The sequence below is a fragment of the Arachis ipaensis genome, chromosome B9, assembly GCF_059453495.1.
Source record: "Arachis ipaensis isolate K30076 ecotype BB chromosome B9, ASM5945349v1, whole genome shotgun sequence".
Lineage (NCBI taxonomy): Eukaryota > Viridiplantae > Streptophyta > Magnoliopsida > Fabales > Fabaceae > Arachis > Arachis ipaensis.
This window is the reverse complement of record NC_142444.1, coordinates 129260421-129332509: the sequence shown is the minus strand read 5'-3', so window position 1 is coordinate 129332509 and position 72089 is coordinate 129260421. Positions and strand designations below refer to the sequence as shown.

At 36.7% G+C, this 72089-nt stretch overlaps 1 protein-coding gene across 1 annotated transcript; it reads right to left on the bottom strand.

The window, feature by feature from the left end:
- Nucleotides 1–25312: 25312 nt before the first annotated feature.
- Nucleotides 25313–27642, bottom strand: LOC107619638 (phosphopantothenate--cysteine ligase 1-like). Its single transcript, XM_088499176.1, has 5 exons — nt 27570–27642; nt 26505–26744; nt 25805–25857; nt 25638–25697; nt 25313–25378 (listed from the first exon to the last, which is right to left on the bottom strand). Exons 1-5 carry the CDS (start codon nt 27640–27642, stop codon nt 25313–25315), a joined length of 492 nt encoding a protein of 163 aa, XP_088355302.1.
- Nucleotides 27643–72089: the final 44447 nt, after the last annotated feature.

Sequence of the window (72089 nt, the reverse complement as noted above, 5' to 3'; positions counted from 1 at the left end):
CTTTACCTACCACACTTCTTCCCTCTTATTTTCACACTTCCCCATACACTCTTCCCTATAAACCATAGCCCAATCACATCCATATCACTCCCCCAAATCCATCATAACTCCCACCAACCCCCACCCACTTCAAAATCAAATTTTCCTCCCATGACCGAACCCTAACCTAGCCCACTCCTATAAATACCCCTCTTACAAACCCTTCATACACACACTTCATACACTCTAAAGCCCCCTTGGCCGAATTTCCTCTCTCCCTCCATCTCCATCTATTTTCTTCTTCTTCTACTCCATTCTTCTCTTTTATTTATTTTTTCTCGAGGACGAGCAAAGCTTTTAAGTTTGTTGTGGGAAAAGCGTTGTTTTTTGCTTTCCATTACCACTTATGGCACCCAAGGTTGGAGAACCCTCTAGAAAGAGGAAAGGAAAGGCCGTAGCCACCACCTCCGAATCTTAGGGGATGGAGAGATTCATCACCAAAGCCCACCAAGACCACTTCTATGAAGTAGTGGCAGAGAAGAAGGTGATCCCTGAGGTCCCTTTTAAGCTTAAGAAGAATGAGTATCCGGAAATCCGAAGAATGATCCGAAGAAGAGGTTGGGAAGTCCTAACCAATCCCATTCAAGAAGTTGGGATCTTAATGGTGCAAGAGTTCTATGCTAATGCATGGGTCACAAAAAATCATGACATTAGTGTGAACCCAAATCCTAAGAATTGGAGCACCATGGTCCGAGGGAGAATCTTGGACTTTAGTCCGGAAAGTGTGAGGTCTGATTTTGTTCTTTTTTTTTGTTTATTCTGATTTTGATTTTAAGATTTATTATGGGTTCATTATTTTAATTTTGAAATTTCTTATTTCTGAATTCTTAATGTTCTTTATGATTTTTGTTATGATTTGTTCTTAATTTTTTTTGTTCTTGATTTTTGTTATGTTTTTTAGTTTGTTCTTGATTCTTGGTTGAGATTTTTGGTTATGTTTTCATTTTGCAAGTTTGAGTTCAGATAACAGTACAAGAAAAAGCACCCAAATAAAAAATTTGTTACAGTTGTGAGTGTTTATTTATGCAGAATATTGTTCAATACTTGTTTTAAAAAATTTTGAATTAGTTTTCAAATTATTTTTAATTTGTTGGAATTTTAACTTTTTTTCTTGTTGCAGCTTTAAAACAATTAGGTTAGCAAGGCTGGTGGTGGTAGGTAAAAAACAATTACTTGTTTTTAACTTGTTTTATGATTGATGATTTATTTTTGCTGTAATTTTTATAATTATTCTCTTATTGATCTATTGAAACTTAAAATTCACTCACACATTAGTTATCTCCACTTTTACTTTCTCTCTAGTTTTGTACTTATTCTTTGTTCCTTTCCTCAGTTAATTATGCCTATAAAGCTAATGTCAGTTGTTCATATCTTATTTTCAAAAAAAAATTGAAGTCACATATAAAACAAAAATTCAGAGAGTACGATGAAACCAAATATCGATAGAGTGAACATTCTCTGTATGTTTTATAGTTTATGTTCAGTTCTTTCGAAATCTTAATGCTTGAGAAAAAATGGACAAATTTATATGTTGATTTGGCTGGTAGTGGGTGAAATTTTAATTTGGATTAAGCTTACTAAGTCAATTGCATAGGCCATTAAGAGTAATAAAATATGATATATGGATTATCTTTTATTGAACATAAAAAGTTCTTAATTGGCTTTAGTTTTTTTATAAGTGTGAAAACAATATTTTGAGACAAGTTTCTAGTCATAATGTGCATATATACTTAATTTTTTTTTCTGTTTGCAGAATATAGGGGTTACTGTCCTATAGTGCAGTTGGTTATTATACTTTTTTATTTTTGTACTTTAATATTATCTTTTTTACTTGTTTGATTGGTTGGTATTAGTTATATACGCTTTTGTTCTCTTGTGCTGTAGGAAGAGGATGATGATGAGTGAATCTATAAAAAAAATTTAAATTTTAAGGTTACCGGCGAATTTACCGTCAGATAAATCTGCCGGTAGTTATTAATTTAATTATTAGTAAATAACATATTACCGTCATATTTACCGAGGGATAAATCTGACGGTAAAAATTATCGGCGAAAAATTTCTGACGGTAATTAGCGGCTGATAAAAAACTGCTGGCAAACAATTACCGGCGAGGTTTATACCGTCAGAATGGTAAACAAATTACCGGCGGATATTTTTGGTAATCCGACGGTATCCAGCAATTTTCTTGTAGTGATGAGTCTTAACCGATCACTCATCTAAAGAAACACAACAAAATAAATAGGGTTCATCATTGCAGAAATAGAAGTTTCTGGAAAATACTAAATAATCATTTAATAAAAAAAGATAAAGTATATTTTTTGTCCCTGAAGTTTATTAAAAACTTTTAAAATACATGTAAGTTTTATTTTGTTTTAATTTTGTCTCTGAAATTTTCGATTTGAATCAAATATACCCCTGACAGCTAAATTTTCAGAAAGTTTAGGACCAATCTAGCAATAATGCTTAATAATTATATCTGGTTTGCTAGTGTTAAAGGTTCTTGTAAAATTGTTGCTAAATTTTTTGAAAAATTAGCCGCCAAAGGTATATTTGATGTAAATTAAAAATTTCTTGCGCAAAATTGAAAGAAAATAAAACTTAAGGGCATTTTTGAAAACTTTTAACACAGTTTAAGAACAAAAAATATATTTTATCCTAAAATAATGCATATTCACAACCATAATAATAAACCATTAACATGCATTTATCTTTGGAAAATAGAATTTCATTATAAAAGTTACTAGAATAATCAAAATAGAAACCCTAAATCCTAGAGCACAATGATAAAAAAAATGAATGATAAAAAGTATGAAAAAAAAAGGACAATACAATCAACAAAACCACAACATACCATAACCAGTACCCAACTACTAGTAACACAGTTCAAACAAGTAATAGATAGAAAAAAATAAACCATTACCTTTCACCTTCACCAATGTTTGAGTGCGATGATGCTAACAGAGACGAAGAGCTTCACTAACCAAATAAGGGAATTCCACCAAGGAGCACCAACGAGCTGCAACGACTGAGATGTGAGGAAGACAAAGCGGCAATTAAGGTGAGGAGATCGTCTTTGGATTTTTTGGCAGGAAACAAATGTTTGTTATTGGAGGACTATTGGGAGTTTTTTTATTTGAAAAAGACAGATTGTAACATGCAAACTGTCAAGTTAATACTAGTTTGTTGGAATTGGAGCCTAATCACTGAACGACATTGTTTAGCAAACTGTCAAGTTAATACTTAATTGCACATATCAGCAACTTTAACATGGTTGGTGATTTTTGGACTAATGGAGACTCACATTTCTAGGAATGAGGGGTATATTTGGTTATTTTAAAAAGTGAAGGACTTAATTAATGTGAGTTAAGAATTTCAGGACTGTTTGGGATATCACCTATTTTCCTATTCTATGGAATAATAGAGATGTTATCTAAAAAATATTCTCCGGGATAAATCCACATGCTTATCATTTTTAGACACTATCCATACCTTTTTTTAGAGAGAAAAGTCTCTGTCAACATGCATCTAACTTAACCATTACATTTTTCTCATTTTTCTTTGTTTCTATAGAGAAACCAGAACAGTTTCTTACTAAGCCAGAAAACAAGAAAAGAGAAGTAGAAAAATGAAAGAGAAAAAGTATAGAGCAGAAGCAGTTCTTGACTAAAATGACAATATTATTCAATTGTGACATTGAAGTCTAACTTTTTATAGAGAAACTTGAGCACCAGCTTTGTTTCCTGTAACACCCTACCACATAGAGCTTTACGCTTAAGCCGTAAAACAGAGGTGGTGTGGTATTGCGATCTCTAAAATAAAAAAAAAATATATAATAATAATAATAATAATAATAATAATAATAATAATAATAATAATAATAATAATAATAATAATAATAATGAAAAGGAGATAGTATACTATGAGCCTTGAAAAACAGTAAAACAAAATTTCAAAATAAAAAGTGCAACACTCAGAAATATGGATTACTTGCGTGAGAAGAAAACTAAAGTTCACTAACACATATATACAAAAGACCAGAGTAGAGTGTCAAGAGTATAAAATATCAAGCTCCTAACTCAGCCTGCGAAGTCAAGGCTAGCCGGAGAATATTTACATACATATATACATATCCCAAAATCCAAAATACATAGATAAAACCCTAGTTTTCCATAATCCTCTAGGAGGAGAAAAATAAACAAATATATAAAAGGAGAATCTATATATACATATATAAAAAGAAACCCCAAAGGAAACCACTTCGCTGTAGAAGCTCCAGACGCCTAGCGAGGTGCCTCTCGACCTACATCTGAAAAATAACAACACAGTATGGAATGAGAACTGGAGGTTCTCAGCATGGTAAAGGTGCCATGCATATAAAATATAAGGTCCTAGAAATTCCAGAGGCAATCGTAGAACGCCGTCACTCGGATATAAAGCTTAAGGAACTAAAACAGAAGCCATAAGTGGGCGGTCATCTAAAGGTTCTCAAACCTAACTAAACTTAACCTATACACTAAACTTTTCCGCCTTTCCTCCGTTCCTCCGTCTCCTATGAGTTGCACAGACAAACAAGCAAAACAAGTCAAACACAAGTAGTTCACAAGTAATACAGATAACAATTATAACAAATAGCATATTATAACCACGTAGGCAATCCTATATAGTTCACAAGAAAGCAAATCATACAATTTGCATATGATGTATGCCTGTTCTATGGCTGATGAGTCTCATATGTCGGTTATCAAGCCAACCCGACAAGTCCGGCTGCTAAACCCTAGACTGTGCCCCGTTGCGTATTCCCATGAGTCTATGCATAGCTTTTTCTCTTTTTATTCATAATTCATACATTCATATATAGAACTTTACTCAATGGAGGTTACCATTCCCGGGAATTTATACATGCCCGGTCACCTTTACGACGTAGGGTCAATAGAGTATCGAGTTTTGACTTGGAAAATGTGGTGGAAAACCACGGTACTTTACCCAAGAAAACTCGTATCTCAGATCATTTGAGTGTATAGCCAAATAATATTCATAATCATTGTAATCTTTGCATAATCATATCATATAAGCCATGGTACCACATACACTCCAAATATACACATATCCATATTTAATTCATCACTTTTCCCACTTTAAATCATCCCCAAGTTACCTCAACTTCCTAACTCCACCTTACTACCAGAGTTATTACTATGATTTAGGGCTAATAGAATAAAAATAGAGGTTTAGAAGTTTAAAATTTGACTTAAAAACACAAAATCCAGTTTTTGCTGAAACAGGGGCCACGCGTACGCATGGGTCACGCGTATGCGTGGGTACGCATTTAGACCAAGACGCGTACACATGACTCGTCTCATGTACACATGCAAACCAGGCAGAATCGTCTGGTCACGTACGAGGAGTTTCGCGTACACAGACAACCCGGGTAATGCATACGCGTGGGCATACATCTTGGCCTATTTCGCATACGCATCCCCCTTTACGCGTATGCATGCGTGTCAAACAGAACCGCGTGGTCGCGTAAGGGTGGTTTGTGTACGCAAAAATCCCAGGTAACGCGTACGCGTGGGCGTACGTTTTGTGAAAATTTTTAACTAAGTTTGAAAAAGCTGCAGAATTTCCATTTTGGATCCTAAACATAACTTTTTCTTCCGTTCTTCAAACTGGATAAACTTCTCGTACAAAATTTTTATATGAAACAAGTTTGAAACCATTTAGGGGTCCGAAAGCCGAGTTATGGCTCGCCGAAGTTCGGCCAAAAACCAAAGTTACACAAAGTCTCAAAACCTCCATTTTCTTTAAAACTCAATTCCAAATCAACTTACCATACCTATAAACACCAACACAACATGCCTTTCTCAACACCACAACAATATCATGCATCAACCCTTTAAATACATCAACAAAATTCTCATTTTACCTATCCAACATATATACATATACATATCATCATCAAATCATCATTCGACATCCATTCAACAAACACCAAATTCATATCACAATTTTTATCAAGATTACTAAGCATTAAACATACTCATACGTTCCAACCTATCCTATGATCATCTAGCCTAAGCTTTCATAGAACATTATATATTAAATATGTAACACCCTAACTATCAAAGCTCACGCTTCTGGCTGCGCGACTCTGATAGCTCGGACATTACGAAGATTCTTATACTATTTAATACTAAAATATGAGCCTGTTTAAAACTTTAAACCGTAATACCGCTCCAAAATATTTTTGTTATGTAACGTACATCCATACATACTATACAACTTACAAAAATTCACAAAGAGTACATATATATATATATATTGGTTAATGCTTGTAATATTGTCTATATATATATATATATATATATAGACAATATTACAAGCATTAACCAATACGATTTCTATCCCTCTTACAGAATGTATAAAGACAAAGGTGAGGGAACAATAAACAATAACTAAAGCAATACAGAGCATCTCAACAACAATTAAATAAACTCTTCGTGACTTCAGCGTCCATATCCTGAAAAGAGAAATTTGTAGGGCGGTGTGAGGACATCATCCTCGAAAGGGTTCTTAGTAGAGGGTTTTTGAGAATTACTATAATAGGATACGCGAGATAAAATCATTTCAGTGATTAATAACCGCCTTATGCATCTTTTCAAAAGCAAAGGTTTACTATCAAGAAAAATCTGAAACCTTTTCTGAAAGAGGAAACTGTTCATATAAAATAAGGTTCAAAAGCCTTTCAAAAGGTTTATCTATGCTGAACCAAATTAACCATTCATACTTTTCCAAACCAGAAATATCAACCATACATGGCCTTCGGCCCACCTCATGATCAACCATGGCTCTAGGCCCAAACAACCCAACCAACAACCAATCACCACAGTCCAACAGATTTTCAGTCGCAAACACAAATAGGAAAGTTCAAGCACAAACAAACAGTTATTGCAAGTAGGACAATTAGCAGTTAATCACAAGTAATCACAAAGGCAAACCAAGTACAATATGCACACCCAAACAATGTCACATAGATGCATATGATGCATGCCTGTCCTAGTGGCTGATGATATTATCTGTCGGTTATAAAGCCAGCCCGACAAGTCTTGATAGCTAACCATTGGACTGTCCCTCTGTCGTGCATCCCCAACTCAAGTTATACTCAACATAATTCGTAATCTCATAGATATCCAATACCCTCACTGGTGTATATTTACGAGGGCGAGCTCATCCGGGACTTTCACAGTGCCTGGCCACACTTACGACATAGGGTCAGCAGAGTATCAAGTCTCAACCTGGAGCACGTGGTGGCTAGCCACTGCTTTCACCCAGGAAAACTCGTATCTCAGATATGTGGAAGTGCAAAAATCACAATATCAATATCTCAGCATATATGCATTTATTCTCAGCCATAACTCATTATTCATTTCATCCTTGCGGCTTAAATTCATGACTCACAGTCAGCCATCTGGCTCATAACATATTCCGCAATCAGCCATAGTTCATTATCATACACAGCCATTTCGGCTCATAACAAAAAGGCACTTCCACCATCCAACATCATCAAATTCATAAAATCATTATTCAAAGCCATAAATCACTTTTTCTCAATTTACTTCACTTTGAATTCAAATTTCAACTCTTTTCAGCCTTGGCTTTAAAGTTCTCATTTCTCAAATCATCTCAGGCTCATAAGCCCCTTTTACTCAAAGTAAGCTCCCCTTTTAAAAACAAAGCCACTCTTGGCATAATCTTTCCAAAACCATGGCAAGTTAAAGACTTCTTTTGAAATATTCAAAATCATCCATCCAACAACGGGATTTTATAACAAAAGTTCCTAGGCAGAGTCTCAAGTCTTTAGGGGAGAATAACATAACTCATTTTCTCAAATTCACTTAAAATCATTAAAACCTTGGCTTCCTAATTTGAGTAATAAAATAGGATCTAAGCCAAACCGAGTCACGTAATCAATTACTCCTTTCAAAGCCGTTTCCTTTAGTTAAACAAAACTAGCTTCAACTCTATGATTAAATCTAAAGCGTTTCAGACTGCTCAAAAATCATTTTTGTTTTGCTAAACCAGAATCCAAAGGAAATTCTGAAGCTTATCTAAAACGTCAAAAAATGAGATTTAACAATCGAAACCCAAATTCTTTTAAAATCACGAAAACTCCTCCAAGTGACAATCTTTATGTTAAATAGAGAAAAACATAAACCCTTTTTACCTTTTAAAACAGCCTTAAAGCAAAATTCTCTTTCGAATGACTTGCACCTCCAAAGACATACTATTTTTCTTAGGAAATAAGGAGAAATCATAATTCTCTTTTCAATAATTCTTTCAAAGCATAGTTTCATCATTTACATAATTGATCTAAGTAAAGATAAAAAAAGAAGCCCTAAATTCACAATCCTCCAAGTAAAATAGGAAGGGCATTAAACTCATAATTTTCCCAAATAAAATTTCAAATAAAGACTCGGATTTTATATAAATTTCGGTAGCATCTCCCCTAAAACTTGGACCTTGCCACCCTTTCCGGGTCCCAACCAAACCATTCTGCAACCCTCTTCAAGGGGCCCAAAACCAAATCAATTCAAAATCAAGTTGTTTCCAAAGATACATCGTGTTCAGGTTTCTAGAACGCCAAATCAAGTTCAAATCAATTCTTGACAGAATAAACCCAATTTCAAGCTTTTAAAAATTAACTTTAAAGAAGCATTTCATGAACAGTCCGTTTCACAAAATCGAACCACAACCCAGTCAATTAAACATTCATATTCGTTCAAGACAATCAACAACCACATAAGACTTATACAATCACTCTCAGATACATTTTCTCATGTCAATATCCATATATAGTAATTCTAATTCATAAAAAAAGGTTTTCTGAAAGAGCCCCTACCTCAAAACGCATAACCATAACCTAAACGCGTCACAGGAACCCTCTCTCTTAACCCGAAATTACCGGCAGCTTGCATCACAGCTTTGTTCACTTTCGCAGCAGCAGAACAACCCTTACGCGCAACATGTGGCTCTGATAACTTAATCCTAGAAAACATTATTATTGCGAAAACCTTAAAACACATAACGGGATATGAACGGGGAAGGTTTCAATACAGAGATACTTACTGTAACTAAAGAATACTGACTGAACCAAAGAACAGAAGCTTCTGCGGTGGTTTCGACAGCCACAAAACCGCCCTTGGCAGCCAAATTCACCGTGACTCAGCCTGTTCCGTTAGTAGTTCCAGCAACAGATGAAACAATCCCAAAACGAACACTAGTTGCAATAGAAATCTCCGAACAGGGCCAGCAACTACCTCCGGTAATGGCAGCGGCAATGTAACTTACTATAACCATTTTATTCAATACAACTAGTGTCAGCAACAATGCTTCTAGGTAGAAACGAATTGATGGAACAAGAGGGAATCGAAAACCGGGTAAAGCTTACCCAAACAGTAGTGGTTCTAACGGCGGTTTCTGACGGCAGTGGCGGTGTGCAGCTCGACGGCAGACCACACCTGCGGTAGCAACGGCAGTCACAGTCGCCCTCTGCCTCACAGTTCTGCCTCCCTTCCTCCACGCCTCTGTCAGCGACGACCAAGGCTCCAAATGGCGACAGCGGCGGACTCCACCCAAGGCGACGATGACTGTTCAGACGGTAGTGACGGCACACAGCAGCGTGTGAGCTGGTCGGCAACGAGGAGAACGGCGAAGGCCCCACGCTTGGCGACGGTGGCAGGCGACGATGGCTTTCCCACGGTGGCTCCCTTTCGCGCATCCTCTCTCTCCCTGTGCGCACGTTCAGCGGCGGTGAGGCAGTGAGGCACGACGCTCTTCCCCCTCCTTGGTCAGACGATGGCGCGATGGCGACGGTGAAATCAGCACGCCGGCGCGAGTCTTCCTCTCCTCCTCCCTTCTTCCGCAGCTCAGTCTCCCTTTCCGTTTTTTACTTCTGTTTCTTTCATTCATGGAAGTAAGGGAAACCGTGGGTGTGCTGCTACTACTGGGTCTTGGGGGGGTGTGTGTGTGTGCTGCGTGTTTGTTGGGAAGGAGAGGCTGCAGATGTTGGGTTGTGGGGGAAACTGGCCGGGTTTTCAGGGTTATGGTTTCATTTTCAAAAATTAGGGTTAGGGGCACTTTGATAAATTCAAATAAAATTGGAAATAATATAGTAATTGAAACCCAAATTAAATCCAACACTAATTGTATATAGAAAAATACTATTTGATCATTAATTTTACGAATTATTTCAATAAAATGTTCAAATCCAAAAATTAGAAATAATATCATTAACTTCCCTATTTTCCAAAATAGTAGTATTAATATATTAAAATATTAATTATTTAGCCCAAAACATATAAAATCCTTATTATTTCACAACTACCAAATTTATAATTTGAATATAGAAAATAATTCAATGATTTCAAAAATTGGATAATAAATCTTAATTTATTTCAAATTTAATTAATCGAAACTAGCTTTAATTCTTCCTTAATAAAGAAATTTCTGAAATTGAAGCTACAAAATACTAAATTTGAAATTAGCTCATGATAGCCTTTTTTCAAAAGTCCTGGGTCTCACATTCTACCCACTTTATAAAAATTTTTGTCCTCGAAAATTGATACAAAACGAAGGAAATTTCATAACAGTTCACTCTTGAACACATTTAAGGAAGAAGCAAAAATATCTCAGCATATAAACATATATATGATTTTCAAATACTTGGATTGTCGTATGCATAAGGATACAAAGGTAGGAGTGTGACTGCAAAGCAAACGTTGCAAGATAGGCTCCATGCAAAAGATGACATGGTTCAAACATATGATAGTAAAGCAAGGCATCGAAGGCTATAACACAGGGTGGGGATTAAAACGACATGCTTAACATCCGTGTGCTAATCTCGTACCAACTTCAAAATTTCAACTTTCTAACTCCATCAATCACTTTACAATTCCATAATCGGTCACAAGTCTAACACCTGCAGACTCTTTCACAAGGAACAAAACACCCACAACTCATAACGTGGTACACCTACCACTTCACCTTCCATATACACATATCATGTCTTAAAGAACTAACACATCGCATTACTACGTCTACAGGTCGCATGTGACATTAAAACAATTCTCGAGTCTACTCAGAAGGATACAAGATTTAGAATGGAGAGACAATTGTCAAGGGTCATACTCGTAGATTTGAGAGAATGTATCCAATTCCAGATAAACAAGGATGCTCAAGCAATGAAGTTTGCTAGAAACAATTCAATTGACAACTTCAATGATAATCCTTAGATCAAAGAAATTCAATAGGATCAATAAGAAGAAAATCAGCGCATTAGTTTGAACAAATTCAAACCGAGTCGAAGAAGTATGAGGTTTACAGAAAAGAATATCTCAAACCCAGACAAAGCTCACAGAACTCAAGAGCATGATTAAAATATTTTCGAATACATTGTTCATAAAAGAATCGAAAACTTGCGAAAAGATCACTTCGCAGTCTGAAAGAGAAGTTAAACAACAAACATCCTTCAAGAGAGTAACAAAAGCATAAACGTGGCTTTGCTCTAATTCAATTTCATGTTGAAGTAGATTATGTAGAGTTTTAAAAACAAAATATACACAGGTTTGGATAAGAGCTAAAATATTTCCTCCATTATTTTAGAAAGATAGTTAGGTGCACAACCTAACCAAAAGTAATCATAAAACTTGGAAGAAAAATCAAATGCTTGTTCAAAAATTCTCAAAGTCCATATTCAAACAAGCGTGTATGAAATTATAGCAGGGATGAAAGAGAAAGTTAAACTTCTATTTAGAAAAGAAGGTCTGAGGTAAAAATTTGCTTATAAATTAGTAAAGGAAATAAGTGGTGCGTTACAAACGGACTAGTTTCCACTAAATAAGGAAGCTTTTCAAAACATCATTTAAAATGGTGCATGCCAACTTCAAAACAACTTTGTCAAAATTTGAAGAATGGTTTCAATTACAATCAAGCAACAAAAAATAAATTCCGTTTAGAATTTCTTCAAAGAAAATTTAAAACTTCAAAAAGTTCGAAACAAGACCCCAAAAGCGTACTTGAAATCACCATCTCAGAAAGATATCCAAGAAAATTAGGATGTACTTAAAAAGGAGTCAAGCCATATAAGAAAGGATCTTAAATCAATGTAGCTCAAACAAGATCCACTAGGCATGAGGCATCAAACAAGCTTTCAATTGATCCGAAAGAATACAAAAGTCATAGGAAAAGACAACTCAATCATTAGTAATTTCTCAAGGATAAATTTTTGATAAAATCCCTGGTAGAGACAATGAGAGGATAAATGATGCACGAAATTAAAACAAATCAAGCTGACTCATATAAGGACGAGATTCACAAGAGAAGGGAAACTGTGATTAACGGTAGTGCTCACAAGAGGTAAAAGAATGACTAAACAGAATTAGGTATGACATTCATGAAGATGAAGAGCTTAAGAGAGAATGAGTTCGTTCATAAGAAGAAAGCTATGAGTCCAATATTTTCAAAAGAACAACAATGGCATAAACAATGTAGTATGCTAGACCAACTCAAATAAAAAATAAATTAAGTGGAGTTTACCAAACGAAACTTAACCGGAGTAAAAGCAAAAAATTCTTTATTTCCAGAATTTTGGAAAATACCCAAATACATAATCAAATGAAGATGTGCATTGGAGCTATAGTAGAATTACTAGGAAGGCAATTTACAATTAAAGTAAGTGCAATTCCGTAAACCAGTAAAAGTACAGGCGAGGTATTAGGAATAAATAGCTGTTAAACTGTATAAGTAATCTTCAAAGTTTCATATATAGATAAGTATATATCTAATCAACAGCAATTTTTATAAAAATCTCAAAATCGGCTGTAATCACTGTCAAATAAAAGAAAAACTGAATCAACAATTTCTCTAAGAATGGACTCGGAACAAGGACTTAAAGAGCACAATGCATCAAGACAGTTCAAAAGTATATCAAAGAATACGTGAATCAAGAAGAACTCAAACAGAGGAAGATAGATGCAACAAGGATTCCAAACAAGCATATGCAATTAAGATCAAACAAGAATGCACATGAATAGAGGAATAGATTTGAAAAATCAAACTACTTTTCAAAAGGATTAGCAAACAAGAACTTCAAGTTAGGATATGAAAGAACAGGTCAACTCGAACAGAATTCAAGACACACCACTGAATAGCCTCGAGAAATAGTTTCTAACGTTCCCAAAACCCGCGATTCTCTTTACTAAAAACTCGTATATCCTCTATGATAACCCATTAGTGCTCTTATATACATAATTCGCTAGTATTAAGCCGGCCAAACTTAACATCAGGAATTATGCAATGCAAGACTAATAGCGTTAATCAATAGACCGTCATGTGTATAAAGCTCTAATTCTCGTCATTCAACAAGACCTAATACATGACAAATGCTCAGAGTATACAATTGAAGCATAGTCAGTCTATTCCTCAGGCTCTACAGGAAGGACGGCTCTGATACAATAATGTTCTTACTTACCGAAATAACGCAAGTGGCAGGCTCTACTTGGAGATTACCACATGTTCTTCCCCCTTCTTAGCATCCCTAGCGTGTTTTGCATGCTGAAAGGGGAGGATGAGCTTCAACTCGTATGTTTTAGTGAATTGGTTGGGCCCACGAGTCCAGTTTGGGACCGGTTCGGCCCGTTCGGCTCAATCTTGGGCCAAATTCTTTGAAATTAGTGTCAAAATACTTGTTTCAATGAGCTCTTTTCTATTTTAATATAAAATTCACATTTCTAATTTTTTTATTAAAATTTAATTTATTGACTAATTATTCACTAATTTAACGGGGTTTACATTGCCTAGCACCAACTGAACCAAACCTGGTGCCTAGCGCCCAAACTGGTGCCTAGTGCCTGTGAACTAAAAATGTTGCCTAGCGCCCTTCCTTTACACCCCCCTGAAAATAAATTCGGGCCTTGAAACCACTCGAAGTTTGATTTTGAACCTCTCAAATGTTGTGGCTGTAAGAGGTTTCGTTAATATATCAGCAACTTGATCTGCCTTGGGATATGAACAACATGTAAATATCTCTTCTAAAGCTTATCCCTGATTAGTTGGACTTCAATATTATGCATAATTGGATTTGCAGTGAGCAACATTGTGCTAAGGTTATCACAAAAAATGGTCGGAGGAGTAGGAATCTGAACACTTAACTCCTAAAGCAGATTTTGCAACCAAACCAGCTCTCATTCACAAGACCAAGAAAGAAGATTAGCACCAAGGTAAATACAATACCCTAAAATAGATTTTCTGTCTGTAAAATCTACTGCCTAATCACTATTAGAGAAGCCATACAACCTAACATCATCACACTTATGGAGCAACAGACCATGATCCTTGATGCCCTTTAAATATCTAAGCATTCTCTTAGCTGCTTTCCAATGTGCAAGCAATGGAGAATGCATAAATTGACCGATTTTGGCTACCGCAAAAGCAAGATCAGGCATAGTAATGGTTAAATATTGTAGAGATCCCACAACTGCTCTAAACAACTTTGGATCTTCAAAATTTTCAAACCCTATACAAAGCAATTGTAACGAGCTAATAGGTGTTGGCATTGAACTAGTCTCTGCCATTCTTAATTTAGAAAGTAAATCATTAATATACTTAGTTTGAGAAATATACAATTAGCCTGATGCTATTTTTGTGAACTTCTATTCCCAAAAAGTAGTCCCAAATCTTTAAGTGAAAACACTTTGTCCAGCTTCTGAATCATAGATTCAACTTCAGATTATTATTTTGATTAATTATAATGTCATCGATATAGCATAGGATATCATGCTGATGTCTAATGAATAAAGATGTGTCAGATTTAGCATTGACAAAACCAAAACCATGCATAGTTGCACTCAATTTTAGAAACTATTCTTTAGGTGCTTGTTTCAAGCCATGGAGTGATTTATTTAATTTACAAATATGAGTTTCTGATTGTTGTTCATGTCATGTGCATTACTTGATGAGGATCTCCCTTTAAGAAAGCATTATTGAAGTCAAATTAACTTATATTCCAGTTTTTAGAGAGAGCTAGATTTAACACTACTCTGATTGTTGTAGGGCGAATAACTGGGCTGAAGACCTACTCAAAATCAAAACCCTCTTCTTGGTAGAATCCTTGAGCAACAAGCCTAGCTTTATGCTTTTGAAAACTACCATCAGGGTGTCTCTTTACAACAAACACCCATCAGGGTATGATTTTTCATTAAAGCATGATATTCATCAATCATTGCCTTATTCCAATGTGGTATTTTTAAAGCTTGTTTAGTAGTTTTATGATGTGAAGGAAATCGTCGGTTAGAATTTTCACAAAAATAATCTCGTCGAAGTATAGATCTAAACCGACAAACAACCCTCAATCAAATTTAATTTGTTTGTCACTTAAGTCAAACCCAATAAAAACTGAGAGTATTTAAACCTCGGGGTCTCTCAAGGAATTGCAGGGAAGTGTGCATATTATTGGTTATGGAAAAATATTTTTGGGGTTCTGGGTTTGATGAATAAGAAATTAAAACTAACAACTAAGGAATGTAAATGCTAAAAGTTACTCAAGGCAAGGATTAAGAGTCAAGGTATCCTATCTTGGATCATTGACCACAACATGGTGATTACAAAGAGTTAATTCCACTTAGTTGTCCTCTAACATCGGAGGGTTAAGTCAAGTGGATATAATTGATCCTAAAACCAATTAACAACCCTAAATCACCAATGAAACTGGACATCAATAATCTCAAGGGACCTAAGTCCTCAATCACAAGCCAAGAGTACCAAAATCTACACTAAAATCCAACCAAGCATTTTATAAAACACTTGGAAGGCATAAAAGTAAAGCATGGAAAATAACAATAAATATAAAATCTACAACTACCCAAAGTAAGGAAATAACAATAACAACTCAATTAAACCACAAGAAAAAATAAAAAATTAAATTGCATTGAAGAAAATCATAATCCAACAAGAGTTCATCAACAACAAAATAGCCAATTAAAAGAAATAACAAGTAAAACTAAGAGGACCAAGATGTAAGAACAAGAAATAGCAAGGAAAACAAAATGAAAACAAGAATTTAACCTAAATCTAAGGGAATTCTAACCAAATTCTACCCTAATTATAGAGAGAAGAGAGAACTTCTCTCTCTAGAATATGACCTAAAGCATGTTTCTACTCTACTCCTAATTGCTCTCCCCTTACTCCCTCTTGAATTCTGCATCAAATAGCTTCAGAAATGAGTTGGATTGGGCTTCTGCAGCCCCAGAAATTGCCCCCAGCGTGTTTCATTAATGATGTCACGTGCTGCTTGTCACGTGTATGCGTGGGTCACACGTACGCCTTGCATGGAAGATTTCAAAAATTTCATTTTTTCATGAATTCTTCATTTTTACATGCTTTTTCTTCATTCCTTCAATCCAATATTTGTCTTCTAAACCTGAAATCACTCAACAAACATATCAAGGCATCGAATGGAACTAGAGTGAATTAAATTTATCAATTTTAAAGCCTAAAAAGCATGTTTTCAATCATTAAGCACAAATTAAGGAGAATTTACAAACCCATGCTATTTTATTGAATAAATGTAGGAAAAGTTGATAAAATCTACCAAATTCAACATAAGATAAACCACAAAATTGGGGTTTATCAACCTCCCCACAGTTAAACAATAGCATGTCCTCATGCTAAACTCAAGAAAGACAAGAAAGGGTATTGCATTCATTCAATGCACACTATCTAAATGCGACCTATCTACATGCAATCTATATAAATGCATTCTATTTAAATACATGTAACTACTTGGTCAAAATAAATCAACTTCCAAGAATACATATATGAACATTAGGGCTAAAGTAATCACAATCAAATCAAATCCACAATTGAGTTGATTTATTGAAAAGAATTTAACAACTTGCAAGAAAAGAGATGATCATAGCTAAAAACATGTAATTGAGCAACCGAACCCTCACCGGATGTGTATTCGCTCTAGTCGCTCAAGTGTATAGGGTTGATTCACTCAATTCTCCTCTAATCATGCTTTCTAAAATTTGTTTTTCATCTAACAATCAACAATTATTTAATGCATGCATACAAATATCATGAGGACTTTTCCATAGGTTGTAATGGGGCTAGGGTCAAGGTAAGGATGCATATGGCTAAGTGAGCTTGAAATTTGAATTTTTGATTAACTTAAGCTCTCACCTAACCTACAACCTATACAATTCAAATGCAAACCTAACTACCCATTATTCACTTTTTCACAAACTCATTGTATTCTTTTCAATCCACAACCCATATGCATTGTTATTATTACTTTACTTTGGGGCATTTTGTCCCCTTTTTATTACTTTCTTTTTTTCTTTTTTTTTTCTTTTATCACAACCTATTATTTTTTTTCTTTTTTTTCAAAATAAAGTATATACAAGAGTATCAATGCATATGGTTTAAACATTTAATGCATGAGTATGTACCCAATTCCCAAGATTTCCAACGAAAACTTAAAATACACTTTTACCTCAACTAATGTTCCCAAACTTCCCCACACTTAAATGATACACACTCTCACTAGCCTAAGCTAATCAAAGATCCAAATAAGAGACATTTATTGTTTTTCACTTAGGGATAGTGATGTGCTAAAATAAAGAACAAAATGGTCAAATAGGCTCAAAATTGGCTAACAAAGGTGGATAAATGGGTAAGGCCATTTAGGTAAGTGAGCTAACAAAATAAAGCCCTCAATCATATAGATGCATTCATACACAAAATAATGGATATAAAGAATCAAACAAATCAAATATTAAAATCATAGAAAGAGAATAACACACAAGAATGAAATAAGTGGTTATATGATGCAACCACACAATTAGGCTCAAAACTCACATAGTTGTGTGTTCTTAGCTCAAAAACCATGTTCCACAATATATAATTCAAGCAAGTTCAATGAAAAAAAAAATTTCTCAAATCAATTGGGGTGTCCTATAGATAAAATTCTTGGAAAATTTCATTGTTTTGACTAAGCTTATTATATATATGCAAACTAAGAAAATACAACTAAAAATTCTAAAAGACCTAGTAAAAACAAAAAATAAAATGTGAAAGTGTTGGGATTAAAAATTTGTCATCCAAAAATGGCCGATTGGTCAGACGACCTCCCCACACTTAAAAGCTTGCACCGTCCTCGGTGCATTCAAAGGTGAGCAAGGCCGGTATGTTGACTTCACGAATTGCCACCTTCAGCTGGTGGATCAACCGGCTGCTGCGTGTTCTTCCTCCTACTTCCCTTGTTGTATATGGTGAATCATCCTGAAAGATAGAAAACAGGATATAGTAAGACAAGTAAATACAAAAGTAAGGAGGCATATATTATTGGAGTGAGGTGATGATCACCAAAATGAAGTGAGTGAATTAATGTGTGACATGGATAAAAACAAGTGTGTGAATTTTTGGTTGCACGCGATTTAGAACTCACACACTAGCATGAAAAGCGATGTCACAATTACAGAAAAGAAGTGTACACTTCACTCATTCTAGTGTGCTTGAAATACTTGAGAGAAGACTTGTTGGTTATGACAAATAAACAAGTAATAAAGAAGCATAGAAGCATTCAAGTAATAATCAAGTAAATGTGAAATGGATGATATTGATGTGCAAGAGAATTCAATGCAACTAAGAAAATATAGAGCTCACACACCAATCAATGACACATTTTAAATTTTATTTTGCATCACCTATTTGACATGAAGGTGGAACATGGGTGCTATGGAACTTAGGACAAGAGATATAGAGGTTAAAATCAATCACATAGCAAGCATGGTCCATAAAGCTTTAAAAAGCTCAAAAATATGTCACTAGGTAAGCTTACCATCCAAATTCACAATTCCAAAATCTCAATGCATGAACTAGGTGACATAAATAAAGATTAATCATAAACAAGCACCATCTAACAAAAAATGCATTGATAATACACAATTGCCTAACAATAGATAGTGAATTCAAATTACATGGTGGCTAGCTACAACATGCAATATGAAAATCCAAAACATTCTTGAAGGCAATGTCATAAGTACTTTGTATTCACGAATGTTAAGCATGAAAAATTCAATACCAAGCAACAAAGTTTAACCTCAACAAATGAATCCAACAATGAATAATTTCAGCATCAAGAAACAGCAAATCAAATCAATAATCCAACACTTATCACCTAAAACAGAAAATTAAATAGAAAATTAAACTAACTAACTAATTAACTAACAAACCAACTCACTAAATAACTAAAAAATGATGGTAGATGGTGCATGGTAGTGGTAGATGATGGCTAGAGAGGAGGAGAAGAGAGGAAAAGAGAAAAGAAGAAAAGAAAAGGAGAGAAGAGAAGAAAAGAAGTGTATGAGACAGGGGTGCTCACGCGTACACAAAGTAAAGCTTAGGGATAAAGATTTTACCCACTTGAATGTTGTATATTCTCTTCCATTATCTAATTGTAACTCTTTTAATTTACAATTTGTGAGTCATTCCATGTATGACTTATATTGGTTAAATGTAGCAAAGACATGAGACTTAGTTACTAGAAGAAAAGTGTATGTGTACCTAGAATATGCATCAATGAATGTAATACAATATCTAAAAGCCTAAATGAGAAATGAGAGGAGCTAGCCCCATATATCTGAGTATACTAATTGTAATGGTACATTATGCATTGTACAAGAATAAGAATATGGTAAAGCATGCATTTTTGCATTAACACAATTTTCACACACACTAGAATTAGAAATTTTATTAGAATTAACCTCAATATTACATTTGTTCAAGATGAATTCGACAATTTTGATGGCAGAGTGACCAAGCCTCTTATGCCAAAGATTAAAGGAAACCATAGGAGTAAAAAGAACATGAGGCACGATCAGATGTTGACTTCTTTGGTACAACAATATTAACAAATTGATAAAGTCCATCCTTTCTAAAACCTTGAAGAAGAAGTCTTTGAGTGAAATAGCATTTAACAAAAAAATGGTAAGCATGAAACTCAAAATACATATAGTTATCTTCAGCAAATTTGGAAACACTGAGTAGATTCTTAGTTATATGTGGTGAATGTATTAATTTTTGTAAATAAAACCATCTTTTAGAATCAATAGTATAAAGAAATAAACCACCCAATGTGAGTAATTGGAATACATGATCCATTACCCAACTAAACCTGATCCGATCCTAGATATTATAGTGATGTCATCATGTTGGATGGGTTTGAATAATGTGATGTGATGCACATATGTCTGAGTATCAATTTGGATTTAAAACTGTAAAAGGAACAACGAAATATGCAGTTGGATTATGAAATGAAGATGTTGGTTGTGGTGGTATAGAGAATGTAGGATCAAATTGGGTAGATGTATTGGGCAAATTAGAAATAGAACTAGAAGGAGTTGCTTATGGATTTTAACTTTGAGAAGGGGGAGGCTGTTCTTTATTGAAGTGGTGAAAACAATGCTAAGCAATATGACCAAATCGGCCACACATCTGACATTGTGGTCTAGAATTACCAAAAAATGTTTGACCACCTTTGCAAAACCTGGCAGGTCCTCCCCTTCCTCTTCTTCCACCATTTACTCGAATCTGATTGGGAATTAATGAAGAAGAACTCTGTGCCATGTTTGCTTGCACTAGAAGATTTTCTGATTTTTTGAATTTCCTATTCCATGCTATTTCAAAGACTATATCTAAGCCACCGTAATTTAAGATTAGGTATGAAGTCTTTCTCATTTTACTTGGTCGTACAATGATTGATTCTCGCAGTTGAAGGTTTTGTTTGTTCAAATTCCACAAATTGGTTCGGTGGAGCTGAAATACAAATTCCACATATTTGTTGCCATTTTTATCAATAACATTATTCATACACCAAATATTCTTGACATTTATTTAAAATTACAATCTTGTTAATTAAATCATGTCAGAATGTGTAAGAACCAACAGTTTTTACTTTAATGAAGGAATACATTTCTGGCTTAGCATTGATTGTAGTGAGTAGCATTTTGTAGTCTTCATCTAAGCCTTCCAATATTGCTTCTTTATGTTCTTCAAGTTTGAGAGGCTCTCCCAAGGCTCCCAAAGAATCAACAATAGCTCGAATTTTAAGATATATTCAGAAGCATTCATACCATGTTTCTTGATGGTTTTAAGTTGTGTCTTGAGTTGCTTGATTCGATATCTTGTAAATTTATCAAAATATTCTTCAATTTTCTCCAGATTTCAAAACTGTACATGCATTCGACCATCTTGTTTTTGAAACCAGAATCAATGGAAGCAAGTAACCAATTAGACAGATTGTAGTCATATGTACACCATTATTGATATTTATCACTTTCTTTTCCTTGTTGTTGATGTTCAGTGGAATCAAATTGAGGAGGGATGCGGTCTGAAAAAAGATGATCTTGAAGATGTTGTTCTTGAATTTCAAACAAATCTTGTTGTTGCCAGGTTTTGTGATTATTCTCATGCAACTTTTCTCCAATAGGATTGAAGGGTCACTGATTTAGAAAATGAGAAGGTATAGCCGTCATGGCTGAATTCAAATGTATGATGGTGGGAGTGGTGTTGATCGAAGTAGTGGAATCATCAGGTTGATCTGCCATGAATATTTGGCCTAGAGCTTTTGATACCATATAGAGAAACCATAACAGTTTCTTATTAGGTAAGAAAGCAAGAAAACAGAAGCAGAAAAATGAAAGAGAAGTATAGATCAAAGCAAAAGAAGTTCTTGACTAAAACAACAATATTATTCAAGTATAATACTGAAGTCTAACTTTTTATAGAGAAACTTGAGCACTAGTTTTAGCGCCAAGTTCCAACTGAACCAAACCTGGCGCCTAGGCCTGCGAACCAAAACTGGCACCTAGCGCCTATATCTAGATTATGGCACCTAGCGCCTATCTTTTACAGTCTCTACCTTATTGACACTTACTGAGCATCTACTGTTTATAAGCTAGAACATTTACTCTGTATTTCATTCTAATGAAATACACAATAAATATTCTTTAGAATTTTGCATTTTTACATTGTTGTACAATAATTAAGTTATTATGCACAACGGAAATTTCTACATCTTTTTTAACCTTTTTCGCATATTTACAAACATATTTCTCATTTAATCTTTCTTTTCAAAATTTTCAGCTACTATTTGCACAATGATTGAATCCCACACTTCGATCATCCATAGGCACTGAACAAATGAAGAGGTGGCTTCAAAATAAACAATCTTCCTCTACAGCATGACACTTCAAATTAAAACATGAGGTTTGGTAATTCAAGCACATGAAATATAAATCCTCTAGCACTTGCTTCATTTAAATAATAGTTAAGTACGATTTTGGTCCCTAAGGTATAGACCAAAAAATTTTTTCGTCCCCAACCTTTTTTTGCATACAAAATCGTCACTACAAGAAATTATCAGAATAGCGACCGATTTTAACGACTGAAAAAATTGGTTGCTAATAGCAACTGATTTAGCGACCGATATAGAATTTTTAGGACCAAAAAAAATTTGGTCGCTAAATTAAATTCAACGACCGATTTTAGTGACCAACAAAATCGGTCACTAATAGCAACCGAATTAGCGACTAAAAAGTTTTTTATACAACTAAAATAAAGTTGGTTGCTAAATCGGTCGCTATTTTTTAATTTAGTGACTGAATTAGCAAGCAGAATAAGAGAAGTAACGTTTTTGGGACTCTTGGTCACAAAATCGGTTGCTATTTTTAATTTAGAGACCAATTTTGTAACCGATAGAGAAATAGGGTGAAAATTATTTGGTCGCTAAGGCAATGGTCACTAAATCGGTCACTAATAGCAACCGAATTAGCGATCGATTACTTTTTTATACGACTAGAGTAAAGTTGGTCGCTAAATCGGTCGCTATTTTTTTAATTTAGCGACCGAATTAGCAACCAAAATAAAGAAGTAACGTCTTTGATACTCCTGGTAACAAAATCGGTCTCTATTTTTTAATTTAGCGACTAATTTTGCAACTGATAAAAAAATATGATGAAAAATTATTTTGTTACTAATTCGGTTGCTATAAACTCATCGATCACTAAATCAGTTGCTAATGTAAAAAAAATAAGATAATTACTTAATTACTCTCACTAACCTAACTCATCAACACCATTCATTCTCATCTTCTCCCTTCAGTTACTGAGTTACCCGCTGGAAGCACAGCACCGTCTTCTTCGTCTTTTAATTATTTCTTAATTTTTTTATCTGAATTTTGATTTGGTGAAGAAGCTTTACGAAATTTGTAAGTCGAAGAATTTGGAGGACTTGGTAGCTAGGGTTTATACACGTGTTAACAAATAACAAGATCTTTCAGCGAGCATATAGAAACTTAATTAAGTGTTGTAAATCTGTTCTTAAATGAAATTCTTTTTAGTATTTATCTATTTATGTGTTTAATTTTACTTTGAACTAAGATTGTACAATATTTATAGGGGAGAAAGAGTATTATGAAAAGCGAATTGTTACTCTAAAATCATTTGATGAAGTCGATGCCATAGTGGCATCTGACAGCAACATTATTGAGGACACTGACGATGAGGAATAGCTTCAACAAGAAAGAGGTATGAGGATTTTCAATTATGCAAACATAGTTCTATTGACACTAAAGGTGATATTTTAATTAATACTGCTAAGTATGTATAATGTATTCATTCATTTATCATTCCAATGACATGTTTTAGAATTTGAACTATTATTTATATATATAACATATGATCTTAATTAAAAGGATTCACTTCAAACTAATAGTTAAATTTGTAGAGCTATATACATGATACAAATTTGGCTACTTGGTCCATGATACATGTTACAGATTTCAAACAAAGAAGTTATACTTATTTAAACGTTAATTAGATCCGTTTACATGTTTGTTTATTTTTGTTACTCTTGATGAAAATCCTTGAGTTGAAATGGAACAACTAATATGAATTTTCCATACATAGATTTATGCCACAGTGAAAAGTGGATCATTAGCTATTGCATTATCAACATTGGACTCTCTGCTTGATCTCATGGCAGGTGGAATACTTTGGTTCACTCACCTCTCAATGAAGAACATAAATATCTACACTATATGACTTGGTTGTTGTTACTTCATTTTTATGTATAGGTCCATTCTTTAGCAACAATGATATCCTTTAAGGTGGAAATTCCGGATAATGCATGGAAAGAAGACGATGATGGAACCTCCCTTGCGAACTACATTAACTACTACAACAAATAAGGGTTTCGCAACGGTCAAAAACCGTTGCCGTAGATTGAAAAACCGTTCCTAAAACTTTAGGCAACGGTTTGGCAACGGTTTTTGACCTGTGGTATATGCGGCTGTTGCCAATGCTCAAAGGCAACGGTTTTTTACCTAAGGCAACGGTAACAAGAAAACCGTTGCCTTAGTTACTGACATAGACAACGGTTTTGAAAGAAAATTTTAAACAACGGTTTTGAACCGTTACTCAATAAGCAACGGTTTTAAACCATTCTCTTTCATGATGCAACAGTTTAAAACCATAACTAGATAAGCAACGGTTTTAAACTGTTGTAGCTTTATTATTCACAAAGCCAACAGTTTTAAAGCGTTACTGTTCGTGTCATTTTTTGGCAACGGTTTTAAAGCGTTACCGTTGATGTCATTTTTTGGCAATGGTTTTGATACCATTGCCATTTTGTAATCGTCTTTGACAACGGTTTTAATATCATTGCCTTATGTGACTTTTGACAACGGTTTTTTATAATATATAATTCTTTATTTACAATAGTTTTCTCATGAATGAAATTAGTTCCAACTTTTTTTTTAATTTAGTGTCAATAAATAATCTATACTATTTGAATCGAATTATTATAGAAAAAATAATTGAACATTTCCCATCAAATTTGACTTATAAAAATTGTCATAAGATCCACAATCACATTATATCATCATTTTTCAAAATACAATAAATGTCTTTCTGCTTATACTTTTCAGTTTTCACAATCTAAGCAGGACTACTTAAGTTATGCAGTGTTATCTGTATGCTAATTCTCTAAATAATAACTAACTCTAGCACAGATGTTGAAATTGACATGGTTAATATTCTTGTATCTTAACATATTACAAAATCATTCAAGCCAAAATTGAAGTTAATAAGGGATGAAACTTTCATGGAAAGAACCAACATATCAATTTTATACCATCTCCTTCTGAGGAACATAAAAGTCAGATAAGATAGAACATTGCACGTGGGCCAATATCCTTCATTGGCTTTGAAATTATTTGCAGCATCTACAAAATAAAAAACATATTTATCAATGATCAATTTGTGCCAAGATATATATATAATTATTAAGCACTTATAGTTAAGCTACAAAATAACAAGTGGCTCTAGCAATCTGATGAACCCATGGAAATGAAAAATAAACAAATAAACAAATTATTGCTGGCAAACACCAAGACAGGAAAAAACTATATACACCACGTAACAGATTGCGCTGCATTTTTACATGAAATTAATACAAAGAAATTACAGTGGAGTGAAGCTAACCTGAAGATACTCAAATATAGTGCTGAAAGAAAGCTTTAACAGGAGACCACTATCCACTACCTGCAATAGTATGATATTGTATTAAGGCTACACTTACTAACAAAGACAAAATGGAATTAGATGAAAAAAAAATAATGAAATGACAAAATCTTAGCTATAGATCATACAGCATGATGATCCACGATAGCAGTCTTCACTGCTTTAGAATAAATCTCACGGACTGAAGTATATAACAGCATTCAGCAAAATACAGAAATAAGAAGAAATGAAGTGGGCATGCAAAATAACATCATTACAAAATATCCAATTATCATTTTGAGTGGTCTTCATCTAAAGACAAGGTTAAAAAACAAAGAAAATTGCATTATATGATGAAATTATATATATGATGGAATTTTGTCAGCCTTTAGTGATCAAGATAAAAATTAAGAATCATCTAGAGGAAGAAGAGGGAAAAAAATCTTACAAAGCAGTTAACATCATTGTTTCATACAACTAACGACCAACATGATCAAGTCTTTTATTTAAGTTTATCACATTTTTTAGTGCAAATTCTAATGTGAAGCATTGCTAGTAGAGTTATTGGTATCATTTTATTTATATTCTTTTTCCTTCCCTTTTTTAATGGTACAAAAAGAGGATGAACCACAAACTAAAGACCTTGAATATTTAATCCTTCAGTGGCCTCAAAGAAATTAAGTAAGGGATCATCAGGGATCCACAGAATGGCTGAAAAATTCCTCTGAACAAGAGTTACAAGTAGTAAGCAACAACACACAAAAAGCAAACATAAAAGAAGGATACACAGAAAAATTCACCTCCGATACAAGAAGATCACAGCATATCGTGCCTTCAAAAAAGACCTACACTCAACATAACCAGCAACATAGTATTCATTACCCTCCAAGAGATCACCAAACAAATATCCAAGAAAAAGTTTCATTGACAAGAACAAGAACAAGAGCATGTGCAAGAACAAATACTCAGTGGATGTGGCTCCCCTATGACCTGAACTAAAGTTGTCAACATAGAGAACGCACCGCTGCTCCAATGGAGCGGTGGTGCCACCATAAGTCACACAAACAATTCTCTTATCTATCCCATTTTCTGTGAAGGCAAGAACAACAACAAAAATCCACCACACATTATGCAAGGCAAGCATAAAAATTATTTTAAAACTCAGATTTCAAGATAACAATTCAGTAATCAAACTTCAATATAATCCATCAAGCAAACCAACTTATAACAACCAATTCAGCATAATCAAATCCCCAAAAATAAAACTATCAAGCAAAACTATAAAACTATTAAACCAATTCAGCATAACCAACTTGTAGGCATTCTAAAATTAAAACTATTAAACTTTAAAAATAAATCCCCTACCTCAGAGTGACGAACTAGCAGGAATTAATTGCGACAAACCCCTCTTTCTTAATCCATGGCAACAGCAGCAACATTTCTTATCACTTTCCAGCAGTAGCAGTGGCACCGGAGCAGGGAAAAGGCAGGGCAGTTCGGACCAACGGCTCCAGCAACCTCCTCTGGCGAGTATTGTCCCTTTCTCCATCGCTGTTTTGTATCGCAGTAAACCATTAGTAACAGAGGCCTCGATTGGTAACAGCGGCGAGTTCCAACAGTTGAGGATTGAATGAAGTTACAGCGGCAAGGAAGACGGCCATGACAGCAGCAGCAACCCCCTTTCTACGGTGACGGCAATAGAAGCTTCGTTGGCGGTGAGTGTGGCGGATTGGAAGAATATGGTGGTATTGGCGGCTTAGGGGAAGGCAGAACGGTGACAGCGATCGTGGCTCCAGTGAAGGTGACATCTTCTTCTACTGCTCGTCGCGGTCCTTGGCTCGCGTCTCCCTCATCTCCATCTGGGGCTTCCCTCAACGATGCAGAACTGACGGCGGCTCAGACGGCAGCGGTGACCTTGAAGCACGACAACGACGAGGCGTTGGCGGCGGGACAGCTCCGTCGCAGCCTCTGTCTCCCTCTCACGCATGTCGTTCTCTTCCTCACATCCGACTCTCTCTCGGTCACCCCTCTACCTTCACCTGACGATGACAACGACGACCGCAAAACCCTCCTCGGCGCCATCCCCTCCCTCGCTTCTCCTTCCTCTTCTTCTCCATTTCCCCCTCGAGCTCCCCCTGTTCCTCGTTTCTCCCCTTTTCTTTCCTTCTGTGTGTGTGCGTTGTGTTTGATTTAGGGCACAAAGGGAGAAATTTGGGATATTAGGTTTAAATTAAGAATATTTAGAATTAAGGAAAAATAGTCACAAGTAATATAATAATTTTTATAAAATATTTAAAATCAAATAAAAATTTAGGATTTGAATATAATATTGTAAAGATTATTTTTGGAGTATATAAAATTTTATTTATTAATATATCATTTATTTTAAATAATTTTTTTTAATTTAAATTATAAAATGAACATACTAATCATATTTTATAAAATACAGTTTTAACCCGAAATATCAATTATTTAGATTATACGATATAATTTTTCATTATTTTTCTATTACCAAAATTTTAATTTTAATTTGTATAAAATAATTAATTATAATAAAAATTGTACATAACTATTAATTGTCTTAAATTTAAGTATTTATAAAAATCAATATAATCATTTCTAACAAATTAATCTCTAAGAGTTTAATTTAATAAAATAAATCGTAATTTATTCATAATACAAATTTCTTAAATTAAATTACCTAACACTTCCATTATTGAATTTTAATTTGAAATTACATCAAATAACCAATTATAAAAATTATATAAGATTATTAATTAACTTAACTCCATATATTAATAAAACTAATTTAATTACTCCTAAAAGATTAGTTTATAAAAATAAGGAGTTCAAAATAAAATAAGTCACAATTTATTTATATAATTATTTGAAATTATTTTTATTGGTATTGTTTAATTTGTATAATTATTTAAATAATATTAGAAAATTGTTGTTTTATAAACAATTGTTGTAATGGTTGTAAAACCGTTCTTTAAAATAGTCAAAGAGAACGGTTTTATTTTGTTACTATAGCGTAATGAAAAATTGAACTTCAACAGCAACACTGTAAAAACCGTTGTCTAAGACCATCTAATAGAACGGTTTTAAAGTGTAGCATTTTGGCAACGGTTTTTATGCGTTTCTTTTGTACAATTATTTAAACAACAATAAAAAACCGTTGTTTAAATACAAATCATGGTAACGGTTATAAAACCGTTCTTTAAAATAGTCAAAGAGAACGGTTTTAATTTGTTGCTATAAAATAATAAAAAATTGAATTCAACAGTAACACTATAAAAAACTGTTGCCTAAACCTATCTAAGAGAACGGTTTTAAGGCGTTACAAAATTTAGCGTTGCTAAAGGCCATATTTGTTGTAGTACTCTTACGTTCCTCCAACAATCCGAGTTTTCAGCATATTGCCTTTTAAAAAGTAAAATTATTAGTATCTTATTGATTATGCAGTGTTCAATTTCTAAGTGTTCTGCATACTACAATAATAACTGAATTATTACAAGGACTTTGAAACTTATGATGCAGCAAAGTAAAGAAAGAAATTAACAAATTGCGTTCATTTTGACCAGTGGCTACAATTTCAAACTAAAACTAAGATTGAACTTGCATTTATATGGACTAGGTTGCTATGATTTTTAATGTGATTCAAACTATAAAAGTGTGCTGATATATTTTAGAGGAATGTTATATACACCATTCATTATCAATAAACTTTGTCACTGTTATCTCTAACTTTGAAGTTTTGGCTTGTTTAAGGAGATTTGACCCCAGAAGAGAGTGCAATCTGCGGAAATATTCTTATTTCCTCCCTGCTGATATTATAGGGATCCAGAGCCATTTCAGTGAGGATGAAATTGATTCCCATATTTCGTAGTTCAATAGTATACTTAATGTTTAAAAAATCGGTATGTATAGAAAACCAATGATCAAATCTGTTTGTAGTCATGGAGTAAGAAAGCAAATTGCACATTATCCTTCTTGTTTAAGGAATATAGATCACACATTAAATGCACATATGGAAATCTTTTTTGGCTCTAAGTTGATAGGTAATCAAGAATCTTCATGAAGAAGCTAGTATTACATCTATTTTGTTATATTATTGTCTATCCATTCTTTCTATTAGATATTGAATCATATAAGTAAAGTTTTAACCTGAAATTGACTACAAACTAAACCACTAGTTGCTTCTCAAATTTTGCAGCAAATTCCAATATGGTGGAGGTGGTTCAGCTTGGACCATATATGGTCTACTAACCTTACAGATAGGTGACAAAGATTCTCCAGTTGCAGTTCCTGGATTTGGCACATTATCAGTGAGACACTACCTTGAGAAACAAATGGGTTATCCCTACAACTTTCTTGGAGAAGTTGCTATGGCTCATGTTGCTTTTGTTTTAATATTTCTCTTTGTATTTGCATATAGCATCAGGTATCTCAATTTCAAGACAAGATAAACGTTTCATAGAATAATAATGCTATCATCACGCTCTTCAAGCTTGTTCTTTGTATACATTTGGGGCTATTGGCTTATGATGTACATTTGGATTGTGGATCATAAATTTAACATATTTATGAAATTTCTCTCCTTTAATTTCTATATTTCTATATAGAAATTGTGAATTTTGTATTTATTTGAAAAATTGATCTCTATGTAATACTTTTTATATTATAATTATTTATGAAAATCAAGTTTTAAAACTGGTATATGTGAAATTAGTAAAAATCTATAATTAGAAAATCAGTAACAGTGACCGATTTAACAACCGATTTTAGATTTTATAGTCAGACATCAGCGACCGATTTAGCGACCGAAGAGTTGGTTGCTATTTAGCGACCGATTCCTTCAGTGACCAATTTATCAACCGAAAAATAGGTCGCCATTTAGCGACCGATTTTATTAGCGACCGATTTAGCGACCAATATCATTTTGTACTGGTTTGGTAGCATTGGTTGAAAATCGATCGCTAAGATCAGTCGCTAACGGTTAGCAACCGAAGTTGGTCGCTATTTTCTAATTAGCAACCAAGGTTTTAACGACCACTATAATTGGTCGCTAAATCGGTCGCTATTTCGGTAATTTCTTGTAGTGTTTCGTAATGTTTAAAACCAAGTTTAAAAAGAAAAAAGAAGAGAAAGAGGGTGTTTCTGTTCCTGCGAAGGGGAAGGGAAGAAGAAAAAGGAGAAAGGAAAGAAGACGAAGAAGCTGTTCACGATCCACCTCTGTCTCCACTTCCGCCGTCACCTCCATACGATTTTAGTTCTTAAAGTAAGGACAATTTTAAAACCAAGTTAAACCTTAGGGACGATTTTATATGTAAAAAAGGTTGATGACAAAAAAAATTTTTAGCCTATATCTTAGAGGCCAAAATCGTACTTAACTCTTTAAATAAACTACTAACAATCACTCTAAACACATTTATAATGTGAAAGCAACGATGGAGTAACCCTAGTGTTACAAAGAATAACAATAGGAAACAAAATGGCCCATTTTTGTCGAATAATTATTTGTTTTTTGGCTTCACTTGAAAATATGGGATTCCTAATTAAATAACTTTTATCTTTATGTGTATTACACGACATATAGTTTTGACTTATATATTTGATGAGTTGCATATTCATGTACTATTGCTCAATATATAAACATGGTTAATTGAATACTTCAGTACTTGTGGAACAACCAAGCACTGTATATATATTATAGTAATTGATTATAAAATAAATTAGGGTTAATCTGTTTGTGATTTCCTTTAACATGACGTGAATGCGACAGATTTAAATTTGATTTAATTTCACTGATGACCAAAACAATTTATAGCATATTTAAAAGATCCAGCGATTGCATTCGGATTCTAGTGACGTGCTGCAATCAATTGGTTCCTGCCCAATGTTTGTTACCAAACACAAATAAAAAATTATTTTAGAACAACGAACATATACATAGATATAATGAGCTTCATCAATATTAAGTGAATACTAAAAATTAATAACCAAATCAGTTATTTATGTAAATATATATTAGAATATAAAATATATATTAAAAATAATTTAAATAATACATATATTAATAGATGATTTAGTAATTTATTTTTTATATACACATAATATTTTTATATAAATTTTTAAGTATATCTTAATGATATACTATTTTGATCTAATAATTTTTAATTGTAAAATATATTTGCACTGATTTAGAAATTTACAGAAATTACATGTTGAAAAGTGATAAAAATTTAATTATTCATATTCTAACAAAAAGGACTCTTAAAATACAAGATACAAATAAAAAAGATATCAACAGAAATATGTAACTTAATCCATTTAAGTATTTTGGATTTTTTTTTATTATTAATTTAACAAGGTGGTGACACAGTTACAATTGTCAAACAACACAAAACAACTTCAAACAAAATATATAAAGAATTAAGCACAAAACAACACTTAAATTAAAACACCATCTAATAAAACCAAACCACCACAACCACAAACAAAACACAAACCACTCAAGTAGAAAAAAGATGTCATGTCCCAAATTCTAATGTTCCTTCGACATATGGTCATCAAAACAAAGAAAAAAAACGGGAACCACTCACATCTCAAACAAATCCGTTTTGCTAGTGAGATCTGCTTTGCCAGGAATATAGTTACACCGAAAATTCTTTGATAATCTTCAGATTTTGCAAAGTCTCTCCAAATAATTATGTATTTGAAATTGATGAGTTTGGAAAACTCCTATTTAATATTGATGATGAACAAACATTATTGAAATATTTAATTACAAAATTATTAATTTGATCTTAAATCATATTTGCTTAATTAATAATTTTTGTTGTGCAGGTTTTGTGTTGGGCCAAAAATAAAAGAATCCTGTTGCTAGTCCAAATTAAAACCAACAATCAGCCTTGCTACATGTTTCCTATTATGTGGCTGAATTGTTATATTAAAGGGCCATGGTCAATGTTGCTGCAACCAAGCCCATATTTAATTTTGATGAAAGTTTCCTATGCTTGATCCGAAATCAAATTTATTAGGAAAGCAAATGTTATAAATGGGCCAGTGTTTATTGAACTTCAACATTAAGCCCATATCAAATCAAAGATTCAATGGTTGGTCCGATACATAATGAAAGAAAACAAATTGGTTCTATGCTTTCTAACGGATTTCATTTCTTGTTAAGAGATGGATTTCAAATTTAATTTAAGCATTGGGAACATAAGTAAGTGAGAGAAGATTGATTTGATTGCTATGAAGGCTATGCATGCCTCTCAGCAAAGAGAAGTAGAAAACATGAGTGCACTTTTATTCTTTCTCTTTGCTACATTAATTATTTGATCAAAACCATTGAATATCTTCTTCTCTCTCATCTCTTTCTCTCTTTCGGTCAATACACAGAAAATAAAGGCATGTCTAAAGACCATCACAATGATGGCAAGAAAACATACTAAAATAAAAATGAGCTGTGGCTGAGATTTTCACCAAATATGGTTAGATTTGGTGAAGTAATCTTGAGCTCTTCATGCTCAAAAATGGACGAAGAAGATTCGGCCAGCAAGGGAGATTCTTGAAGCATGGCTTGTCTTTGATTCTGCTCAACCACCACAGGAAGTAGCTAGAGTGGCGAAGTGATGGTTAAGGCAGAAATTAAAGCAGATGAAGTCATTATCATCATGAAGCATCAAGGGCCAGAAAATCCATCTTGGAGAGCAAGCCAAGGATGGAGAGCTCGGATTGATGAAGGGTGATGATCAAGAAAGGACTAGAGGTAATTGCATGTTGGGTTTTGTATGGTTATCTCTTCTCTCTCTATGTGGCCGAACCGGTTCTGTTTGTTGAAGGAGGAAGAAGTTGGTTTAGGTTTTGGCTTCAAGTGTGGAGGCTTCTCTCTTCTATAAAAAGGGAGAACAACCACTGTTTGGAGCAAGGAGTTAGAAGTAAGCAGTGAGAGTGCAAGGCACAGGATTCTCAGAGCTACCTGAGATTACAGATTTTCTTCTCCTTCAATGTATTCTGTTTTGTATTTTTCTGTTTAATTTTGTCATGTCTTGAGTCTCATGGAAAAAGGCAAACAGTGAGATTTGTATGAAAAAGCCATAAAGCGGAAAAAGGTAGAGAGTGCAAAATTAAAAGAAAAAGCCATAGATGTCTTAAAGTTCCTTTGTTCATCTATGTTGTGTTTCATGATTCTGTGGGAATCCCCTTGTAAGTTGGGTTAGCACTTTACAGTTTGTAATCAGATTGATTATAGTGAAATTCTATCATGTTTGTGATGGAGACTGGATGTAGGCTGCACTGCACTTAGCAGTTGAACCACGATATATCTGGGTGTAATCTTCTACTCTTCTCTCCTACATTTCTGTTTCTACTGCACAGGAGCAAAAACCAAAATTATCTCGTGCCAAGTGACGAGACAAAAAGAAAAGTCTCGTGGCTAGGGATGAGACAAAAGAAAAAGTCTCGTGTAAAGTGATTAGCAAAAACAGAAAAGTCTCCTCTAAGTCCAGCAAGGGTTATTAAGCAAAAAAGGGGGCTAAGATTCAACCCCCCCTTCTCTTAGCCACTGAAACCATCAATTGGTATCAGAGCTTGGTCTCAAAGAGATCAAGCTTTGCAGCTTGGAGTAAAGATCCTTATGGCGGAAAACAGTGGCTCAAATGTGGTGTCCTATAATCTGACTGAAGGACAATCAAGCAACAGACCTCCTCTTTTCAATGGAAAAAATTATACCTATTGGAAGGAGAGGATGAAGATATTTGTACAAGCAGTGGATTACAGACTTTGGAAGATTATCCTGGAAGGGCCTCAATTTCCAACTACCACAAGTGCAGAAGGAGTAGTCTCTCTCAAACCAGAAGCAAGATGGACCGAAGAAGATAGGAAGAAAATAAAGTTAAATGCCAAGGCAGTAAACCTGCTTAATTGTGCTATCAGCTTTGAGGAGTACCGACGAGTATCACGGTGCACAACGGCAAAGGAAATATGGGACGAATTGCAAATCACCCATGAAGGAACCACCATTGTAAAGAAGACTCGGACAGACATGTTGAATAGAGAGTATGAAATGTTTGCAATGAAGGAAGGAGAGTCCATTGATGAATTGTTCGAACGGCTCAATGCCATTATTGTTGGCTTAGATGCTCTGGGAATTACACACTCTGAATCTGTGCTAGTGAGAAGAGTGTTGAGATGTCTCACAAAAGAGTGGGAAACAAAAGCTTTAATTATTTCTGAGAGCAGTAGCTTAGATTCCATGACAGTTGATGATTTGAGAGGAAATCTTCTTGCTTTTGAAAACACCTATTTGAAAAAAGATTCAAAAAAGAAAGGAATTGCCTTTTCTTCTATGACTAACCCTCTGGATGAAGAATCTAGTGATAACTCCTCTGAACATGAATTTGTGTTGTTTGCAAAAAAATTCAGGAAAATGATGAAGCTTAAAGGCAAAGGCAGCAGCTCAAGGAGAGTGAAGAAAGACCTTAGCAAAGTAACTTGTTACAACTGCAAGAAAATGGGGCATTTCAAATCTGATTGTCCCAAGTTAAAGAAGGAGGAAAAGCCGAAAAGAGTAAAGAAGAAGGGACTGATGGCCTCATGGGAAGACTTGGAGAATGACTCCGATGATGATGATGCTGAAGAAACCGAGACCAAGTCACAAACATGTCTCATGGCTGACCACATAGATCAGGTAGTCTTTCATAACCCTAACACTGAAGATCTCCATCTTATGATAGACCACCTTTCTGAAAAAATAAGATGTTTTCTGTTGGAAAATCAAGAACTTGAACAACAAATCACCATTCTTAAGGCTGAAAACAGTTTTCTAAAAGAAAAAGTGAGAGAGGCCGAAACTGCTTGTGATCTTGTTGAAGAGAATAAGCAGTTAAGAGCTCAAGTTAGAAGCTGTGAAAGTGGCCATTATGTTCTTGCATATGTAGATTGTTTTAAGCAAAATGAAGAGTTGCTAAAAGAGGTTAAAAGACTTAAGGAAGACTTAGCCAAGTTCACCCAAAGTTCTGAAAATCTGAATCAAATCTTGGCTAGTCAAAAACCTCTTTATGATAAGGCTGGTTTGGGGTTTATAAATCTGAAAAATCTCATTTTGAAAACATTGCTTCATCTTCAAATGATACAAGGTATCAAGACCCAACCTACTTTAACAAAACAACAACTCCAAGATTTTGTAGACTATGCAAACGAAATGGACACTTTCCCATTCAATGTTTTTTTGGTGAAAGAATGATTGGTGATAAGGTTTATAAAATTGTTTTTGATTACAATGGCTTAGGACATAGAAGATGGTTTAACGTAAAAGGATCCAAAAAGATTTGGATACCTAAGGTTACTTAAGCTTGTTTTGTAGGTGTGCCTAGCATCCAAATGGAAGGAAAATATGTGGTATATGGATAGCGGATGCTCTAGGCATATGACCGGAAAGACAACCTTCTTCATAAAGCTTGATGACTATGATGGAGGACTTATCACATTCGGTGATGATGCAAAAGGAAAAATTGTGGCTGCTGGAAAAGTGGGTAAAAGTTTCTCATCTTGTATAAATGATGTCCTTCTTGTACATGGCTTGAAACATAATTTACTTAGTGTTAGTCAATTATGTGATTTGGGTTTTGAAGTTATTTTTAAGAAGTTTGTTTGTTTAGTTGTTTGTGAGAAAACTGGGGATGTTCTTTTTGAAGCTAAAAGATGCAACAATGTGTATGGATTAACTCTTGAGGATTTAAAGGAACAAAATGTAACATGCTTTACATCCTTCGAATCTGAAAAATGGCTTTGGCATAGAAAGTTGGGACATGCTAGCATGTATCAAATTTCTAAGCTAGTCAAAAGAAATTTGGTTAGAGGAATTCCAAACATCAAGTTTGATAAGGATCTTACTTGTGACGCTTGTCAATTGGGCAAATAAGTAAAATCCTTTTTTAAATCAAAAGATGGAATCTCAACCAAAAGGCCATTGGAAATATTACATATTGATCTTTTTGGTCCTATTAGAACTCAAAGTTTAGGAGGTAAACACTATGGTCTTGTGGTGGTAGATGATTACTCTAGATTTGGTTGGGTACTTTTCCTTGCTCATAAGAATGATGCCTTTCATGCTTTTTCCACCCTTTGTAAGAAAATTCAAAATGAAAAGGATTTGAAAATTGCCCATTTGAGAAGTGATCATGGAAGAGAATTTGAAAATCAAGACTTTGAAAAATTCTGTGATGACTTAGGGATTTCTCATAACTTTTCATGCCCTAGAACTCCCCAACAAAATGGGGTGGTTGAAAAAAGGAATAGAAGCCTTCAAGAAATGACTAGGGCTATGTTATGTGAGAGTGAAATTCCTAAATTCTTATGGGCCGAAGCTGTGAACACAGCATGTTATATTTTAAATAGAACAATCATTAGAAAAGGGTTAAAGAAAACACCATATGAGCTATGGAAAGGAACCCCTCCAAATCTTAAGTATTTTCATGTTTTTGGATGCAAATGCTTTGTGCTCAACAATAAGGAAAACCTTGGAAAATTTGATCCAAAATCATATGAAGGAATGTTTTTTGGATATTCCACCACAAGTAAAGCCTATAGAGTTTATCTCAAGGAGCATAGGACAATAGAGGAATCCATACATGTTACTTTTTGTGATTCTAATTTAATTCCCAGTATTGTGAAGGATGTTGATTCAGATTGTGAAGAGGCTGGAAGAAATAAAGAAAATTCCAAATCTGTGCAAAATGAAGAATCTGTCAGCACGGTTTTATCTCGTCAGATTGGAGGAGACACTTCCATTTTGTCTCCTGAGCTGGCACGAGCAACTGAAATAGAGAGACCACCAGAAGTTCATCAAAGCTCTACACTTGTCCGAAAGCCTAGAGAATGGAAGTCTATGAGGGGTTATCCTCATGACTTCATCATTGGTGATCCCTCTCATGGTGTAACAACAAGATCCTCCACCAAAAGATAAACCGAACCTAGCAACTTCGCTCTCTTGTCACAAATGGAGCCCAACAATGTCAAACAAGCTCTTGAAGATCCATCATAGGTCAAGGCCATGCAAGAGGAGCTTGCTCAATTTGACAAGAACGAGGTTTGGACATTAGTACCTCATCCGGATGGTAAGAAGGTAACGGGTACTAAGTGGGTATTTAAAAATAAGCTTGGTGAGGATGGACAAGTTGTTCGTAACAAGGCTAGATTAGTGGCCCAAGGTTACGATCAAGAAGAAGGTATAGATTTTGATGAGTCTTTTGCTCCGGTAGCTAGAATGGAAGCAATTAGATTGCTTCTTGCCTATGCCGCATATAAAGGTTTCAAAATGTTTCAAATGGATGTTAAATGTGCTTTCCTTAATGGCTTTATTGATAGAGAAGTGTATGTGGCACAACCCCCCGGTTTTGAGCATGAAGAATTTCCAAATCATGTTTTCAAACTAACTAAGGCCCTTTATGGTCTTAGACAAGCTCCAAGAGCTTGGTATAAAAGGCTAAGTGCCTTCTTGTTGGAAAATCAATTTCAAAGGGTACCACCGACACTACTTTATTTATTAAAGCATCTAATGATGATATACTCCTTGTTCAAGTTTATGTTGATGACATTGTATTTGGATCAGCCAACATTTCCTTGTGTGAAGAGTTTGGAAAACTCATGACTAGTGAGTTTGAGATGAGTTTAATGGGAGAGCTTACCTTCTTTCTTGGCCTCCAAATTAAACAAACTCCTAGTGGTACTTTTATTTACCAAGGAAAGTATGCAAAAGAGCTTATCAAAAAGTTTTGGCCTAGAAAATTCCAAATCAATGGGAACTCCAATGCATCCTAATATAAAACTTGAAAAGGATGATGAGGGTCAAGATGTGGATGAAACAAGGTATAGAGGAATGATAGGTTCTCTTATGTACCTTACTTCTTCTAGACCGGATATAGTCCAAAGTGTGGGTGTATGTTCAAGGTTTCAATCTCATCCAAAAGAATCCCATCTTACAGCTGTTAAGCGCATCATTAGATACATTAAGGGAACTTGTGATTATGGATTATGGTATCCTAAATCTGATGACTTTTGTGCAGTAGGGTTTTGTGACGCAGATTATGCGGGAGATAGAGTGGATAGAAGGAGCACCTCCGGCATGTGTTGCTTCCTTGGAAGCTCACTCAACATGTGGTCAAGCAAGAAGTAAGCCACAGTGGCTCTATCCACAGCTGAAGCTGAATATATTTCCACATCTGCTTGCTGTTCTCAATTAATTTGGTTAAAAACACAATTAGAAGATTACAAATTAAAAATCAATAGTATACCCTTATTTTGTGATAATATGCGTGCTATAAACATTTCAAAAAATCCTGTTCTGCACTCAAGAACCAAGCACATTGAGATAAAATATCATTTCATTAGAGAACATGTGCAAAAGGGAACTATTGATATTCAATTTGTAAAATCTGAAAACCAAATTACTGATATTTTTACAAAACCCCTCTGTGAAGACAGATTCTGTACCTTGAGAAAAAGTTTGGGTTTGTTTGATTTAAGTTTCATTGATAAATTGTGAAAAGTTGATTATGTTCAGTTTTGTCTCGTAGGTTTGGACGAGATAAAAATACAAGGATGATAAATGAGCTGTGGTCAAGGGGGAGGCAACGCAGAGTTCAAAATTTTATGGGCCCCACCAAAATTCTTTGACCCCACCTTAACAGTTTTGTTAGTTATCTCTCTATGCAAAAAAAAAGGAATCTTCTTCCTTGTGTCATCATATCTTATTGGAAGTGGTTATTGTCAAATCAAATCCCTCTCTCTATCTAATCCCTTGATTTAAGGCAACAACTTTTCAGTTTTAGATTTTAAAATTAAAAGGGAAATCATTCTTGGGTAATAACTTCTCCATAATGGTCATTAACCGTCCACTAATGGTCATTACTTCCAACAAATTCTCTTTCCAGTCCTCATTTAATGTGTCTCTCACCTTCCTTCTTCCCCACTCATTCGGTTACCTCACCAACCTTTCATATTTCATTCTTCCATCACCATGAAAAAGAAAATCGCGCCAAGAAAAAGTGAAAGGCTCCTATTCTATCAAAAACAGTCTACTCCACAATCTCACACACACATTCACATCCATTCTACATCATCTTCATCACCACAGACACAATGAGAAGAAAAATAATTGCCACAAAAACTTTCTCAAGAAAGAAGAAAAGTGTTCCCGTGGCAGAAGAAGAGGAGTCTCATACTTCTCCCATCCCTTCCCCTCCACAATCACCACCAAAAAGATCAACTCCCCATGCATCCGGGAAGAGTGCTCAAAAGACTAAGGGTTTTGCACTTCACGACACCACCGAACCTCCAAATTTGGAATCCCTGGAATTCAGAAACAAGTATGGCAAGACTCACTCCCACTTTGATCCGAGCAGATTCAACTCTTGTACCTCTTTTGAGTTTCACAATGAGGTTATGGAAAAACGTCACTTGTGTGCAACTTACCTTGTTAGTCTCGACACTCTCACTAACAAAGGCATCAACATCTCCTCTCTGTTTGAACTCCTCAACTGGAAGCCCCTTCTTCTCATTCAGAAACCAGTCTATCCTGGCCTAGTCCGAGAGTTCTACGCCAATATGCGACTCATTGACGGCACTCTTCATTCCTATGTCAAAAGGGTTCAAATAGCCCTTGATTCTGAGACCATTGGAGCGGCCCTGGGCTTCAACGATGAAGGACCACGAGCGTATATGGTAGACAAATGGGATACACAAGTCGGCATTTCATACAAAGCAGTTCTTCAGCACATCTGCGAGAATCTTTCTGGCTTGCATGGAACGATTCCAACTCACAAAGTTCTAGGACCAGTCAACTCTCTGCTTCACCGAATCATCACCCATATTTTGACTCCCCAAAGCGGCTCACACAACCGAGTAACATTTTATGACTGTCTCATATTATTTTCTTTGGTTACCTCTACTCCGATATCCTTTGGCTATATTATGATTAGGCATATGTGGGATTCTGTTAGAAGCACCAAAAAGGTTAACCTGCCTTATGGTATATTTTTAACTAGAATTTTTGAATACTTTAAAGTTGATCTGTTGAATGAGGCAATAGAAAACAAAGTATCCAAAATCCGAGGAGGAGGAGCGACTAAGGGAACCAAAGTGGGTAAATCTGTTGCATCGGATAGTGACAATGAGACCCGGTCAGAGTCTTCCAAAACAGTCAAATCCATCAAAGAAATTTTGGATGAATTCTCAAACATGGCAGACATGATGATTCAATCTTACAAAGAGGCTCGCAAGCAAGCCTCTGAGAGCGAGAAAGCTTGGAAAAATTACAAAGAAAGGGTCGGCCTGATGTTAGCAACTCCTAAGGAGGATCTGGGTGATAATAGTGAAGAAGGCGCTGAGGACTCTACTTTTCATCTATCAGATGATTTGATGACTGTTGTTTTATATTATTTGATATTGGCATGATTAGGCTCAATCTTTCTTTTGTAGTAGCATGACTTGATACTCACTGCTTCTTGACACTTTGACTTATTTGGCATCTTATGAGTATTTTGTTATATTGCCAATGCTTTCTTGCTGCAGGTACATAATGCCCCTTTGATGACAAAAGGGGGAGAAAAGCTGAAAATTGAAATATGAAAAACAGGGGAGAAAATAGAAAACAGGGGATGAAATTTTCTATTGAAAATTCATGATCACCCTTGTTATATTTGGTGCTTGATGATAGCTTGATGATAATATTGAAACTGCATTGTGTTTGCTGATATTGTTTAATAATGATTTGACAATGCATTTGTTTTATGAAGACTGGTTGATAATTAACCGTGATGAATGTATATGCATGATTAAAACACTGTTTCATCTTGGTTAATATGCTTAATTTTTTGGCAGTTCCTTTAAACTATGGAAAGCATAAAAACTGCCATGTTTTGACCATATGTGCTTCAAATATTTTTCTTACCATAATAATGCTCTGATATCTTGTTTAGAAAAATATTTGAACAAACTTTCTTGTTGATTGGTGTGTGTAAAAGTTTGAGCAGTAAATCAGTTTATGATATCAAATAAGTTTTGATTATCAATTTAAAACTGCTCATAAATCAAGCATTTAGCATCACATAATATGCTAAATAACATTATTTTTGAAGCTTGATTAAAATGTTACAGGTTAGTGCTTCCCTTGGTAAAATAAGCATACATCAAGGGGGAGCTATGTAACATTTAGCAAGGGGGAGAAATTCAAATTCAAAGGGAGTATTCTTTACTCAATCTTTAAATTGCTCTCCATTTCAATTTTAATAATGTTTGTCATCAAGGGGGAGATTGATGAGTTTGGAAAACTCCTATTTAATATTGATGATGAACAAACATTATTGAAATATTTAATTACAAAATTATTAATTTGATCTTAAATCATATTTGCTTAATTAATAATTTTTGTTGTGCAGGTTTTGTGTTGGGCCGAAAATAAAAGAATTTTGTTGCTAGCCCAAATTAAAACCAACAATCAGTCTTGCTACATGTTTCCTATTATGTGGCTGAATTGTTATATTAAAGGGCCAAAGTCAATGTTGCTGCAACCAAGCCCATATTTAATTTTGATGAAAGTTTCCTATGCTTGATCCGAAATCAAATTCATCAGGAAAGCAAATGTTATAAATGGGCCAGTGTTTATTGAACTTCAACATTAAGCCCATATCAAATCAAAGATCCAATGCTTGGTCTGATACATAATGAAAGAAAACAAATTGGCTCTATGCTTTCTAACGGATTTCATTTCTTGTTAAGAGATGGATTTTAAATTTAATTTAAGCATTGGGAACATAAGTAAGTGAGAGAAGATTGATTTGATTGCTATGATGGCTATGCATGCCTCTCAGCAAAGGGAAGTAGAAAACATGAGTGCACTTTTATTCTTTCTCTTTGCTACATTAATTATTTGATCAAAACCATTGAATATCTTCTTCTCTCTCATCTCTTTCTCTCTTTCGGTCAATACACAGAAAATAAAGGAAGCCATGGAAGCTACATGGAGCTACCGAAAAGAAGGAAAGGCATGTCTAAAGACCATCACAATGATGGCAAGAAAACATACTAAAATAAAAATGAGCTGTGGCTGAGATTTTCACCAAATATGGTTAGATTTGGTGAAGTAATCTTGAGCTCTTCATGCTCAAAAATGGACGAAGAAGATTCGGCCAGCAAGGGAGATTCTTGAAGCATGGCTTGTCTTTGATTCTGCTCAACCACCACAGGAAGTAGCTAGAGTGGCGAAGTGATGGTTGAGGCAGAAATTAAAGAAAATGAAGTCATTATCATCATGAAGCATCAAGGGCCAGAAATCCATCTTGGAGAGCAAGCCAATGATGGAGAGCTCGGATTGATGAAGGGTGATGATCAAGAAAGGACTAGAGGTAATTGCATGTTGGGTTTTGCATGGTTATCTCTTCTCTCTCTATGTGGCCGAACCGGTTCTGTTTGTTAAAGGAGGAAGAAGTTGGTTTGGGTTTTGGCTTCAAGTGTGGAGGCTTCTCTCTTCTATAAAAAGGGAGAACAGCCACTGTTTGGAGCAAGGAGTTAGAAGTAAGCAGTGAGAGTGCAAGGCACAGGATTCTCAGAGCTACCCGAGCTTACAGATTTTCTCCTCCTTCAATGTATTCTATTTTGTATTTTTCTGTTTAATTTTGTCATGTCTTGAGTCTCATGGAAAAAGGCAAACAGTGAGGTTTGTATGAAAAAGCCATAGAGCGAAAAAAGGCAGAGAGTGCAAAATTAAAAGAAAAAGCCATAGATGTCTTAGAGTTCCTTTGTTCATCTATGTTGTGTTTCATGATTCTGTGGGAATCCCCTTGTAAGTTGGGTTAGCACTTTACAGTTTGTAATCAGATTGATTATAGTGAAATTCCATCATGTTTGTGATGGAGACTGGATGTAGGCTGCACTGCACTTAGCAACTGAACCAGGATATATCTGGGTGTAATCTTCTACTCTTCTCTCCTACATTTCTGTTTCTACTGCACAGGAGCAAAAACCAAAATTATCTCGTGCCAAGTGACGAGACAAAAAGAAAAGTCTCGTAGCTAGGGATGAGACAAAAGAAAAAGTCTCGTGTAAAGTGATGAGCAAAAATAGAAAAGTCTCCTTTAAGTCCAGCAAGGGTTATTAAGCAAAAAAGGGGCTAAGATTCAACCCCCTTCTCTTAGCCACTGAAACCATCAGAAATCATTTAAATTTGCAAAATAAACCTGAAAATTTTTTAAATCAAGTCGCAGATTCAAAAATTTATTTCTTTCAAAATTAAAGTTTCATTGTTTGTAATCTTTTTTTGACACCCAATGCACTAATATTTGATTACTTGCCATCACCTGCAAATTTTCGATTCTTGATATTGACTTCTCCAAAATAAATTGTAAGTTTGCAACATATATTCCACTCCCTGAATTTCAACCGTCACTAATAAGTTACCTGCATCACAGAATTCACAGAGAAAAGGCACCAAATTATTATTTGCATTTATGAGATATTTTTCAATTGCTACCATTTATTTTTCATGGATAAATTCTACACAAAGTTACTAATACAAACTGTTTTGATTACTTATTAGTGTGATATCTTTCTTCATTCTTGTTTGTTATACCTGTAACCTCTCTTGTTTTCTCCCTTTGATTTAATTATCCCACTCCTTCCATTAATTTTTTATTTTCCTCTAAGTATCCTCAACTTGATCTATTTTATTATGCAATATCTTTTGATTTCTCGTTCTCCATACCACTCAAACAATTTCAAACCAAAGATTGATTCACATCTTCTTTCTGCACTTAGCCACTTCTTGATCATACCAAGCCTCCAAAAATTATTAACCCACCGATTTCACCCTCTTAGAATAATGTTTTTATCTATAGAGATTCTACCAATTTGCAGTGATTAAAGAGATTATTTTTGTTTTCTTCGTGTTCTTCACATAGTTAGGAGTGGCAAACGGGGCAAAACTCGCCGAGCCAACCTGCGTAATTCGCCAAAAAAAGAAGATCGGGTTGAAAATTTGAAACCGTCATAATTAAGCCTAACTCGCATTGCCTAATCTGCGAGCTTTGACGAGTTTCGGCGGGACGGGGCGGGATTTTTCGGCGGGTCCGTCGTTTTTTTTTTTTTGTAATTGAAGATGTTCTAAGTTATAATTTGAATTATGTTCTATATTTAATTAATTAGAGAATTGAAGATGTTTAATTATATGTTTTGGATCATGTTTGTTTTATTTTTTACAATGTTGGTTTTATTATTTGTTTCAAAAAACTTCGTTGATGATTATGTTTATTATATATTTAGAATTATAAACACTTTAATATTTATGAATTTAGAAATTATAATTTTTTTATATCTTTAGAAATTATAAATTTATTGAAATAATTGTGAAATTATATATATTGTTTAATATTTAATAGTTTATTAATAAAAAAATAAAAAAATTATTAAAAAAAAAAGAGAATTGGAGGATTTAACCCGCCAACGTCATTAAACAAAATGTGAATGAATTTGAGACCGCTTCACTAGGTAGGATAGAACAAATCAGTCTACCAAATAGTAAACTTTTGACAGACGAGACTGAACATAAAAGACTAGCTCATTTGACACCCTACACACAACACACAAATACTCTCAACATCTTTTATAATATTCAACATCTTTTATAATCTTAAATCCTGCTAACCTTTTCTTTGTGTTTAGCTTTTCTAAAACTGCAAACCAAGTCATTATTTCCACTCTTGGAGAAACAGCTATTCTCCATATATTACTAAAGAAATGTTTAAATTTGGCAATTAAAGATTTTTCCCTCTACAGCATTTATTATTAACTTAATAGTAAAGCTTCCATCTTATACTCTTTTTCTAATTAATACAATTTTATGCTTTAAAAAAAAAGGTATTGGACTTGTATAATTAAAATTTAAAGGAATTATAGAGAAACTAAATAAACTGAATGATATTTAAATATTGAGTCGAATGAATAAAAAAATTTCACCGGGGATACTCAATGCTGATACCTACTGCTAACATATATCATGCATATAGGTTCTAGCTAACTAGCTGTATGTCTGCACCAAAAACTAAAATTCTACCTAAAAACAGAACGTGTTAACCAACCAATTATAGTATTATTGATTAATGTTAAAAAACACCAACTACCTTTGTATTGACTATACTAAGTAGTGTGAGAATACAGAAGACGGAGGATCGATCGGAGTTGCATGGGTTATATATTCCAACGTAACAAGAGAAATGAAAACTAAAAAGAAGTGACCGGAAAAAAAAAGTTAAAAAATTAACCAACAATTTTTTTAATATTTATTAAAGATATATTATATATATATATTATTAATTTAAATTTTGAGACAAATTATTTTATAATACTGTATCAAAGTTTATATGATCTAAAGGTCTAAAATTTAATCTTCATTGATTTCAAAAAAAAAAAAAATCAGCATTAGACCAATAAAAAAAATTAAAACCTATATAAAAGTTTATTCAAATCTAAAAAAAAAAAAAATTCTGTGTGAGATAAATTTTTAGAGAAAATGATATTTTATGACGGAATTAAGAAAAAAAAAAGATGATAGATTTATTTATTGTGCATATACATTTAACAAATTAAAAGACCTATTAATTAAAGGTATTGTTATTTCATATACATTTAACACGTTACATCTTATCTTTGTACAAACTTTAACCATGGATTTAATCATTTAATTAATTAAAGGTATTGTTATTTCATATATAAAATTATGTAAAATAGACTTATTATTAGGGATGTCAATGGGGCAGGGCGGGGCAGGGAATGCCTCCTTGCTCCCCATCCCCGCTCTCAAATTTGCTCCCCATCCCCGCCCCATTCCCCATCGTGGGGAATATTGCTCCCCATCCCCATTCTCCGCGAGGACCCCATTTTCCATATGCATAATAGTTCTAACTAATTATTAATTTCCATATAAATAGAGCTGCAAGTATCTATCTTATACAAAAACTGCAAGATTTTATACAAAAAGTCTAAATGATACGATGGTGACTTCTCTTGAAATAATGCAATAGGGAGACGCAACTACGAGTCAAAGGACAAAGCAGTGGACGAGGTAAGAGACGTGGCAACAGAGAGGAGAATGGACACGACGGCAGAGTTATGAAAAAGAACGCCGCAAATAGAAATTACGACACGATAAGGGTGATGGCACGGTGAGGTGTGGCAATTCGGTGAGAAGGGTGACGAGGGGGTGGCTGCAGAGAGGTTAGATGGAGTATGGACAGCCTTAGGGATCTCTGAATTGAAGAAGGGTTATGCAAATAAAGATTAGGAGTTTTGGGTTTCTATATATGTGTGTGTGAGAAATGACTAAAAAACATATATGAGAAATAAACTATTAAGGATAATTTAAGAAATTCATAAATTTCGGGGAATAGCGGGGACGGGGGAATTTCGTCCTCCATCTTCATCCCCGCGGAAAAAATTTGCCATAATCAGATCCCCATTCGAAGTAGTCTCCGCAGGGATCCCCGTATCTCGAGAAATTTTGCCATCCCTACCTATTATACAGATAATTGGGTGAATTATTTCGTCTCTCATATAACATATCGTCTCTCTCTAATAAATGATTTACCAATTTTACTAAAAATAAACATGATATTAATAATTCTAGAAATTAGTTTTTGAGACATGCTATTTTATGTAATCATAAATAAGATAATATTAAAAGTATGTGTAATTTTTACTCGTATTTTCAACAATACAAAACAAAAAATCAAACTTATTAAAATATAATAAATGTCTAATCAACAAAAAAAATTCAAGGAATTTAAAATTATAAAAGTAACATAACTTTGTAAAAATAAAATACAAAAATATTAGAAAATAAATTTATAAATGACCACAAATAAACAATAAAAAATAAAACTTTAAAATTATCTTAGATTAATCAATACACTTGAAACTTCACAGTTAATTCCTATAAGTTAAATTTAAATTAACTTAATAATATGTATACATCTTATATGATTAGTTAAAAGTGTAATTAAAATTAATAATAAAATGCAATAAAGTATGACGACTTGAAAAGTCTTTTAATAGAGTGATGAGAATTAGGTAAGAGTTTAAAATTTAGAGAGAAAATTAAAATTTAGAGAAAAAATTAAGATTTAGAGAGACATTAAGAATTTAGAAAAAAATAGAATTAAGGGTATAAATTATAATTATTAATTATGATAAAAATATTTTCGATAAAAAATATTTTAAAGCTGCTTTTGTTTTTAATTTTTAAAAAAATGTGTTATGAGTTTTTAAAAAAAAAATAAATTATTTATTGTTTTTAATATAAATAGTTTTTTGAAACGTGATATCTAAATATATTTAAAATTAAAAAAAATAACTTTAAAAAAAATCCATCCAAATTATTACTTTATTTTTGGGCAAAAAACATAAATAAGTCAAGAAGAGAGCAATTTTACACAAATCAGCCAAAGCAAAATCTAATAAATCAATCAACCAAATCACGTTTACATGTAGTTTGAACCTACCTGCTTCGAACTTAGATTGCATGTAATTCGAATCAAGTAGATTCGAATTACTCACTGACACACAAAGCAACATAATTCAAATTCAGCTTATTCAAATTACACAGTAACATGTAATTTGAATCAGATTTATTCGAACTACTTTCAATGATGCAATAATTTAATACGGAAGCGCCAAAAAAAAGGGAAGGGAAAGTGAAAGGGATCCAGCGGGAACGATCTTGAAGAAAAAATGGAAGCTAATTTCCCGCCTCCTGGTTTCTAGTCTCAGTGTCTGCTCTAAAGCAAGTGCCAAAAATAAGGTCGAAAGAAAGTTATCTCTAAAATTGTGTTTTTTTGTTGAGATATGGACATTAATTTTTAAATATGATAGTATATATTTATCGTTTATTTTTTAACATACAAATACATACAAAATACATATATTTAGTGTTTTTTAGAGATAAAACACGAAGACACAATGCATAAGATATAAAACTTTACCTTTTTATCTCTAATTATTTTTAAAATAACCAATTTTTATCTTTGACTGATTTGTGTCAGTGATAAAATATGATAAAATATATTAAAGAAGATAAAATTGACATTTGATTATACATGTGTATCTTGTATATTATTACCAAATACATTATAAAATTTATGTATCTTTATATTTATGTATTTTTGTGTATTTGTATACGTATCTATGTATATCAAAAATACTAACCAAACGCAACCTAAGCAATAGGACTTGTGTATCCTGAGAATGTACTTACCCAGACTTACTACAGATACAAACTTTTTTGGTATATAAGTTCATACAAGTTAGCTCAAATCCCACCAAAACAACTCTCAATTTAGATGGTGCATAAACACACGCTTCCAACTCTTGAATAATGCAAAAACCATTAGCAGTTCTTCTTCCTCAATCAAAATCACAACACTCAAAATTCAAACAAAGATTAAAATCTCTCAAAATCTCTCAAAATCGTCGCGAAAAGTGAAGGAAGTTTCGAAGTTGAATTCGAAAAGAATTATGAGAAAATGAAATAAGAAGCTGAAGAAGAAGAAACAACAAAAGATGAGGAGGAGGAAGAGGAAGAGTTTTAAATTATACAAAACTTATCAATACAAAAACATCAAAATTTCTTAAACAATACACATAAATATCTTAGTTTTACACCGAAATTTGCTATAAATACACAAAAATATTTTCTTTAATGCTGCGTTTTTTTCTTCTTCTTCTTCTTTTTTCCTTTCTTTCTTTAGTTGAATGAATGTAAAATTCATCCTCTTCTAAGTAATTTTGCAGCATTATGTATTTTTTCTTCATCTTTATTTGACTTTTTTGTTTTTATTCTTGTTAAGAGAGTAAATAAGACGAAACTTGAGAACGTAAAACAAGAAGGAAAAGATGAATAAGAAAAAAAAAGATGGTGATGACGATGAAAAAAGAAGAAAAAGAAGCAGTAGAAGATGAGGAGGAGGAAGAGGAAGAGTTTTGAATTATGCAGAACCTATCAGTACAAAAATACCAAAAATTCTTAAACAATACACATAAATATCTTAGTTTTACACCGAAATTGGCTGCAAATATATAAGAACCGCGATAAATTAATTGTCTAATTAAGTAATTAATATTGTCCAAATTAGGTTCCGAAATTTTAGAGTGAGAATTTGAGGATTTAAGTTTGATTTTTGGACTCAGTAGATTTTTCTCAGTCAGAAAATGTATTTTCTGCGAAAAACCGAAAAAAACTGCGAACCGACAGTTGAACCGATCAAACCGGTTTAAGTCTGCCCGGTACTGTGCGAGAAAAATTTTAAAAATAGTCGAAAACCTTAGAAAAATATTAGAAACGGAAAACCGGGCGTTAATTTTAAAGATTTGGCCCAAAATTGGGCCAAACGGACTAAAAACATTAACGGGTTAGACCAGGCACAAGTTAGGCCCAAGCCCAACATATATAAGTCCTTTAAGTGAACCCATTCAGCCATTAACCCACTCAAACACAACACACACCAGAAATTGAGAGAAGAAGAAGAGAGAAGAAGCACTATTCACTTCTCACTTCAATCCGCGATATCTTGAACTACAATGCTCTGATTCGCGTGCCGTCAGCGGCTACGCGAAGCTCTCGCCGAGCCCATCACCTCTATCTAAGCTTTGTGGTAATTTTATCGAAATTTTCCTTTCTTCCTGCTGTCCTAAGAAATTCGAGTTTGATGAGTGATGATTTTGAGAAAACCTTGTGTTTTGGTTGTTTAGGTGCTACTCCTTAGTGAGGAGATGTTGGGTTCTAGTCCAAATTTCAGTGGATGAGGTAAGATTCTCAAGAACCCTAGTAAAATGATTAATTGTGAGTATTAGGTTTTGATTTATATAAAATGTGTGGTATTAGCTTGAATATTGGAGCTTGTTGGTGCGTGTTAATGCTTGTTGGAGATTCTTGGTGACTTGGATTGTGATTGGAAGCTCATTTTGCACTCAATTTGAGTTTTGGAACATATTTAAAATCGGCCAAGGTATGGTTTCGGTTTCCTCTATGTACTATATAATATTTCTGGACACTTAGGCTAGTGACCCATAGGATATGATTGAATTAAATTGGTTGTTAGAAATTGTGGTATGATGATGTGTGGTAATTTGTTGATTTGGGATTGTTGATGAATTGATGAGTTTTGGTTATTTTGATTAATTGTGATGTAATGTTGATAAAGTGATGTTGAAGAATGATATAGAGGTTGAATGAGTTTAATTATGATGATTGATAATGATATGATGGTAATGAATAATTGTGTGGATTGAGAAATGATTTAGTATGATATATGTGATGTTGAGGTTGATGATATGGTAATGTGGGTGGAAATTTTGAATGAAGGGTGAATTATGACAAAATAGGGTAGGTTTTGATGTAAAAATTGAATTTGGAAGGGTTTTGGTTTGATTTTGGAGGAGTATTGTGGAAAATTGAACTTTGTGAACTTTTGGTAAAATTAAGATTTTGTGAACTTTCATGAATCATATCTTGAGCTACCTTGCTTGAAATTCAATACTTTTTATACCAAATGAAAGATGATTGAACAAGCTTTAAAATGGTTTAAGTTTTGTGGAAATTTGATTTTGGTAGAGGAAGATATGATTGTGGGAAGTTTGGTGTCAAAATCTAAAATTTTACAATGTTGCAGAATTTTGTGAACATGTGCGCACGCATAGACTTGTGCGTACGCACACGGAGGGGAAGACTTGCTGTTGGCAGTGCTAGCACGCCCTGTGTGCACATATAACCTATGGAGTTTTACAACCTGTGCGCACGCACATGTTGGAAGGTGCGTTCTGTTGGGGGCGCTAGCACGCCTTGTGCGAGCAAACAGAATTGCAAAATTTGGTACTTGTGCGTACGCACACCCCTATGCGTATGCACACTTTCTAAAAATCTCCCTGGGCGTGCGCACGCACACCCTTGTGCGTACGCACACGCACTATTTTTCAATTAAATCTTTGTTTTCAACTATTTCACCTTCCAAACAAGCTTGTAAGCTTATGTGACACCATTTTTAGACTCTTGGGATTATTTTTGGGTGAGATGTGAGGTCTGTGACAAGAGTATCCCGCTCGCATCCCTTCGTATCAATAGAGTGTGCAGGCACAAAATCCTGGACGGTGTTCCGAGCACCATATCTCGGGGGTTCCCAATGATAATTCTGAAGGGCGACATCTCCATGGAGATGTGTCGGGTTGGCAGTTGAACCGACAATGTGATATCACAGCCAATAGGACAGGCATTCAACATGTGCATCTTCTATCTGTTTGTATGCTTTGCCGACTTGTAATTGCTTGCCTATTTGTATAACATGTTTAATTGCCTACTGGTGCACGGAATTGTGATCACACTTTTTACAACTCCGGTACAACTAACCAGCAAGTGCACTGGGTCATCCAAGTAATAAAACCTTACGCTAGTATTTGGCGGTGCACGATACTGATTATCCTCTCGAGGGTCAGGGAAACGTTGCTCCATGGTTCAGGCATTGGATTGTTTAGGGTATGACTCATGGTGGCGGCTTGAGGAGTGCTCTTCAAAATTCTCTGTCATTCCGCCAAGACTTGGCGAATCCCCACAAACAGCGCCAATCCACGCGAAGTTGTTGGTACGTGTAGTAAGATGGATCTGAGATTTACCAGTCGAGGCAATGATGGGGCTAGATTTCTGGAGCGGTAGGACTGGTAACTGCAAAGACACTCCGACGCTCAAATCAAAATGGATCTAAGAGGTAGGGAGGGTTAGAAATGTGTGACGTACCTAAAAGAATCCATAGCTCTCTTTATATAGTTTGTGGTCGTTATCTTATCTTATTTTATTAGTTTAGAATAACAGATATATTTGATTTGAAATATTGATTAAGAATTATTGGACTGATTTGGACCATTGAGGAGGCCTAGACCCAGGTAAATGAAGGATCCGGGATTGATTCAAGAAAAATTAGCTTTTTTGTGTTTGTAAATATTTTGTCGATTTTTAACAAATCGATGGTGGTTCGATTCTAATGGTCTGGGAGCGAAACCTACTCATCTTTTGTAGGTACCAGTTTTTCTATAAGTGCATTGAAGGTTCTCGAATTAGACAAGCATTAAAAGGGAAATGAGTTCAAAAGGTGAAAAAGACTGAAAAAGTGTAAAATAAAGATTTCAAAAAGTAAAACTGACTGAAATCGAAATGGTTTGCATTGAATTTTAAATAAAGCAATTAAAATGCCTCTGACTGTGTCAAAGGACTTTTGACATGAAAAGTAAAGGTACTGAAATATAAATTTGACAATGAAATTAAAATATGCTCTGAAAATAAATTAAACGGGAAAAGATAAAGTTTACAGAAATTGTATAATTGAAAAGTAAAGACAATGGAAGGAACCCTACAGAAATCGAACTCGAATGCAGACTCAAAAATTTGTTGGGGATGTGAGTGTACTTGAGTGTATTTCTGGAGAAAAGTTCTAACCCCTGTGCCGTACTGCTTCTTATTATTTATAGCCATCTTTCCATGACTGATCAATAAAGAATTCGTGCCCTTTGCGTGTGGAGATTAAGGTAACTGTTTCCGCTCTTTTGTCTAAGAGCGTTACCAACAAATCCTTAATTCAAAGAAGGCCTTCGATCCTCTCCATTCGTGTAACTGCTCGATTCTCCATTTGAGTAACTACTCGATTTACCAAAGTATCGAAATCGAATCTGTGCCAAATAATTTCCACTTAATGCTTGCACGTGTATCTCTTTTATTCCCTGCTTCCATCTCGACACTTTACCAACTTTTCGAATCGGCTTAATCTTTCGAAAATAATTATTTCAACTAACAGTAAAAAAGCAATTATCTAAAAGATTAAATTTTGCAATAACAATAAATATGAATCAAAGAAGCAACTTTAACGTCTAGTTTAACGTCGAAATATAATTTCCAATAATCAACTTTAACGTCGAGTACATTTGCCCCCTGGTCATTCAGATTGTTCGAGTTATCAACTAGAAAATCTGCAATAACCTGGCCTTTCACAACTTTTGCTGGGACATACTGCCATTCAAAATCTATTAAAGCTAGTGTTCATACCCTAGGTCGAACTGTCTGACCCGGGCTAAGTCGACCGACCTCTTCAAGTCAGAACTACCTGACCTATTCTAAAAAGAGTTCGGCCAAGTCACCAGGAAAGCTCGGAAAAGGGCCCAAACAGAGGAACACGACCCAAATCCAAAGGCAGCCCAAACCTTGAGAGATAAGGGCGGTTCCCTTGAAGATAAGATGACTTCACTCAAAGATAAGATAAGATAACTATCTTATCTCCAGAAAGGTCACTCCACACCATTATAAATACACTGGAGCACCCAAGTATAACTCATACTCTGATTCTACTAAAAACCTGCTTAATATCCTTGCTAACTTAAGAATCGGAGTCCCTTGCAGGTACCACCACCCTCCGGTGACGAAGGATCAGCACTACCACCAAGTCCAACAAGTCGGACACGGAAGCTCCGGCCACCATCACTAAGTCGGACACATCAGCTCCGCCCAGTACAGAAGATCTCGTCCGAGATCGACCTACAGTTTCAGGTAACCCTCGGAACATTGGCGTCGTTGCGGGGGAACCTGGAAGTCATTCCATCATCATGGCAGAAAACCTTGACAACGATCACAATTCCAATTTGGAGAATAGAATGCCGCATAAGAACGCGGATGTCACACTAGATGACACTTCTCAGCCTAACAAAGATAAGAATTCTCCAAGCACAGGAGTCATGGAGGCACTTCAAGATCGACTAAAACAACTCGAAAAAGAAGTCGAATATCAACGGAAAGCCGAGAGAGACCTACGAAGGAAAGCTAGGCGACGCCGAGAATTAGAAGACAAGCTCCTAAAGCTTGAAGCCGATCTCAAAGCTAAAACTACTTGATCCAGCCAAGAAGACAACCCCCACAAGGACCAAGACCCATTCATCTAAGAGATCATGAAGGCCTAAATCCCAAAAGACTTCAAACCCCCTAACATGACTCTGTACGACGGCATATCAAATCCCAGCCATCATCTCAGTAATTTCAGAAGTAGAATGTATCTCACCGACGCCTCAAATGCGGTTCGATGCAAAGCCTTCCCGACTACCTTGACGAAGATAGCAATTAAATGGTTCGATAATCTGCCCCCTAGGTCCATCTCAAGCTTTGATGACTTAGCCAAGAAGTTTCTCGCCAGATTCTCCATCCAGAAGGACAAAACTAAACACGCCCTGAGCCTATTAGGGATCAAGCAAGGAGATCGGAAAAGTCTTCGCAGCTACATGGAAAGATTCAACAAAGCATGTCTGGACATACAAAGTTTGCCAACAGAAGCAGCCATTATGGGTCTCATCAATGGTTTACAAGAGGGACCTTTTAGTCACTCCATATCGAAAAAATATCCCACATCTCTGAATGAAGTACAAGAACGAGCGGAGAAATACATCAACATGTAGGAAAAATCTCGACTAAGAGAGACCTCAAAGTCCAGATTCTCTTACTCCTCCCGAGATAAGGATAAAGAGTCCAAGAAAAAAAGAAGATCAGCATGGAGAAAAGATCAAGAAATACCACGATTATACCCCTCTTCGGGTGTCTCTTGTAGATGCCTATCGAGAAGTATGCCATACTTAAAAAATACCCCGACCTCACCCACTCAAAAGCAAGAAAGGAGGAGGAAATCGGATAGAATACTTTTGTTCATACCTTGGGTCGAGCTGTCCGACTCGGGATGTTTAGCGACAAAGCGACCGACCTCTTCAGGTCAGACTATTCAACCTCTTCTCAAAGAGCTCGACCAAATTGCCAGGAAAGCCTAATAAAGGGCCCAGATAGAGGAACACGACCCAAATCCAAAGGCAGCCCAAGCCTATAAAGATAAGGGCAGTTCCCTTGAAGATAAGATGACCTCACTCAAAGATAAGATAAGATAAAGATAACTAATTTATCTTATCTAAAAAGGTCACTCCTCACCCTTATAAATACACTGGAGCACCCAGGTATAACTCACACTCTGATTCTACTAAAAACCTGCTTAATACCCTTGCTAACTTAAGCATCGGAGTCCCTTGCAGGTACCACCACCCTCCGGTGACAAAGGATCAGCAGCGTTACCAGCCCTACAAGTCGGACGCGGCAGCTCCGGCCACCACCTACACGTTGGACACGTCATCTCTGACCAGCACAGAAGATCTCGTCTGAGATCAACCTACAGTTTCAGGTAACCCTCGGAACATTGGCGCCGTTGCCGGGGAATCTGGAAGTCATCCCACCACCATGGTGGACGACCATGACAACGACCACGATTCGGATCTAGAAGATAGAATGCCGCACAAGAACGTGGACACTACACCAAAAGATACTCCTCGACCTAACAAAAACAACGATTCACCAAATGTGGAAGCCATGGAAGCACTTCAAGATCGCTTAAAGCAACTCGAAAAAGTGGTGGAGCATCAACGAGAAGCTGAGAGAGACCTACGAAGGGAAGTTAGGCGACGCCGCGAGTTAGAGGACAAGCTCCTAAAACTCGAAGCAGATCTCAAGACCAAGATTACTCGATCAGGTCACGAAGATGACTCCCGTAAAGACCAAGATCCATTCACCAAAGAGATCATGAGGGCCAAAATTCCAAAATACTTCAAACTTCCCGACATGACTTTGTATGATGGCACTGCAGATCCCGGCCATCATCTCAGTAATTTCAGAAGTAGAATGTACCTCACCGACGCCTTAGATGCAGTTCGCTGCAAAGCCTTCCCGACTACTTTAACAAAGACATCAATTAGATGGTTCGACAATCTACCTCCTAGGTCCATCTCAAGCTTCGACGACTTAGCCAAGAAGTTTCTGGCCAGATTCTCCATCCAAAAAGATAAGGCTAAGCACGTCCCAAGTCTATTAAGAATCAAGCAAGGAGATCGGGAAAGTCTCCGCAACTACATGGAAAGATTCAACAAAGCTTGTCTGGACATACAAAGCCTACCAACAGAGGCCGCCATTATGGGCCTCATCAACGGCTGGCGAGAGGGACCTTTTAGCCAATCTATATCGAAAAAACACCCCACATCTCTGATCGAAGTGCAAGAACGAGCAAAGAAGTACATCAACATAGAGGAAAACTCTCGACTAGGAGAGACCTCAAAATTCGGATTCACCTACTCCTCCCGAGATAAGGATAAAGAGTCCAAAAAGAAAGAAGATCAACATGGGAAAAAATCATAAAATACCATAATTACACCCCTCTTCGGGTGTCACTTGTGGATGTCTACAGAGAAGTTTGCCATACTGAAAAAATACCCCCAGCTCGACTACTCAAAGGCAAAAAAGGAGGAGGAAATCGGACTGAATATTGTGAATACCATCGAATCCGCGGGCATTCCACCAACGAATGTTTTGACTTAAAAAACGTCATAGAAAAACTAGTAAGAGAAGGGAAATTAGATCGGTACCTAGCCACTCAAGACGATGAGCAAAGAAAAGGAAGAAGGGACAAAGATGTCGGACGAACTGAGCGATCACCTCATACACCAGAGAGACACGTCCACATGATACACGGAGGATTTGCGGGAGGAGGAATCTCCAAATCATCTCGCAAAAGATATCTTAAAGAAGTATATCATGTCGAGGGAAACGAGGAAGCACCCGACATCCCCACAATTACTTTTATCAAAGAGGACGCATCCGGCATCATCTCAGGACACGACGATCCCATGGTCATCACTATTATACTGGCAAACGCAAATCTCCACCGCACACTGGTAGACCAAGGAAGCTCCGCCGACATCTTGTTCAAAACGGCCTTCGATAAACTCGGCCTGGAAGAAAAAGAACTTAGAGCATATCCAAACAACCTGTTCGGATTGGGAGACACTCCAGTTCAGCCACTTGGATACATCTCACTACACACGACCTTTGGAAAAGGAAACCAGTCAAGCACACTCAAGATAGACTACATCGTGGTCGACGTGAGTTCAGCCTACAACGCCTTAATAGGTCGGACAACATTAAATCAGCTCGGTGCAGTAGTCTCGACTCCACATCTATGCATGAAGTTTCCAACTACAGAGGGGATAGCTACAATAAAAGCATACCAGAAGACGATGCACCGCTGCTACAACAAAAGTCTAAACCTCAGAGGCAGAGGAGAAGAATTCCACACCATCGAACTCGGTAGAGTCCAGAGGCGGGAAGAACTCCGCCCACAACCCGAAGGGGAGGTAGAAAAAGTCCAGATTGGAGACATCCCGGACAAAACAACTAATATCGGTACAACCCTAAAAGGAGACACAAAAGAATCACTCGTACAGTTCTTACGAGATAACGTCGACCTCTTTGCATGGAAGGCTGCAGACATGCCAGGCATAGACCCCAAGTTAATGTGCCACAAGCTAGCAGTCTACCCAGGATCTCGGTCAGTACAATAGAGACGAAGAAAGCTCAGACCAAAACGATCCCAAGCTATCGAGGAGCAGGTACAAGCTCTACTGGAGACAGGATTCATAAGAGAGGTCAAGTACCCACTATGGCTAGCTAACATCGTCTTGGTGAAGAAATCAAATGGGAAGTGGCGGATGTGCACCGACTACACTGATATCAACAAAGCCTGCCCAAAAGATCCTTACCCACTCCCATGTATCGATGCTCTAGTGGATGCCTCCTCCTGATATAAATACCTCTCATTTATGGACGCATATTCGGGATATAATCAAATCCTGATGTACCCGCCCGACCAAGAAAAAAAATTCATTTTTAACCCCAAAAGGAAACTACTGCTACATCGTCATGCCTTTTGGACTTAAAAACGCAGGAGCTACTTACCAGAGGTTAATGAATAAGGTCTTTACGGATCACATCGGAAAAATCATGGAAGTCTATGTGGACGACATGTTAATAAAGACACAAAGTGAAGAGGCGTTACTGTCCGACCTCACCCAAGTATTCGACACTATAAGAAGGCATGTCATGCGACTTGATCCTGCAAAATGTACCTTCGCAGTAGAAGCTGGAAAATTCTTGGGTTTTATGCTCACACAAAGAGGAATTGAGGCAAATCCGGATAAATGCCGGGCCATACTCGATATGAAGAGCCTGACTTACGTCAAAGAGGTACAACAGCTCAATGGAAGATTGGCAGCCTTGTCCAGATTTCTAGCGGGATCAGCAATAAGATCTCTCCCCTTCTATGCTACTCTAAGGAAGGGAAAGAGGTTTGAATGGACAACGGAGTCCGAGCAGGCATTCCAAGATTTCAAAAGATTCCTGGGACAGCCACCTATCCAATCTCAGCCACGGGAAGAAGAACCACTTATATTGTACCTCGCAGTAGGAAGTCGGGCAGTAGCCTCAGCATTAGTCTGAGAAGACGACAGTGGGCAACAACCTGTATATTTCATCAGCAAAGCATTACAAGGATCCGAGCTGAACTACCAAAAAATAGAAAAGTTCGCCTACGGTCTCATACTAACATCTCGACGACTGCGTCCGTACTTCCAAGCTCACACCATTAGGGTTCGAACCAACCAACCCATAAAAGGGATTTTGCAGAAAACAGACTTAGCAGGCAGAATCTTGCAATGGGAAGTCGAGTTGTCTGAATTTGACCTTCAATATGAAGCTCGAACAGCCATCAAATCGCAATATCTGGTCGACTTCATTGCAGAATTTATAGACACCCCGAAAATCCCTACAAAATGGAATCTCTATGTAGATGGTTCCTTAAATAAAACTGGAAGCGATGCGGGTGTGATAATAGAAAGCGACCAGGGAACCCAAATCGAACTTTCCCTCAAATTTGGGTTCCTTGCCTCAAACAACCAAGCTGAATATGAGGCGCTACTAGCTGGTTTGAAACTGGCTAGGGAGGTTGGAGCTCAAAAGCTTATCATATTCAGCGACTCACAAGTAGTCACTTCACAAATAGCAGGGAGCTACCAAGCAAAGATCCCACCATGAAAAAGTACCTGGACAAAACCAGGGAACAGCTCGGACAACTCGGGGAATATGAGGTCCGCCACATACCCCGAGAACAGAATGCCCGAGCTGACGCACTCTCAAAACTAGCCAGTACCAAACCAGGGGGCAACAATAGAAGCCTCATCCAAGAAATGCTGTAGAACCTGTCAATCTCGGAAGAAGAAAAAGTCCTAGCCATAACAAGTCTGGATCAAGGATGGATGACCCCCATAATTAACTACCTCAAAACAGAAACACTCCCCACAGATAAGAAGGAGGCAAAGAGGTTAAAAAGGGAGGCACAATACTACACTATCATAAACAATGCTCTATACAAAAGAGGGATTTCAATACCAATGTTAAAATGTGTACTGACTTCCAACACCAAGGAAGTTTTAGAAGAAGTACATAGTGGCATCTATGGCAATCATCTTGGAGCACAGGCACTTGCCAAAAAAGTACTCCGGGCCAGATTCTATTGGCCAACTCTACAAAAAGAATCCACAGAGTTCATAAAGACGTGTCCACCATGTCAGAAATATGTCAACTTTCACGTCGCCCCGCCAGAGGAGCTCATCAGCGTAACCTCGCCCTGGCCATTCACAAAATGGGGACTCAACCTTTTCAGACCTTTCCCTCAGGGATCAGGACAAGTCAAATTCCTCATAGTAGGGGTAGACTACTTCACAAAATGAATCGAGGCAGAACCTCTAGTTAATGCCACTGCTCAAAGAAGTCAAAAATTTCTATATAGAAATATTGTCACAAGGTTTGGGGTTCCATACTCCATTACCACGGACAATGGCACCCAATTCACAGATACAGGCTTCAGAAAGTTAGTGGCCGACTTGAACATAAAACATCAATTCACTTCCGTAGAACATCCCCAAGCCAATGGACAAGCCGAAGCTGCCAACAAAGTCATATTGGCCAGGCTAAAATGGAGATTACAGGACGCAAAGGGAGCCTGGGCTGAATAGCTCCCACAAGTCCTATGGGTATACCGAACAACTCCACATTCCACCACAAAGGAATCACCCTTCCGATTAGCTTATGGAATGGAGGCTATGATCCCAGTGGAGATTGAAGAAGGGTCACCCAGAGTGATCCACTATAATGAAGAAGCCAACTCCCAACTTCAAAAGGAAGAACTTGACCTACTTCCAGAAATCCAAGAAAGAGCTCGGATCAGGGAAGAAGCATTGAAACGTCGAATGGCTTCGAGATACAATCAAAAGGTAGTGCCACGAAATTTTACCGAGAACGACCTCATCCTAATCCCAAATGATATCGGAACAATTCGACCTGGAGAATGAAAGCTAGCAGCAAACTGGAAAGGACCCTACCGAGTCATAGAAGTACTTGGAAAGGGCTACTACAGACTGTCCGAACTCGAAGGGCTAGAGCTCCCTAGGTCATGGCACGCCTACAACCTAAGAAGGTACTATAGTTAGGGGTAATAAAGGATCTTAGGATAAGGCGCACTCTTTTTCCTGAAAAGGTTTTTTAACGAGGTGCCAGGCCAAGACCTACAAATTGCCCGACTTAGAGGGATAAAACTCCCACATGTATATATTTGCATTTTCTTTTGAATAAAATTTGTTTAGATCTTTTACAAATTCTCAAGACGCATTAATCTGAAACGCTCATCGCCGGATTATAAAGCTACAGATCGGCAAAAAGTGAAAACCAAATTCACTGCACGATCACGATAAAGACCAACAAAGATGAAAACCAAATTCGTCAAAAGGTCGACCAAACGGAGATTAAAGCCAATTTCTACAAAATTGGCAAAGGTGAAAACAGAATAATGCAAGAAGTTATCGAAGGTGATCCATAGAAAGGACCTGACGAGGTCTTAATAAAATGGATTGCTAAAAAATAACTTAAACACTGGCCGACGTAAAGAAGTCAGACTAGTCTCAATAACCAAATTTATAAAAAGTAAATCCTTGGAAAGAGGTTTGGCCAGCCCTATAAAAGAGGATTACTAAAATAACTTAGAAAGGCCCGACATGATGAAGTCGGCCCAGAACATAAAGTTATAAAAGTAATCCCTGAACGAGACCTGAACAAGGTCCAAGAAAGAGGATTACTAAAATAACTTAGAAGTGCCCGACATGATGAAGTTGGCCCAGAACATAAAGTTATAAAAGTAATCCCTGAAAGAGACCTGAACAAGGTCCAAGAAAGAGGATTACTAAAATAACTGAGAAGGGCCCGACATGATGAAGTCGGCCCAGAACATAAAGTTATAAAAGTAATCCCTGAAAGAGACCTGAACAAGGTCCAAGAAAGAGGATTACTAAAATAACTTAGAAGGGCCCGACATGATGAGGTCGGTCCAGAACATAAAGTTATAAAAATAATCCCTAAAAGAGACCTAACAAAGGTCCAAGAAAGAGGATTACTATAAATAGCTTAGAAGAAACCGACATGATGAAATCGGTCTCCCACAAACAAGTTATAAAAGTAATCCCTAAAAGAGACCTAACAAAGGACCAAGAGAGAGGATTACTAGAAATAACTTGGAAAAGACTAACATGACGAAGTCGGCCTCCCAAAAACCTTAACGTTATAAAAGGTAATTCCTAATAGAGACCTGAACAAGGTCCAAACAAAACGGATTACTAGAAATAACTTCAGGCCAAAATGAGGAAGCCGACATAAAAAGTTGGATCCAAACATCCACAACCTTAAAGGAATCAAGCCACAAGTATGAAATACAAAGGCAATCCAAAGAGGTCGGACAACAAAGTTCCAACACACCCAGAAAAACCTAAAAAGGTACCAAGACGGGTGCAGACAGAAATGTTACGAAAAACACAAGTTATAATAATAACAAACTCAAGAGGCTACCAAAATCAGCCCCAAGAGCTTGGAAACTACTTTGTTTTTAAAAATAAAGTTGCTAAACAAGAAACTAAGAAAGTAGCAAAAAGTCAGAACCACCATTTACAAAATATAAAGTTCAAAAGCCTACAAGCCGGGCTATCCACAGAAACATCCAGAAAAATCATTGAGGATCTGAAGGCTTCTCAGCAGCATCAACACGGAGTGAAGGAGGATGAGTCTGAAGAGGCACCGCATCCACGGTCCCATCATCCCGGTTCAAGATTTGACAATCAGGTTCTGACTCGGGATGACCAGCCTCATCTGAAGGAGCTGAAGAAGTTGGCACAACAGAAGCTTTGGTGGCAGGCACTGAAGGAGGGTCGACATCATCATCATCAGGGTCATCAGGGACAATTTTACCATCCTTTATGACGTTATCCAAGCTAAAGAGAGTAAGGTCGAGCTCGGGTGCAAGAACCCGGACCTGCTCCTTCAGGTTCTCATAAGCAGTAGTTACACTACCTACAGGATGACCTTGGAGCTCGGCATAATCAGCTCGGGCAGACTCTAAATCATTCCTGAGACGCATCATCTCCCTATAAGTCGTGACATAACTCTCCTTGTGCTTCAATACCGTGTCTTTAGCCAACTTCGCAGAAGCCGCCAAGGCAATAGAACTGGCCATTTCACCCTCCAACTCTTTCTCCAACTTGGTCACCCTTACCTCAAGTTCCTCCTTCAAACCCTTCATTCAGTCGAACTCCAACTTAGCCTCCTCCATAAAAGCCTTTGTAGCATGAATGGGAAGATCCTGAGTAGTCTGATATAAAGTCGCCCCCATGTGTGCCATTTTGACGCTGCTCTGAGTAATAAAGTCCAAATGGCAAAGGAGAGAAACATCGTCAGTAGGAATGGTGCCATAAGGACCAATTTGCTGGTCCACAAACTCGACAGTATCAAAATCAGGGGCATCAAGGTTAAAGGGCTCAGCGGTTTTCTACTTTTTCGGTGGAAGAGCGCCAGAGGTAATGACAGAAGCCTGTGGAGGATCAACCAAATGAACCCAAGGAGTAGGAATCATCTTCCTCGGTCCAGAAGAGCTCAGTACAGATGGCTTCGACTGAACCTGAGAAGACCCCTCCCCGGCCATATTGGCCGAGATGTTCTGAACTGCAGTAGCTTTCCTCGGATTCTTAAAGGCCTTCATAGATTCTTTATTTTTAATCATCTCTGCAAACAAATATCACAGCAAAAAACCAAGTTATGAATCAAGAATAGAAAAGAAATGAACTTGACAAAATAAGCAAAAACACAAAAGAGAAATCGACCACTACCCAGCTCAGCTCGGAGAAGAGAGGGATTTCCTAGGAATTTCTTTGTATCAAGATGGGGAGGCTGCCCCCAGTTTTCTTCCAACACAGTCACAAAGGCTTGCTCAGACTCATCTAACATCTCCCATGTATATTTAGACACCATTACATTCTTTTTCCATTCTAAAGGAAAGGCATGCTCGTCATTCTCATCCAGAAAAAAGGGCCGAGCTCCCTCGATAGCTCGGACCCTGAAAAAGTAATTCTTAAAGTCACGAAAAGATTCATCAAACATGGAAAAAACTTTCTTCCCTTGGGAAGCTCGGAAAGAAACCCAGGCGGCCTTCTTCTTAACCACCCCAGGCTTTGTCAAAACAAAGAGATAAAAGAAGAGGGATTGCGAAGCAGGGATACCTAGTTCGTGACACAGCAATTGAAAGAGTTTTATAAAACCCCAGGAGTTGGGGTGAAGCTGAGATGGAGCTACGTTACAAGACGACAATAGGTTGGTCTCAAAGGGGGTAAAAGGAAGAGCAATATTCATTTGACAAAAAAAGAAGTCGTATGCATAGAAAAAGGGACGTTCTCCAACAATTCGAGTAGAAAAACAAACCCTTTCTTCAGAATTAGGGGATACAAGCTCATAATTCTTTTCATCACTACCATTACTACAAATCCTATGAAATTGCCTAAGCTGCTGACAAAACTCGGAGTCAACCAATGAAACACATAGAAGAACCATAGAATTCACCCAATCGGCCATGCCCTCAGGGACTTGGAAAGATGTCTCAACAATATTTTTGCGAAAAGACATGAGGTCAACTAGTCCTACAGCAAGAAAGAAGAAAATAGATTACTAACCAAAACATCTCGGGCAAAGCCAAAATCAACTCATAGCAGAGCATGACTTAAGCATACAAACAAGTAAAAGGAAAACCCCAAGACAAGGTCCAGGGGCATCCTTTGGAGGCAGTGATAGAATAAGGGCTCAGAAAATCTACAAGACTAACATTCCAACAAAACTCTCAGCAAAGAAAAGCCCTTTTTCAAAAGGCAACATCCCGAGAAGAAAGAGATAAAGTCAAAATAAAGTCATCAAAGGAGCAACAAAAAATAGTAGTTCAATCAGAAAGTAAAAAAATGCCAAACAGGAGGACATCAAAGACGCAACCTTTTTCAAAAGAATCAAACGAAGCCATTATCCCAGAAAGCTACAGAATCAAATAAAAGGCAGCAAAACATGCAAAGCCCTAAACAACCTCAATCATCGGGAGAAATACCAGAAACATGCATCACAGCAACAATTGAGCATAACGACACGAAAAGGTTCAAGCTTTCCGCATGCATTCAAATGAAAAATTAAAGCTTTACCAAAGAATCGAAGGCAAAGCGACGAAAGAAGTAAAGAAGCAGAAAGTAGAACCAACCTGGAAAAAGGAGAAAGCTTCAAAGAAGTTGAAGACGGAAGATAGAATCTGGAATCGCCTTTAGAAGAGAGCACTAACAATCACGAAGCAACGTCGCTGGAAGAAACGCGAAAATGAAAAAACAGAAAGTGAGAAAGAAAAGGGGGAAGTTACAAGTAAAACAGAGAAGAGAAACCTTTTCTGTGTGTAAAGTTCAAAATAAAAGAGCCAAGGGAAACGGGGCATTAAAAATCAATTAATGAGGGTATTAAACCCTTGCACATTCCCAAGACCGGAGTGCTAATGCAAAAGCGCGCGCTTGTAGAAGAGAACGTTCCGCATTCAAAAAAGATTCTACAGAGAGGAAGTCGATAGATGCTCGAGTTCTGCTTCACCAGAGAAGGATCGAAGTCCCAAAACTAAGACTCGACCTCAAAAGAAAGACCGAGCTCGAGCAGGGGCACTGTTCATACCCTGGGTCGAGCTGTCTGACCCGGGATGTTTAGCGACAAAGCGACGGACCTCTTCTGGTCAGACTATCCGACCTCTTCTCAAAGAGCTCGGCCAAATTGCCAGGAAAGCCCAATAAAGGGCCCAGATAGAGGAACACGACCCAAATCCAAAGGCAGCCCAAGCCTATAAAGATAAGGGCGGTTCCCTTGAAGATAAGATGACCTCACTCAAAGATAAGATAAGATAAAGATAATTAACTTATCTTATCTAAAAAGATCACTCCTCACCCTTATAAATACATTGGAGCACCCAAGTATAAGTCATACTCTGATTCTACTAAAAACCTGCTTAATACCCTTGCTAACTTAAGCATCGGAGTCCTTTGCAGGTACCACCACCCTCCGGTGACAAAGGATCAGCAGCGTTACCAGCCCTACAAGTCGGACGCGGCAACTCCGGCCACCACCTACACGTCGGACACGTCATCTCCGACCAGCACAGAAGATCTCGTCCGAGATCAAACTACGGTTTCAGGTAACCCTCGGAACAACTATGAATACCATCGAATCAATGGACATCCCACCAATGAGTACTTCGATTTGAAGACTGTCATAGAAAAATTGGTAAGAGAGGGGAGACTAGATCGGTACTTAGCCAGCAAAACAAATGAGCTAAGAAAAAGAAGAAGGGATGAAGAGGTCGGACGAACCGAACGACCACCTTGTACCCTGGAAAGACATGTCCACATGATACACGGAGGATTTGCGGGAGGAGGAATCTCCAAATCATCTCCCCAAAGACATCTTAAACAAGTATATCATGTCGAGGGAGGAGAAGGAACACCTGACATCCCTACTATCACTTTCACTAAAGAGGACGCAGCTAGTGTCATCTCGGGACATGATGATCCCATGGTCATCAATATCATATTGGCCAACGCTAATCTCCACCGTACACTGGTGGACCAGGGAAGCTCGGCTGACATATTGTTCAAAACCGCCTTCGACAAACTCGGCCTAGAGAAAAAAGAACTCAGAGCATATCCGAACAGCTTATTCGGGCTAGGAGACACTCCAATCCAACCACTTGGATACATCTCACTGCACACAACCTTTGGAAAAGGAAACCGGTCAAGGACGCTCAACATAGATTACATTGTGGTCGACGTGAGTACAGCCTACAATGCCCTAATAGGTCGGACAATGCTAAATCTGCTCAGCGCAGTAGTCTCGACTCCACATCTGTGCATGAAGTTCCCAACCACACAAGGGATCGCTACGATAAAAGCAGACCAAAAAACAGTGCGCCACTGTTACAACGAAAGTCTGAACCTCAGAGGCAAAGGAGAAGAAATCCACACCATCGAACTCGGGGGAGTTCGAGGGTGGAAAGAACTTTGTCCACAACCTGAAGGTGAGATAGAAAAAGTCCATATCGGAGATGTCCCAGATAAAACAACCAATATCGGCATAATCCTAAAAGGAGACATAAAGGAGTCCCTTATACAGTTCTTAAGAGATAATATTGACCTCTTCGCTTGGAAAGCTACAGGCATGTCGGGTATAGACCCCAAACTAATGTGCCATAAACTGGCAGTCTATCCAGGATCTTGGCCAGTACAGCAGAGACGTAGAAAGCTCGGACCAGAAAGATCCTAAGCGGTGGAAGAACAAGTACAAGCTCTACTAGAGGCAGGATTCATAAGAGAAGTCAAGTACCCACTATGGCTAGCCAACGTCGTCTTGGTGAAAAAATCAAATGGAAAGTGGCAGATGTGCACTGATTACACTGATCTCAACAATGCTTGCCCAAAAGATCCTTATCCACTCCCAAGTATCGACGCTCTGGTGGACGCCTCCTCCGGATAAAAATACCTCTCGTTCATGGATGCCTATTCGGGATACAATCAAATCCCGATGTACCCACCTGATCAAGAAAAAACCTCATTCATAACCCTAAAAGCAAACTACTGCTACATCATCATGCCATTCGGACTCAAAAACGCAGGAGCCACTTATCAAAGATTAATGAATAAAGTTTTCGTAGACCATGTCGGCGAACTCATGGAGGTGTATGTGGATGACATGTTAGTAAAGACACAAAGCGAGGAGTCATTACTGTCCGACCTCGCCCAAGTATTTGATACCATAAGAAGGCATGGCATGCAACTTAACCATACAAAATGCACCTTTGCAGTAGAAGCTGGCAAATTCTTGGGTTTCATGCTCACAGAAAGAGAAATCGAGGCAAATCCAGATAAATGCTGGGCTATACTCAACATGAAGAGTCCGACCTGTGTCAAAGAGGTACAACAACTAAATGGAAGACTGGCAGCCTTGTCCAGATTTCTAGCCGGATCGGCCATAAGATCTCTTCCCTTCTACGCCACTCTAAGGAAGGGAAAAAAGTTTGAATGGACAATAGAGTGCGAACAGGCTTTCCAGGACTTCAAAAGGTTCCTGGGACAACCACCTATCCTAACTCAGCCACGGGAAGGAGAACCATTTGTATTGTACCTCACAGTAGGAAATCGGGCAGTAGCCGCAGCACTGGTAAAAGAGGACGAAAGTGGACAACAACCTATATACTTCATCAGCAAAGCGCTACAAGGGTCTGAACTGAACTACCAAAAAATAGAAAAATTCGCCTATGCTCTCATACTAACATCTCGACGACTTCGCCCATATTTTCAAGCCCACATCATCAAGGTTCAGACCAACCAGCCCATAAAATGCATTTTGTAGAAAACAGATTTGGCAGAAAGAATCTTACAGTGGGCAGTCGAGTTGTCCGAATTCGACATTCAATATGAAGCTAGGACAACCATCAAATCACAGTACCTGGCCAACTTCATTACAGAGTTTACTGACACCCCAGAAATTCCTACAAAATGAAATCTCTATGTAGACGGCTCCTCGAACAAAACCGGGAGCGGAGCAGGTGTGATAATAGAAAGCAATCAAGGAACCTAAATCGAACTCTCCCTAAATTTTGAGTTTCCTGCTTCAAACAATCAGGCCAAATATGAGGCATTACTAGCTGGTTTAAAGCTGGCTAAGGAGGTTGGAGCTCCAAAACTTATCATCTTCAGCGACTCACAAGTAGTCACCTCACAAATAGCAGGGAGCTACCAAGCCAAGGATCCCACCATGAAAAAGTACTTGGACAAAGCCAAGGAACAGCTCGGACAACTCGGGGAATATGAGGTCCGCCACATACCTCGGGAACAGAATGTTCGAGCTGATGCACTCTCAAAACTAGCCAGCACCAAACCAGGGGGCAACAATAGAAGCCTCATCCAGGAAATATTGCAGAACCCGTCAATTGCGGAAGAAGAAAAGGTCCTAGCCATAACAGGTGTAGATCAAGGATGGATGACTCCCATAATTAACTACCTCAAAACAGAAACACTCCCTGCAGATAAGAAGGAGACGAAGAGGTTAAAACGGGAGGCACAATACTACACCATCATAAACAACACTCTATACAAGAGAGGGATTTCAACACCATTTTTAAAATGTGTGCCGACTTCCAACACAAAGGAAGTCTAAGAAGAAATACACAGTGACATCTGTGGCAACCATCTCGGAGCATAAGCTCTCACAAAAAAAGTACTCCGAGCCGAATTTTATTGGCCGACTTTACAAAAGGAAGCAACAGAGTTTGTAAAGACATGTCCACCATGTCAGAAACATGCTAATTTCCACATCGTCCCACCGGAGGAACTCATCAGCGTAACCTCACCCTGGCCATTTGCAAAATGGGGACTCGACCTCCTTGGGCCCTTCCCTCAAGGATCAGAACAAGTCAAGTTTCTCATCGTAGGGGTAGACTATTTCACAAAGTGGATTGAGGCAGAGCCCCTAGCTAACGCCACTGCTCAAAGAAGTCGAAAATTCCTATATAGAAACATTGTCACAAGGTTTGGGGTTCCATACTCCATTACCACAGACAATGACACTCAATTCACAGACGCAAGCTTTAGAAAACTGGTAGCTGACTTGAAAATAAAGCACCAATTCACGTCCGTAGAACACCCCAGGCCAATGGACAGGCAGAAGCCGCCAATAAAGTTATATTAGCTGGGCTAAAATGGAGATTACAAGATGCAATGGGAGCCTGGGCTGAAGAGCTCCCACAAGTCCTATGGGCATATCGGACAACTCCACGCTCCACAACAAGAGAATCACCCTTCCAACTAGCTTATGGAATGCAGGCAATGATCCCAGTAGAATTCGAAGAAGGGTCCCCCAGAACGATCTTCTACAATGAAAAGGCCAACTCCCAACTTCAAAAAGAAGAGCTCGACTTACTTTCAGAAATACGGGAAAGAGCTCAGATTAGGGAGGAGGCACTAAAACGTCGAATGGCTTCAAGATACAATGAAAAGGTAGTACAGCAAAGTTTTGCCAACAACGATCTCATCCTAATCCGAAATGATATCGGAACAAGTCGACCTGGAGAGGGAAAACTCGCGGCAAACTGGAAGGGACCCTACCGAGTCATAGAAGTACTCGGAAAGGGCTGCTACAGGCTGTCCGAACTCGAGGGGCGAGAGCTGCCAAGGTCATGGCACGCCTGGAACCTAAGAAGGTATTATAGTTAGGTGGTAATAAATATCTTAGGATAAGGTGCACTCTTTTTCCTGAAAAGATTTTTTAACGAGGCGCCGAACCAAGGTCTATGAACTACCTAAGGATAAAGCACCTACATGTATATATTTGCATATTTTTTTTGAATAAAGTCTTTTTAGATTTTCTACAAATCCTCTTTATCAAGACGCATTAATCTGAAATGCAAGAATTCATCACCCGATTATAAAGCTACAGATCAGCAAAAGTGAAAACCAAAACTCACTGCTCGATCATGATAAAGCCGGCAAAAATGAAAACCGAATTCATCAAAGGTCAGGCGAGGAATAAAATCGGCAAGATGTAAAGCAACAAAAATAGAATAATGCAAGAAGTTATAAAAAAAGCAATCCATGAATAGAGACCTGACGAGGTCTGAAACAAAAAATGGATTGCTAGAAATAACTTAGAAGGGACCGATTTAAAAGAAGTCGGACCAAATCAAAGCGACGAAAAGTTATAAAAAGTAACCCATAAAAAAGAGGCCTGGCCAGCCCTGAAAATGGATTACTAGAAATAACTTAGAAGGGACCGACGTGATGAAGTCAGCCCGACAAAACTACAAAAGTTATAAAAAGTAATCAATAAAAAGAGACCTGACAAGGTCCAAATTAAATGGATTACTAGAAATAACTTAGAAGGGACCGACGTGATGAAGTCGGCCCGACAAAACTACAAAAAGTTATAAAAAGTAATCCATAAAAAGAGATATGACAAGGTCCAAATTAAATGGATTACTAAAAATAACTTAGAAGGGACCGACGTGATGAAGTCTGCCCGACAAAACCACAAAAAGTTATAAGGAAGTAATCCATAAAAGAGACTTGACAAGGTCCACATAAAATGGATTACTAGAAATAACTTAGAGGGAACCGACACGAAGAAGTTGGACCAAACCAATTCAAGCATCAGAGTTATAAAAAGTAAATCCCAAGGGATTACTAAAAATAATTTGCAAGGATTAAACAAAAGAAGTCGACCGATAGAAGGCGTACGCTATAAGGGACTCAAGCCGGACCCAAGAAAGCCATGACCTGAATCTACAAGTACTATATCAAAGAATGCGAAGAAGAACAAGTCGAACAGAGCTAGCCTCAAAAGCCATTTTCGAAAAGTATATTAAAAGAGGTCGGGCATCAAGATGCCAGCACTCTAAAAGATGCCAGGAAGTGCTGAACAAAGCTATACGCAAAGCATATCACAAAAGAACAAAGTTGGCATAATAAAAAGCTCAAGAGGCCACCCAAAAAATCCAACCTCAAGTGCTTAAAGAAACTACTTTGTTCTTTTACATAAAGTTGCTATAGAGAAGCAACCAAAATATCCAAGTCAAGCAGACAACAAGTTACAGAAATAAGAGTTTAAAAGCCCACAGACCGGGCTGTACACAATATATCAAAGAAAACTATAAAGGATTCAAGGACTCCCCAGTGGCAGCATCTCGGGAAGAAGGAGGACGAGTCTGAAGGGGGACAGCGTCGACAGTCCCATCCGCCCGATTCAGGATCTGAACATCAGGATCCGAATCAGGGTGTTCGACCTCGGCTGCAGGCGTTGAAGAAGTCGGGGCAACAGAAGTCTTGGTGGATGGCACAGGAGGTGGATTTGCACCATCATCCTCATCCGGGGCAGGGACGATCTTCCCATCTTCCACAATATTATCTAAGCTGAAGAGAGAAAGGTCGAGCTCGGGAGCAAGAACTCAGACCTGATTCCTCAAGTTCTCATAAGCAGCAGTCATACTGCCCATGAGATGGCCCTGAAGCTCGGCATAG

Bases quoted from the DNA above. Each gene is read 5' to 3' on its own strand.
- LOC107619638 (XM_088499176.1), bottom strand. From the start codon at position 27,642: ATGCGTGAGAGGGAGACAGAGGCTGCGACGGAGCTGTCCCGCCGCCAA. The intron at 25,858-26,504 runs GTAGGTCTTTTT...TATATACTTCAG, and splicing joins TGTTGCTGGTTATGTTGAGT to TCCGTGAGATTTATTCTAAA. The intron at 25,698-25,804 runs GTATGATCTATA...ATACTATTGCAG, and splicing joins CTATCGTGGATCATCATGCT to GTAGTGGATAGTGGTCTCCT.